Source organism: Neltuma alba, unplaced genomic scaffold, assembly GCF_004799145.2.
Source record: "Neltuma alba isolate B1F8T4 unplaced genomic scaffold, ASM479914v2 tig00013105_pilon, whole genome shotgun sequence".
Taxonomy (NCBI): domain Eukaryota; kingdom Viridiplantae; phylum Streptophyta; class Magnoliopsida; order Fabales; family Fabaceae; genus Neltuma; species Neltuma alba.
Window position 1 is genome coordinate 295,838 of NW_021637429.1, and position 72,089 is coordinate 367,926.

Sequence of the window (72,089 nt, forward strand, 5' to 3'; positions counted from 1 at the left end):
GTCGTATTGTGGAATAATAGAAGAGATATGGAAGGTTAGTTATACTAAGTTTAAAGTTCCTGTCTTCAAATATAAGTGGGTTAATAGTAATGCTGTGCAAGTAGATGAAGAATTTGAATTTGTTTTGGTCAATCTTGAGAGGTTTGGATATAGAGATGAGCCATTTATTTTAGCAAGTCAAGCAAAACAAGTGTTTTATGTTCCCGATCTAGTAAAGAAGAAATTGTCTATCGTGCTTCAAGGTAAGAGGCAAGGAGTTGGTGGAGATGATGGTGACTCAGAGTTTAATCTTGATGACACCCTGCCTTTCACAGCTGCTTGACCTAAAATAGTTGAATTAGATTTAGTAGATGATGACTATGCTGTTAGAGATGATCATTACAAAGGAATTTGGGAGGATAATCATTGTAAGGCCTAAATAAATTATTTGACGTTTCTTATTAAAATTCATTTCATATTTATTATTATTCATAATATGATGTTTTTTTGTTAAATATACTTAATATTTTATATTAACTTGATATTTCTTATTCTTACATTTATTAATTAGTTGTTCTTTGAATAGGAAATGGATGGATCTGGTCAACAGGGTTCTAGCGATGACAGCTCCTTTACTAGCCAGAGAAAGGGTAGATGGCCAACCCGTATGAGGCATTTGACTTTACGTGATGAGACCACACAACCCATGAGGATTATAGTGAAGTTTGATGATGATTTAAAGTCTGTAGAAACGAATGGGGCTCAATTTACTAGTTATGTGGGTTATGGTGCATGCAATAAGATTGGGATTGACATTCCTAGCCGGAAGAAGGTGGATAAAGATTTGAAGCAAAACATTTGGGAGGATATTTTGGTACATTACGAATTCTTTTCTCTATTTGTATAAATTATAATTGCTCATTTACTTATAACCTATGCTATTGTATTGTAGCTGACATTTGATATTCTTGCCACTGAGCAAATGAGAGATCGTCTGTTTAAGCAACTTCATAAATAGTGAAGGGATTTTAAATCCACGCTTACAAAACACTATATTCATAGAAAAAGAAAGGGTGAGCATCCTAAGGAATAATACCAATTTATTAGTGACGAGACATGAGAGAGTTTTGTGAAGCAACGTGAAGACATTTCAGGTTTGGTTTCTTCAAACTTAGTTTTTAATCAGTTCATATTTTATTTAACTAAACTAACTTTGTTGAATTTGTTTCATTGACATAGGCACTAAATCAGAAGAACAAGCAAATATCTGAGCAGAATGTGTACTCACATACCATGTCTCGTGCATGATATAGTGGGTTGGAAAGAAGTATGATGGAGGAACGGATGAAGAATGCACAGATGGTTGCTACTTCAGATCCTACTGGCTACATTCCACCCATTGAGCGTCCTTCTCGCCAAGAAAAATGGAAGGTGGTGAGAATTAAGAAGGGTCAATACATTACTCTAGAGTCTGCTGCTATTGCTGAGAGGATTGTAAGTAATATTTATACATTATGCTTCATTAATTGCTTTTTTTCAATTATCTTAAATTGAATTTGTTGCTTTAATGTTACAGGATACACTTGAGGAGTAATTATCCCAAGGTACATTTCTCCCTCAAGGACGGATAGATATCTTGGCCATTGTCATTGAAAAAGCTGACCATCCCAGTAAAGTCAGAGGAGCCCTTAAATAGATTGGTATTAAACAATTTTTTGGCTTGGTTCACGAAGAAGCACTGGATCATCCTTTGCTAACATGGTATCCAAAGAGGAGCTCGATGAGCAATTACATGAAGAAATGGAGAGAGTTCGTGAACTCAATGAACAACACAAGGCAGAGATGCAAAAGATACATGAGGAGTTCGATGCCAAAGTTTCAACAAGCTATGATGATGATGGGCATGACCAGATTCCAAATGCCCTGAGTGTCTGAACCTTCCTAGGTAATAATCACACATCTTTTCAAATCTTCTAAAGGTTCATTTGATCTATTTAAACTTATTTAATATGCCTTAACTAATTTCATATTATGTTTCAGGGTTCACCTATGATAAAAAGTAGGAAGGGCAGTAACAATTAGACGCAGCAACTGATAGTGTCTGACCCTGACCCTAGCCTCGACCTTGTCGAAGACGATGGAATGTTGTGTGCTCTTTATGTGGACTTTGAAGATTTAGCTATCATGTCTCTAATGGTTGAGCATTCTTGGGCACAACGATCCATGGCATGAAATTTCTGAAGGATCAAGTGAGGGTGACAGTGGATAGGATTCTTAGTGGTCATGGTGGTACACCAGTGCCCGATCCTATTGATGAGGTTCGACCATTGGCTTAGGCTAAAGAACATTTTATTTTATAACTAAAGAGACTTGTTGCAAAGCCATTGATGAAGAAGGCCACAAAGATCGCATCATCAGATCCTGTACTTTGCCTCTTCCTGGTGATTTTGCGCTTATGTATTCCAGTTTGGAGGTTCTTCATTCCGTACTGGCAAACATGAATAAACCTGTTATTTTCAAGATGCCTTTAAGGATTGTGGGTTCAGATATAACATATGACTTCACTATTGACAAGAAAGACCTCGTTTAGTTTCTCAACTTTGAGGAGCTGGATATAGTCTTCATACAGCTGGCTATTTTGTAAGTTACAATATCATTTTCTTAATTCATATTATACTTATGCATATCCTAATGTTTCTTATTTGAACAATAGGCACTTTACTCAAATCTATCAGTAAGGAGGATCTAAAGGAACATATGGCTCTACGTCTCCTTAAAGGGTGCAGAAAATAGTCAACATTGTGGAAGCAAGGTCGATCTACATGATGACCACAATGACTCAGACAAGAAAGCAAATATATTTTGCACCTTATATGGAAGGGTAAGTATATTATTGTATTTGAGATACACAAGTTGTATGTATAGGATTATAATTAATATGGTTCGTATTTTGCAGTTATTATTGGACCCTAATTGTTTGTGTCCCTTTTGATAACAAAGTCTACTGGTTCGATTCTCTCTATGGAAGTCCATCCAAAGAAACCAGAGATGTCGTCGACACGTTAGTTTATGTTTATATATTTATTACATGTGAAGTTTATAAAAACATGCTCTAATATAATTTTTTTTATTGTTGATAGGGCTTTTCATAGTTTCCATATTATGGCGAAGAAGCAAAATAGACAACCACCAACATGGATTCTCCTAAAAGTATGTTGTTTTGAGCTGAATATATACTTTTAAATCTCTTTCAATAATTAAAGTTAATGTTTATAATCAAAGTCTAATATTCAATTTTATATTTTATTTTGTTAGTACCGTTGTCAACAAGGGAGTGTTGAATGTGGATATTATGTCATCCGCCACATGAATGACATCATTGAGACAGGGGTGACTGAGAAATTAGATGAGGTAAAGATAAGTTACATTACATGCAATTCTTCAATTATTTTCATATTTTTGATTAAGTTGACTATGTTATTTTTAATTTACAGGTATTTCAAAATGTTGCGTCATATCAAATGGAAGAAATCAACTTGATGAGGAACACTTTCTCAACAATATTGCTACAGAGTTTTGAAAATTTGAAATAATTAGATCATTCCTCAGAAAATTCATTGTTAGATTTTTTTCTCTTAGTTTCCCCCCTATACATGTTCCTTAGTTCTATTGAGCAGATAGAATTAACTTAGCTTGTTACTATTCTTTGAATTATGCCTTTACTTGTAGTTAGGAGAAGTAGCAAGCTTGTGAGATTCCCTTGAACTTATAAATCCCGTAACACTTGTAAGATTCCCAATGTAGGACTCATATCAGAGCATCCTCTGAGAGCCGATGTCTCTAACGGCTCCACTCTACGGCGCTTTACTCGGTCTTCTTACTGGTCAAAACCCTCCACAGGTAGCCCTTTCCGTTTGGTCAACTCTCAACGAGAGCACCAATGTGATGAGCATAAACCCAAGGGAAAAGCCCAATCCCAAAAGACTAGTCTATTTGGAGGGAGAGCCCCTTGAATTTATAAATCCCACAACACTTGTGAGATTCCCCAATGTGGAACTCATAACAGTAGGTGGGTTAGGAGGGGAAGTGTTTATCTCTGTAAGATACTTAAAACAGAGTTAGTCATTGAACTTGGTAAAGACAATAGTTCAAGATTTAATGGTTCTATCATGGTTGAACTAGCATCAATCAAATCATGATTAAAATAATATAATTTAATTAAAATATACGTAAATATTTATATATTACTTTAAAAAGTATTATTTAAATAAATTAAAATAATACAATTTAATTAAAATATACAAAAATATTTTATATATATTATTTTAAAAGAGTATTATTTAAATAAAAAGACATCAATCCCCAAATAAATGGCATATTCCTGTATAAGCTACATATAATCCAACCAACAAAATAAAGTTACTAAAGCACAAATATGATGAATTATTATTTTAAATTTTTTTTCAGAAAAACAATTCAAAAGGATGTCAATTTAAGCACAATAAAGGGAGAAAAATTATAAAATTAAACTCAATCAACCCCGTCCAAAACTCTTCATCAAATGAGAACGTGATAGATTCGCCAGTTACTATTTTTTGTGTCTTCTTCAATTCAAAACAATATCATTTCAGGAGAGAAAAAAATATTTAACACAATCAACCGGTCCAAAAACTCTTGACCAGACTAATCCAGAATTGATTTACTAGTTCTTTAGTTTGACTAGCTGACTTGAATTGAATTTTAGTGTCATATTTATTTTTGGTGAGTGTGAAGTAAGAAAATTTTTCTTATAAAAAGTAACCAAATGACTTTATATATAGATTGTATGTTTATTAAAATCATAGACTTGTAAATCCCATTACAATCAAACATATTACATCGTTCGCATTATTCATTACACAAAGGCATCCTTAGGCCATTAATTAGCTGATAGATAATAAGCTCAAATGCATATTCAAACCACAGATACAATACTTCATAACGTAGCTCATAGCTAGTAAGGTTTTCTGTTGTTTCATTTATTTATTTTCAATGCAAATTATTTCCTTTCATGGATCGATCAATAAGGTCTTTGTCCCTCGTAGTTGCCAGGAGGATCATAGTTGCAGCCAATGAAAGTGCCTCCATTGTTACACCTCACTTTAGCACAACCAACACGAATCGAATTCTTCCATACCACCTGAGTATAGTGCCGGCACTCCCCACCAACGCACGAGTTGCTATTGTGGTCATACTTCGCCTTCTCATCCACCCACAACTTCACGGCGTCTGTGCCCGTCATGCTCCCTGCGAGGTTCTCACCGTACCGGCCACGGGAGTGGACCAGCTGGCAGTTAGCCTTGCGCTGGTTAGCATAGTTTCGGGCATAAGCAGCCACGGTATCATCCCAAACTATGTTTGGGACTCCCACTTGTGATCTTGCTGCGTTGTGGGCATTCACATAGTCCCGTGGTGAGTCCTGAGCACAGGCCATGATGGCAAAGAGAACAAAGAAGAAGAAAGGAAATGGAAGCTTTGACGATAACTCCATTGTTTGTTATTATGTGATGTGTTTGATGACGGAAATGGGAATCCTTAAGGAGGAACTTATAGGGATTTTCATGTGGAAAATTAGTAGCGTGTAGCTCATGTAATGGGGGAGAGAAAGAGATTGATACATCTGTCTCTAAATTGTGTGGACTGGATAGTTTGGAGGAATCCTAGTTGGTAAAAGATTGAAAGGGTGTATACGCCAGAGGTGTTTATCTCAGAGGACTCTTTCTAATGTGACGGATAGGAATTTTCCTTGAAACCCGAGTATTAATAATTTACAACATAGTTTTGGTAATTTACTCTTGCATTAGGGTTTTGATAATTTTGGTGTTTCATTAATTCACATTTATTTATATTTTTCATTAAATTTTCTACTAACTATATGATATTAAGTACTGTCAAAGTGTTCCTTGTGGAAGTGGAGTCCTCATTTGCGATCAACACCAGGTGTCCATCGGTGTAATGCACTCTAGACAATTCAAAATCTGATATGAATGGTTGAGATTTAAAATTTTTAATATATAATTTTTCAATGATAAATTTATTTTTTAAAGAAGTATTAGTTATAAGATTATCTTTATTTTAAATTTTTTATCTATTAAAATAAATATTAATTAAACCATATGAAAAAACTTAAATTCAGTTTGGACCATCCAAAATCAATTTGAATTCAAATTAAGATGAGCACCCCATCCTCATCATTGTGATGAGTATCGAATGTGCTCTCGTAAAATTGGTTTTAGCCACTTAAACATTAGGTCTCAGGTTTGAATTTGCATCAATGGAAAAACACTTTCGGGGAGAGCTAGTTTCAATTAGGCTTGACAGCACCCGAACATGACCTAGTTAAATGGCCATATCAAAATGCTAGGGGGATGTTAGATATTTTATTTATTTATGATATGATATTTTGAATATTTGAAATTATATATAGATATTCTGGGTATCCAGTCATCTTATTTAACTAAAGTATTCTTAAGTGTGCCTGTTAGTTTTGACAGGTGATAGACGTTACTTCTTTTTTTGGTAAGAAGACGTTACTTCTAATTGTCATCACCATGCCCACAAGTCAGGCAAAAGATTCCCTTACAAATTTCTTCTATTTGTGTTTTATGCTTCCCGTTTTCAGGGACGATCTAGCATGCAAAAGGTATTTATTTGAGCTTTTTTACAGCTACTCTAAATTGTGAGAATTTTTTAAAATACTTTTTATATGCTTGTTTTGGCTTTAATTATAAGTGCATTCAGAATATGTCACACCGGTTTAGCTGACAGGCTAGCGAAAGCTCCTCATGACATGGAAGCTAATTTTTGTTTTCCTGATCAATCTCCACTTTTTCCACTTTTATTGGTGGGGGTGGATCTTAACGAAGGTGGTTAGCTTGTGCACTGATTTTGGTCAATGGTGAAGGGAGTTTCTTTTTACTCAAGAGTAGTTAAGGCATTTCATTAAAAATAATATTTAAGTCTTTTTTGGCTAGCTAAAAAATAGGGAAAATGGCAAATAAAGACTCTTGAATATATATATATATATATATAAAATGGCAAAATAGGTTTCTGAATTAACATAATTGCTGTCAGAGACCGAGTCCTAAATTACAATTATGAAATGAAGCCCAAATGACTAAAATGCCATTCTTTTTCTCTTTCTTCTATCACCCCATCTCTTTCTCTTTCCTTCTTCTCTTCCTCTCTCTTCGTCCTTCTCTCCCTCTCCCTCTCTCTTCTGTAAAAAATTTCTATGACTTCCTCTCTCTCTCTCTCTCTCTTCTCTTGTTCCTTCTTCTACTCTCCTTCGACTTCATTCTTCTTCTCTAGAACCGTGACTTTCTTCCATGTTTTTCCCAACCCATTGATTTGCAATAGGAGAAATGAAAACATGTTAACCATGGATATTCCATATTTAATTTTCTACAAAACATGTAATGCTAATATAGTACTCTTCATGTATACAAAAGCTGTCATTATCCACAATCTCATCTCATGCTAATATAATATATCTATGACTTATAGAACAAAAGCTCCACTCAAGCTTGAAAGACCAACTTCATGCTTATCAAAAACTGCAATTCACGACAAGTTCAATAAGACAAATGACAAGTTTCGTAAAGTGAATGACAACTTCTAATAAGCAATTCATGGGAATTTAAGTTTTTGTGTTAAAATGACAAAATTTTCATATTTCTTTAGCAGATGACAAGTTCTAATAAGTAATTCATGACAAGTTCAGTAAAGCGAATGACAAGTTCAGTAAGGCGAATGACAACTTCTGATAAGCAATTCATAGGAATTGAAGATTCTGTGATAAAATGACAATTTGTACAATTCCTTGGTGAGTGACAAGCTTAGCAAGGCGAATAACAACTTCTGATAAGCAATTCATAGGAATTCAAGTTTTCGTGTTAAAATGACAAAATTTTGAGATTTCTTTAGCAGATGACAAGTTCTGATAAGCAATTCGTGACAAGTTCAGTAAGGCGAATGACAACTTCTGATAAGCAATTCATAGGAATTGAAGATTCTGTGATAAAATGACAATTTGTACAATTCCTTGGTGAGTGACAAGCTTAGCAAGGCGAATAACAACTTCTGATAAGCAATTCATAGGAATTCAAGTTTTCGTGTTAAAATGACAAAATTTTGAGATTTCTTTAGCAGATGACAAGTTCTGATAAGCAATTCGTGACAAGTTCAGTAAGGCGAATGACAACTTCTGATAAGCAATTCATAGGAATTTAAGATTCTGTGTTAAAATGACAATTTGCACAATTCCTTGGCAAATGACAAGTTTAGCAAGGCAAATAACAACTTCTGATAAGCAATTTATAGGAATTTAAGTTTCCGTGTTAAAATGATAGAATTTTCAGATTTCTTTAGCAAATGACAAGTTCTAATAAGCAATTCATGACAAGTTTAGTAAAGCGAGTGACAACTTCTGATAAGCAATTCATAAGAATTTAAGATTTTGTGTTAAAATGACAATTTGCACAATTCCTTGGCAAATGACAAGTTTAGCAAGGCAAATGACAACTTTTGATAAGTAATTCATAAGAATTTAAATTTTCATGTTAAAATGACTGAATTTTTAGATTGCTTTAGCAGATGACAAGTTCTAATAAGCAATTCATAACAAGTTCAATAAGGCAAATGACAAGTTTAGTAAGGCAAATGATAACTTCTAATAAGCAATTCATAGGAATTTAAAATTCTGTGTTAAAATGACAATTTGCAAAATTTCTTGGTAAATGACAAGTTTAGCAAGGTGAATAACAACTTTTGATAAGCAATTCATAGGAATTTAAGTTTCTGTGTTAAAATAATAGAATTTTCAGATTTCTTTAGCAAATGACAAGTTTTGATAAGCAATTTATGACAAGTTCAGTAAGGGGAATGACAAGTTTAGTAAGGCGAATGACAACTTCTGATAAATAATTAATAGCGATTTGAGATTTTTTTTTTGTTAAGATGACAGCACAGTTTCTGCAATTAGCCATTTGAATTCAAAAGAGTGGTAGAAAATCATGTTTGAAAAATATTATGAAGCTACCAGCAAAAGACAGAAAAATCACATTTGCATTCAATATAATTTTATTCCATCAGTTCAATCATTTACATATGAAAATTAAAACTAACAACCTCTTTGATTACCAAGTAGTAACAGTAAGCTCAAAATTCCTATCCATTTCAGTGGCAGCTTTAATATTTATAAGGAACTTGCACTAAAATCCACCTTTTCTAGAACCTTCATGATGATTGTCACATTACTACTTGGACCCAACCCCTTCTCATCCTTCTCGTTGACATCACCACCTTCTAACCCCACCGTAAACACCGCCACTCCTTCTCCTCTGATCCCAATTCCCAACTCCTTGTAGATCCCTCAAATCCCAAAAACCTCCTCCATAATCCTTAAAACCGTCTTCCAATGTCGCCCTAATGCACCATCACAATTCCAAATACTATAAACCTGTCAAAGATGGCATTATTAGACTAGACGGTGAAGGTAAAGCCACTAGCAAAGAGAAGGACGAAGAGAGAGAGAGAGAGGAAAAGAAGAAGGAAAGGGAAGAAGATTTGGAGAGGAAGAAAGAGAAAAAAGAAGGGTATTTTGGACATTTTACTATCATTTTATATTTGCAATATAGGACCGGGTCTCCTAAAGCCATTTTTCATATTAAGGAATCTATTTAGCAATTTCACATATTGGGGGTCTTTATTTGCCATTTTTTCTAAAAATATCCTTTCATTAGAAGTAATCATGTTTGAGACATTATCAAATACTAAATATGAGTACATTTTTTAATAAAAATTTGAATATTGATTCACCATGTTGTAAGAGGTTAATCTGTTTCGCTGACCCCAATTAGTAGAATTAAATCATTTGGTGGAATTACCTTACCACCATTTTTTTTTGCTGTTATGTGCTTCTTTTTTTCAAGTTTTGTTGGGGCATGTTCAAATTAAATGGCCCGATCAACGCGAGGATTGTGTGGAAAATTCAGAATCGAGACTTTCCCACATGTTTCGAATGAACGCCAACTTTAATAAACCATTGACTTTGAGAGCATAGTTTATATCCAACGGTGCAATTTGTTCAGTTAGGGATTTTTTTCTTCGGATGAAAATAACAGTTAAAGAAACCTAAATATTTTAATATTAATGTAGTAATAGTTACATGTCTTAAACTTTTTGTCATACAATTATTTCCATATATCTGTGTGTATGATGGTAATTAAATAGTCCACTTTTATATTGATGAAAAATGCTGCCTGATAATTAATAATTAAGTAAGAATATGTAAATGCAAAAATCTAATACTGTGGGGAACAGTAATGAATGAGGCACATTGTTCCCTAAGGCGTGCTATAAATTTTTTATTAATCATATATATTGATTATCAACTCATTTTTATTTTCTTGTGGTGATCATATTCCGCAACATGAATGAATAAAATATAAAAATCTTATTTAATTATAAATTTATGTCCACATCAGTGAATTGATTACTCTTCAAATATGATTTTTGTAGTTACATAGAAAGAGTCAAACATGAAACTTTCCTAAAGATGTCCATATATAACTATTCAATGCTATGAAAGGGAATATAAGCCGTGTAAGGAACGGCACATGCGCGGACCACCATTGTGTTGTCATCACATGGCCCTTCCAATCCAACCATTCAATGCTATAAATCAAAATATTTAGTTTGCAGTGCAAAATTAAATTAAAAACTAAATCTTAGATTTAGGGCCGGAGGTAATATGAACAAAAGGACTTGTTGTTAGTTTTTATAGTTTGATCAAATTTTAAATACCTATATGGACTTCTTTTCAAATCAAAATATATGTTGCACAAACATATTTTTTAGTTTTGAGATTGAACTTCCATCCATTCAATTGTCAGTTGATCATTAATCATATGGTTAACCTTTTATTTTGACCAAAATACAGCTCCTTAATGCAAATATTACTTAATAATTATCATTTAATCATGTACATGATATACCATTATTTGAATTTACAAAATAATGTTAATACATATTATCATATTATAAATTTAACTAATTTGTAAATAAAATTTTTATTTTACAGTAAATTTAAATTTTTAATTTTTATTAAAATTTACTTGTAATGTAATTTTTTAAATATATATTAGCTGAAAATGTTTTCTATTGTATATATGTATTTTCAATTGAATTAAAAAGTTCTCTTTTAATTTAGTAAATTTAGTAAAAATATTAAACAGATCATTAATAAATATTAATAGTAAAAGATAAACTAGACATTTAATATAATGAGGGGTAAAGTAGTAAACAAGATTTATTCTAATATATTTTTAATTAAAAAGTATACATAAAGCTAGAATATACATTTGATTCTTTAAGTTTACATAAAGTCACATTTAGTCCTTAAGTTTATAAAGTATATTTTTAGTCCTTTAATATTAACACCGTTAACTCTCACTAATGGAAAGCTGACTCAAAGTGTTCCTAAACATTAGGACACAAGTTTGGATTCATATAAATGGAAAAACACTTTTGGGTTGAGCTAATTCCAATTAGGCTTGACAACACTCGAATATGACGTAGTTAAATGGCCATATCAAAATGCCAGGGGTGATTAGATATTTTATTTATTTATTATATGATATTTTGAATAATCGAAATTATATCTGGATGCTCTGGGTATCCAGTCATCTCATTTAGCTAAAGTATTCCAAGTGTGCCTCTAGTTACTTTTGACAGGTGACAGACGTTACTTCCAATTGTCATCACTATGCCTACAAGTCAGGCAAAAGATTCCCCTACAAATTTCTTCTATTTGTGTTTTAAGCTTTCAGTTTTCAGAGATGATCTAGCATGTGCAAAAGGTATTTACTTGAGCTTTATTACAACTACTCTAAATTGTGGGATTTTTTTAACTACTTTTTACATGCTTGTTTTGGGTTTAAGTGTATTTAGAATATGTCATACCGCTTTAGTTGATAGGCTTAGCGATAGCTTCCCATGACATGGAGGCTAATTTTTGTTTTTTGTTTTTAATCAATCTCCACTTTTATTGTGAGGGATGGATCTTGATAAAGGAGGCTAGTCTGAGTACTGATTTGAAGGAAGTTTCTTTTTACTCAAGAATAGTTAAGGCACTTCATAAAAAAAGTTTGCAGCTTTTTAAAAGAATTCACAATATTTAATTTTTTTTCCCATTAGATAAAAGGGATTCTCTTATTAAAAGTAATTTTGCTCAAAATATTATCAATTACTAAATATGAATACATTTTTCAATAAAAATTTAAATATTAATTCACCATGTTTTCACTGAACCCAGGTAGAATTAAATCATTTGGTGGAATTAGTCTGCCACCATTTTTTGTTATGTGTTTTTTTTTTTATAGTTTTGTTGGGGAATTTTCAAATTAAGTGGCCCGATCGACACGACGATTGTGTGGAAAAGTCAGAATCGAGACTTTTCTACATACTCCGAATGAAAGCCAACTTTAACAAACTGTTGACTTTGAGACCATAATTTATATCCAACGGTGCACTTTGTCCACTTAGAGATCTTTTTTTTTTCGGATGAAAATAACAGTTAAAGAAACCTAAATATCTTAATATTAATTTAGTAATAGTTGCATGTCTTATACTTTTTGTCATATAATTATTTCCATATATGTGTGGGTATGATGGTTAAATAGTCCAATTTATGTTGATGAAAAATTCTGCATGATAATTAATAATAATGTGAAAATGCAAAAAATCTAATACTGTGGGGAATAGTAATGAATGAGACACATTGCTCCCGAAGACTTGCTATAAATTTTTTTATTAATCATATATATTGAATATCAACTCATTTTTATTTTCTTGTGGTGATCATATTCCGCAATATTAATGAATAAAACATATTAAAATCTTATTTAATTATAAATATATGTCTACATTAGAGAATTTTATACTCCTCAAGTCCTTAATATAAGACTTACTTAATTAATTTGATTAGATTAAAAAAGTTAGATAAGTTAGTTAATTATAAGAAATATGACATATTTTTCTTAAAACACCGTAATCATCTTCTTTAATATCCTTTCTCCCTCTTCTACTTGAGTACGGTTAAATGTATATCAAGAGGGTAATTTAAGAAAAATTAATAAATATGATAAATGAGTTGTATATTTAGGATTAAGATTAATTTAATAATTATATCATATATTAAGGACCGGTAGGATATTAGATTTGATGACTCTTTAAATATGATTTTTCTAATTAGATAGAAAGAATCAAACATAAACTTCGCTAAAGATGTCCATATATAACTATTCAATGCTATGAAAGGGAATATGCCGTGCAAGGAAAGGCACGTGTGCGGACCACCATTGTGATATCAATATCATCGCATGGTCCCTCCAATATAATCCGACCATTCAATGCTATAAGAGTTTGAACTATTCAATGCTATAGGAGTTTCTACCAATGTTTTAAAAGCTGGACCGGATATTGAGCCGGAAAAACTAACGGGTCATGATTCAAACGGTTAGATCGGTTAGACCGTTTGGTCTAACCGGTACCATAATAATTAATTAAAAATATTATTTTATATAACAATATAGACATAATTAGTCGACAATGATAAAAAATAATAGTATAAATATGAATGTTTTAGATAAAAATAAAAATAGTAAGAATAAAATTTCAATTATGTAATAATTAGAATTATGTTTTTTTTCAATGAAGTTAGTACTAACATCTACATGAGATGTTACATCGTATTGGGCATTTCAAATCTTAAAACGGGCATACTTTTTAAATTCATAAAAAATAAAAAATTGATATTTTTATTTATTTGTTAAAAATAATTTGAATATGAAATGCTTTTTTTCTTTATTTTTTTAAAAGATAAAATATTGACAAAAAATTAGGTTAGACGAAGGATAAGATACACCTGAAAAGAAGAAAAAGCTGCAGTGATGTTTGCTTTTATCCAGTGAATATTGCTGCAATGCAATTTTATATCCATCAGTTATTGGATAATTAAATGCATCCCTTTCTTCTTCACTTGCATCTTTCATTTTCGTCTTTCTTGTTTCCTTTTTCCACTTTTCCACGAACAAAACACAGCTACAAATCCATTTCGATTTCTTCGGTATGGACTATGGAGCTTAGGATATAAGATCTTTGCTTCTCTTCTTCTTCTTTTCTGGGCACTAGTTTTTATGGGCAGTGGTTTGATACTTTCTCTCGTTTTCTTCCTCTTCCTTCGTCTTTCTTCTTCGTTGCCAGTGGCTGCTATTATGAAGAAAACTCAGGCCGACCAGTTATTATAAAACCATTCCGAGTTCTGGGCTAACAGCGGTTTCTGGCTCAAAGGCCGGCTTATAACGGCTCAAAACGGATTAACACTCAGAACGGTTTTTACATGCGACTCAAGCCGCCTTCACCTCCGGTTGACGGTTGGTCCGGTCAGACCGTCCGGTCTGGTCCGGTCCTGAAAACATTGGTTTGTACTATCTCCTGCACTAAATATAATATTTAATTTGTACTGCAAATTGTACTAAAAATTAAATCTTATATTTAGAACCAGAGTTAGTGTGAATAAAAGGACTCATCGTTAGTCTTTTATAGTTTGCTTAAATTTTGACTTTTATTCATATAGTTTATAACGGTGGTTTTATATTCCTCTAATTTATTAAGTTCAAAGCATTAATTTCCTATAGTTTCATAAGTATTTGAATATAATTTTAACCATGTCAACTTTCTTAATTCCCATAAATGTGAGATGAACGTCGTTAAAAATATAGACCCAAAATCAAAACTCAATGGAGACCAGAATCAAATGTTGCTAAAAAATAATAAAATACATCAACCTCCCATCTATTTAACTTAAATTATAGAGATCTTCTTTTTATTTTGAAAACCTATATGGACTTCTTTTAAAATCAACATATATGTTCCACAAATTTTACTTTTAGTTTTGAGATTTAATTTCCATCCAATCAATTGTTAGTTGACTGTTAAATCATAAGGTTAGCCTTTTATTTTCACCAAAATGCCCCTTCTTATAATGCAAATATCACTTAATAATTATCATTTAATAACACATGATATATCTTTATTTGAATTTAAAAAATAATTTTAATACATATTTTAATATTTTTTGTTATACTATTAAATTGATTACCATATTATAAATTTAACTAATTTTTTAAATAAAATTTTTATTTTACGATAAATTTAAATGTTTAATCTCATTTATTATTAAAACTTACTTGTGATATAATTTTTTAAATATATGTTAAATGAAAATGTTTTGATTGTATGTATGTGTTTTTAATTGAATTAAAAAATTATCTCTTAATTTAGTAAATTTAGGAAAAATATTAAATAGATCATTAATAAATATTAATAGTAAAAGATAAACTAGACATTTAATATAATGAAGGGTAAAATAGTAAATAAGATTTATTCTAATATATTTTTTACTTAAAATATATACATAGAGAATCTTTTCAGAATATTCTTTGACAATATTAATGATTTGGACTAAAATATATGTTATCAAAATAGAAAAAAGATCTGTATAATTAAGACAAAACAAAAGAGTAGTCAGAATATTTTACTCTTAAAAAAAATAGAGACCGGAATATATACTTCCAATGCACTAAAGCCCTTAAATAAACCTGTATTTGGACTTTTAATTTATATGGATTTCTTATTTACACATGCATGGCAATGTCTCTGTGATGAGGCTTCAATTTTTCGTTATATTCATCAGATTATTCTTATATATATGTATATATTTATATTTATATCAGACAAACTGGCTCTCTTGTCTTTATGGCTCAGTGTTGCAACTGATTTTGTAATTACAATTACAATGACGCGGGCTTGAGAGCTGGTACATCCCTTCCTTGTTACCCTTCGATATATTTATATCAGACAATGCGCGTATTTAAATTTGGTCAAAGAAGCTTGTGGCAAGTAGTTCTGATCTACATTGAAACAATTCTCTTTTCTTCTTTTTTTAATTTAACCTCATTATTCTTACCTTTATCCTTTAACAAAACGCTGTTTTTTTTCCTGGAAAATTAGAGAAAACGACCAGTTAGAAATGATATTTATTAGAAAGGATCTTAAAAGCCTTAATTAGTTCAAAAGACTAGATGTTAAAATATAAACTTAAAAAAAACTGAAATTACCCCTATTCACCACAGCCCCTAAAAATGAAATTACCCCTATTCACCACAGCCCCTCCTATGATTTTCATATCATTTAGTAGAATAATTATAACTTACTTGAATTAATTCAACTAATTTAAATTTCAAAGTCAGAAATTGATTCTAATTAATTAAGTTAATAGCCAACACTAGTTAATTTATTTTTCCATTATTTTTTATTAATAATTTTTGTTGGCTTTCTGAAAAATGAGCAGGGTAGTAAAGCTCTACCATTCACAAAAAAAAAAAATTGTTTCATATTTTTGGTCATCCATTTCATACTATTATTTTATTTGAATAAGTTGAATCCTCTTACTTAATAAAATTTAAAATTTAAAATAAAAAGTGACATAAGAAATTCATTATATCAATAAATATTTGTCATAATAAAAGAAGTTATAATAGTTTGAGTAAGAAAATTCAAGTTTAAACCTACATGATTTTTTTTATTCTTATTAATTATGGATAAGTTATATATTATTTATTATTATATCACTTTTTTTATTTTTTAATTTAACTATATGATTTTGATTGGCTCATTATTCAGGAAGCCCAAAAAAAAAGAGTTTTATTTTTTTCAAAAATGATGGATGAATAAATTAATTAGTATTACTTATTAATTGAATTGAATTTAATTAGTTAGAAATGTTTCGTAATTTAGAAATTTCAATTAGTTTGAATTAATTTGAATAAACTTTCATTATTTTGTTTTTTTAAAAAAAAGAAAATTATAGGATGTGGTGAGAGCTAATATAGGGGATTTTGTTAAGGGCAAATCGGCAATTTCACTACCAAAAAACTGAAAATTGAAGTAGTTATTTTGTAGTGGTTACAAGAAACCGCTAGAAAACAAGACACTGTAGTGGTTTTCATATGAAACCGCTACAAATCTGCATCGCTTAACCCAACCTTCACTTTGTCTTACACATTATAGCGGTTCTACGCCTAAATAATTGCCACAAATTTGGCGCCACCTTCTTGCCAGATGGCGGGAGATTGGTGCCAAATTTGTAGTGGTTAACTAGTAGCGGTTATGTAAAAATAACCGTAATAAATTGTTTGCAGTGGTTACTTTGTAGCGATTGTCCCTAATGGCAGAAGATGAACCGTTTTATTTTTGTAGCAGTTTCGTATAAAACAGCAACAAATGATTAAAATTTGTAGCAATTATATGTTAACTGTTATAAAGTTTTCGCAATTTGTAGCGGTTTTAAAGACAGTCATGACAAAGTGTTGAGTTATTCAATAGAGACACAACATTTGTCATAATTTTGTAGTGGTTTGTCGGTAAACCACTACTAATGTCAAAATTGTAGCGGTTTTTACAAAAAAACCGCCGCAAATTTTCAGCGCTTATATAATCGCTCCCCCTTCTTTCACTTTTGCCACATATGTGTATGGAAGTTTTGCTGAAATTTTTCCTAAAGTCCACTGTAGCTCCAAATCTAATTCCAGCTACCGAGGTACAAATATATGTTCATTTATTAGTTAATTTGTTTAATAGTTACAATATTTAAATATTTAATTAGTGCTGTATTAATTTAATATTTATTTTGGTTTGCTTATTTAATTGACATTGATATTGTTTGACTTCATAATTATATCTGGTATTTGTTTTAAATTTTTGTAGTTTGCATGTTAGTTATAATGATTTAATAATAAAATATATTTATTTAGTAATTAATTTATATGACATTAAGAGTGATATTATTTTAATTACAATTTTTTGTATTTTATTTAATTTGAAGAACTTGAATTTATTGGTTTTTGTAATTATTAATTACAAATTGGAAGATAATTATAAAATGTTTAGAATTTATTAAATTCATATTTAAACAGTTTTTTATTTTGTATTTTGTTTAATTAGTTATATGTGATTTAGATTGTTGAATTAATTAATTGTGATTATTATATATCTTATTGTCTTCAAAATTTTTTAGTTTGCATGTTATTTGTAATTGTTTAATGATAAAATTTGTTTATTTAGTAATTAATTTTATTAGGCATTAGGAGTGAAATTATTTTATTTAAATTTTGTAGTATTTTATTTAATTTCAGAAACTTGAAGTTAGTTTCTATTTTTAAATTTTTATTTATGGTTTCAAATGTAATGGTAAAATGTTCATAATTTATTAAAGTTATGTTTAATAAATTTTGTATTTTGTATTGTTTAATTAATTATTTGTGGTTTAAATAGCATGGTTCATCAACACGGTATATTAGATTTAAGTGTTTTGATTATAACAAATTAAGTTTCTAATTATCTCTGAATATCTATTAAATTTATCGATCAAATGTTCAATCACTAGTTAATCAATCAAGTGTTAGATAATTGTTAGCTATTGTTGAATCTATTATTGTTAAGCTTGATTGATAAGGTATTAGATAATTCAAATCTTATGTGTTGATCAATCATGTGATCGATCATTGATAACACTGGTTGAATGTAAGTTGTTGTAGCAAATTATCGATCATTTAATCGATAATTTATTAATCGATAAACTGTTAGGAAAAGTTATAAACTACCACGAGTATAGCATAAGGATTATCGATCACCTAATCGATCAAGAGGTAATCGATGAAGACTCAGATAACCGGTAAAGTTTCTTGACTTATTCACTATGTTGGATAGCTCTTTTATTATCGATCACATTATCGATCATTCTTTTACTGATAACCTAATCAAACTTTTCATCAAAACAATTCTGGTTAATTGATAATATGTTCTGTTAAAAGCATTCTGTGATTTCCTATAAAATAAGTTTTATCACAGTTTATGATTGATCAATTGATCGATCATCCTCTTAGCGATAATATGATCGATCATCATGTTCTCTGTATCATCTTTTCACATCACATGATGGATCAAAGCCTTACTTTGGTACTTTCTAATTTCAACTATTCACAGTCATATATCAATCACTTATTTGATTAATTCTTAATTGATCATTTAATCGATAATCAATTCATCTTTATGGGTCACTGTCAAAATTTTCTTTGAACCTCTTTTCAATCACGTATTTGATCAACACTTTATCGAAGAAGTGTTCGATCATCATAGTTTGAAAATAGTATTGACTGTAGCTTAGCTTAATTGATAATATGATCAATCAAACATTTTTTGCTCATCTATTTGATCATTGCATCATTTCATCTCTTAAACAATTCTTCACGTTGATTATTCATAAACCATTTGTTCATTATATTGTCAAGCTTTTTTCAGCCTGCCTTAATCATATAATTCTCTTTTGAAGATAGAAAGGCAAACAAAAATTTAAAAGAAACAAACCTTGCATAGAATTTAAATATACTTTACTTGTGAAGATTACTATGTTTACACTTCATCAATTATCAATCATTTGTTCGATCATTGTTTGATCCATAATTTACTTAATAAATGCATATATCTACTATGTCTATTTCTCTTGTAAATGATTGATAACATGATTGATTAAAGAATTATCGATCAAGAGATCAAACAAGTAAGTTCAGTTTACTTTCTAAGTATCTGGTGATTGATTCTGTGTCTTTCAACTGTTGCATCAATTTCAAGAGTCATCACTTCTTCTGTTATTTATTCACATTTTCTTGAAGAAGAAAACTTACTTGTGTGATAAGACTTCTGTAGCTTACGAAGCACAACAGATATATTGAAGCCTTAACCTGTTGTGTCAAAAGCATTAATGGCGAACTACAATTATAACTACCGAACACACGCAAACGATCTTCCAATAGCTAGAAGCTCTTCAGTCTAACAGATAACTGAAATACTCTAACTATAAAAGGTGCGAAGAGCATTGAATGAGGAATTGAATACGGGAGCTACCATCTGCTAAAAATCTACTATTGCATTCAATACTCTGTTTTACTGAACTTCAGTGTTTATCATTTATATACTCTATGAGAGAGTTTGATATATCTTTCTTTACTCAATTCTAAGAGTAACTCAAGAGTGTGGACTCTCGAGGGGATTGTAACCTTACAGGTAGTAAGTGGAAGTGATTGAGAGATTCAATTACTGTACCGAGGCACCAAGAGCCCGTTTAATCTTAGGGATATGGTGGAAATCTCAGAGGCTCTTTGAGGACTGGACGTAGGTCAAGTGGTTGAGACCAAACCAGTATAAACTCTGTGTCTTCTTTCTTTGGTGAAACCTTCCTAACTCATCTCCTTTGTTTTATTTGCTTAGTTATTTTATTTAGTTAAATTTTTATACTTTACCCAATTTACCCTCCTTTTGGGTGAAGCTGCCACTAACATGATAAAGATCCTGTTGAGCCTACGAGACCCCCCGGTATCCTAGTAGCCTGGGCCGTCCGAGAAGCCGACAGAGGAGGATAAGGGGCCCATGATCAGCACTGAAGATTATGAGATTGATGAGCATTTCAATCTCAACCTGGGGGTGAGGGTGGATTCGAGGGTCATCTGGAGGGAGAGATACGGGGCCTGGAGGAGGAGGAGTAGAAAGAGAAGGATGACCACCACTACTAGCAGCAGCCGTGTTGACCTGGTGGATGGTTGAGTGGTTGGGAAGTGGAGATTGTGGGTAAGTAAAATAAGTTATTTAATATTAATAATTAAATGTTATTGATATTATCACCTGGAAGAGGATGTCACAGAAGAACAAAAACGATGCTTAGGAGTTGCTGAAGCCTGAAAGTAATTAATTAGTGTAACATCACCACTTACTAACCAAAACTAAACATAATAGAAAAGACTAAAACTAGTAAACAAACCCTATCATGGTTATTTAAGAGCAATCACATCATTAAGGGGCTAACCATGATAGAAAAGCATTCGACCTTAATTAAAGCTATCATGGTTAGAAAAAGAATAACCTATATTTTAGCAGTTTAGACTTGACTATCTTAGTCAATACTAGCAACAACTAAACTTGCAAAAAATTGCCATTATCACATCGTGGATCCACAATAAATCAATCACATACAATCTAAGGGCCTCGGGTCCACTATCAGCACTCTAGTTTAATGTTCAGACAAAATAAACCAAAGATAGAAGGTATAATATGTTCACTAAGTCAAATGACATAAAAATATGAGAAGGTAAAATAAGTCCCAAATGAATGCATCCTGATGCGTGGCAATATACGAAAAGATTGCATAAAACGAGGTCCAAAAGCTCTACACTGTCAGCTACAGCTATTGAGCCTTAGGAGTCTTCCTCGAAGGTCCCACTAACGTATTGTTTCCTGAAAATGGTAAAGCAACGGGAGTTAGACAACGTCTCAGTAACTAAATCCCTACCTATCACACACCCTAGCATGGGCTAGCGAGGTGTCAGGTGGGATACACAGAGTTAATAATAGTTGATAAACATTTATTTAACATTTAAACTCACAATAATCATACAAGACAAATATTTCCACCAATCTCATGCAATTGATACATTTCAAAAGAGATAACATACTTGTCATTTATTTAAAAGATATAAATATCAATGAATATCTCATGTCATATGCAATTCCTAAACCTAAATCCATCATTATATCCTCCTTATTTCCTCCGACTGAACCCATGGGCTCAGTTCTTTCCATTTGACTAGAAACTCTGACAAGCTCACCACATGAATGATATAGACCGGCCAAAGACCACAGAGCACTCAGTGGACCATGGGTGCCCCCTCGAAGAACTAGTGGGGTGTTGCAGTCCCTCGAAGAACTAGTGGGACAATAATAGCAGCCAACCATAGAGTTCTGTATAGAGACTAATACCACGTGGCAAGTATATGAATCTCAATAACTCCAATTATCTCCTTTTCCCACCCAAAATAGATGCACAAGATTCAAAATGACACATTTATATGCATAATCAATAGAATTTCATAATAACACATCATAATCATGATCACCAATTTCTTGCAATACAAACTATGTCAATCCTTTTTAAAATAGCATCCCACAAGACAGTTTATACAAAACGTAATATACTTTTATAGAATTAGTTATAAAGCCACTCACCAACTTCATACTAGAGCATGCAACAGATAGGAATTTAGTTACTTAGTCTCCTAGCTAACAGTCAACTACAACCAGAATCCAACCTCGAAAATGCCACAATAGAGTTTATATCTACAAACAAAATTAAAATATTATCTCTATAGTATTAGAGCAGGCTACTCACAAAATTCTAGCCTCTAACTCCTCCTCTAAAAGCTTTAATTTTACTCAGAACTCTAGCTTAAAAGACATTTCTCTAAGGTTTGGAATGAGAACATATATATATATATATATATGATTTAGACTCGATTCCTAAATTTTCCTTGCTTAAATATCCTTTAATTATTAGATTATATTATTAGAATCATCAAATTCATAATGTAAATAGACAAACTGTAAATTTATAACTTATATTCCATCTTTAAAGGACTTAGACAAATAGACTTAGTACGAACCAGGTTATTCTCACTATAGAATTTAAACCCTTAATCTAACCGTTGAAATTAACGACTTGGATGTCCCAAATAGGCTGACTAAATTTCAATCTGATCCAACGGTTAATAAACTCAAAAGTGACACTTTTCTGAGACTACCTTAGATATGTGCGAAAATTATTTACTCACTTCAAGCTCCACTCACTATCTCCTATATATAGGTTCCTCAAACTCCTTCACTCTAAAGATTAGTCGATGTGAGACTTCTATACCATGGTATAATTTTCTAGAATATCATCCACACACACAATTACACACAAAAAATATTATTAAAATAATAATAATAATACTTTGCCTATATCTAACCTTTTTTTAACTTAATACAAAAATATATTTATTTATAAATTTAATTAAATACTAGATAAAAAAAATAAGGATGTTACAGTTCTCCCCACGTAAAGAAATTTTGTCCTCAAAATTCAATAAAGGATGACATGTTCATATCTTTATCGAATATATGAGAATAGTCACGACGCATTCTCTCCTCAGTTTCCTAAGTAGTATCCCCATGTGACATGCCCTTCCAGAAGACTTTGAGGAGTCTAGTAGTCTTATTCCGCAATTCCTTGTCCTTGACATCAAGGATTCTCTCTGGTTCTGCTTTATAAGTCAAGTCTTCTCGTAGTTCCACCTCTTCTAATTCTATAATATGTGATGGGTCCGGCTGGTATTTCTTCGATTGGGAGACATGGAATACATCATGTACCTTTGACAAGTGTGGAGGTAGTGCAATGCGGTAGGCTATTGACCCAATTCTTTCTAGGATTTCGTACAATCCGATATATCTGGGTATCAACTTTTTAGCTTTAATGGATCTACCAATACCGGTAGTAGGAGATACCTTCAGGAACACATGATCCCCTACGTCAAACTCTAGCAGTCTTCATCTTTGATCGGTGTAGCTTTTCTGTCTACTTTGTGCAGTCAGCAACTTTTGTTTGATTAGTTCAATCTTCTTGGTGGTCTCATCCATATACTCAGGGCCAATAATAGTCCTTTCACTCAACTCTGTCCAACACAATGGCGATCTACACTTTCTACCATATAATGCTTCAAATGGTGCCATTTGTATGCTAGAATGGTAACTATTGTTATAAGCAAACTCTGCTAATGATAAGCGGCTATTCCAACTCCCTCTAAACTCAATAACACATGCTCAAAGCATATCTTCCAATGTTTGTATGGTTCTTTCGGTTTGTCCATCAGTCTGCGGGTGGTATGCTGTACTAAAACACAATTTGGATCCCATTGCCTCTTGTAACGATTTCCAAAATCCTGATGTGAACCTGGGATCACGATCTGAGACTATACTTATCAGGGTTCCATGAAGTCTAATTATTTCTGAGACATATATCTGTGCTAACTTTTCCATCGAGTAGTTCATTTTAATGGGTAAAAAGTGGGTGGACTTTGTTAATCGATCCACAATAACCTATATGGCATCAAAACCTGCCTACATTCTTGGTAATCCCGTAATGAAGTCCATAGAGATACTCTACCATTTCCATTTGGGTATATCTAGATTCTGCAACAAGCCTGGGGATTTTAAATGTTTGATCTTCACTTTCTGACAAGTGAGACAATTCTATACATACTCTGTCATATTCGCTTTATCCCCGGGCCACCAATATTGTTGTCTCAAGTCATGATACTTCTTGGTGGCTCCTGGATGCATGGTATATTTACTTCGATGGGCTTCCTCTAGTACCAGCCTCTTAATTTCTTCATTACCTGGAATGCGCACCCTCCCTTGGTATCTTAAAATAACATCCTCCCCAAGGTTATAATCCTTTACCTCTCCTTTCTATAACTCTATCTTAATTCTCTTTAGCTGCTCATCTTGCAATTGAGAAGCCATAAGTTCCTTCCTTAAATCAATCACCTTAACATTCGAATATAATAGGGTAGGTGAGCTAGGAAAAACCCCGCTATCCCTCAAGCTCTCTACTAAGTAGTACTCTCTTAGATTCATACAGAGTACGTGAACGGTTTTTCGGCTTAGGGCATCTGCCACCATGTTTGCCTTCCCTGGGTGATATCATAGTTTAAAATCATAATCTTTTAGGAATTCTAGCCACCTTCACTACGGTTGTTTAATTCCTTCTGATCCATCAAATACTTTAGGCTCTTATGGTCACTAAGCACTTCAAACTTTGAACCATAAAGATAGTGTCTCCAAATCTTAAGGGCAAATACCACTGCTACCAGCTCTAGATTATGAGTTGGATAATTTTCCTCATGGGATCTTAGCTGTCATGAAGCATATGCTACCGCCTTCCTATCTTGCATTAATACGGCACCTAAACCTTTCAACGAGGCATCAGTATATAGGGTATATGGTCGATTCGGGTCAGGGATAGTAAGAATAGGTGCGGTTGTTAATCGGGATTTCAACTCTTGGAATGCAACTTCGCACTTATCAATTCAGATGAATGGTTTATCTTTCTTTGTCAGTTTCGTTAATGGCATGGAGATCTGAGAGAATCCTTTGATAAACCTGTGATAGTATCCTGCTAATCCCACAAAGCTTCTAACCTCTGTAACTGACTCGGGTGACTCCTATTTTAGCACAACATCTACTTTACTCGGGTCTACTAGTACCCCCTCTACTGAAATCACATGGCCTAGAAAGTTTACTTCCTTCAACCAAAGCTCACACTTGCTTAACTTTGCATAAAGCTTGTGATCTTTCAACACTTGTAGTGCAACTCTTAGGTGTTCTTGATGTTCTGCTTCACTTTTTGAATAGATTAAAATGTCATCAATAAATACAACTATGAACTGGTCCAGATAAGGTCTAAAAATTCAATTCATGTAGTCCATAAACACTGCTGGGGCATTAGTCAACCCAAATGGCATCACTAGAAACTCATAATGTCCATATCTTGTACAAAAAGTAGTCTTAGAGATATCTTCTGCTTTAACTCTAAGTTGATTTTAGCCTGACCACAAATCAATCTTAGAAAAGAATGAAGATCCCACCAGCTAATCTAATAGATCATCTATTCTAGGCAAGGGGTACTTGTTCTTGATTGTTACCTTGTTCAGCTGTTAATAGTCGATGCACAAACGCATGCTCCCATCTTTCTTCTTAACAAACAACACTGGAGATCCCTATGGGGATATGCTAGGTCTAATGAACCCTTTCTCGAGAAGTTCCTCTATCTTTCTTTTTAATTCATTCAACTCGGATGGAGACATTCGGTAAGGATTCTTGGATATAGGTGTTGTGCTTGGTATTAAATCAATTGTAAACTCGACTTCTCGTTTAGGAGGTAACCCAGTCATTTCCTTAGGGAAGACTTTAGGAAATTCCCTAGCTACTTCAATAATATCGATTCCTTCCTTGGTATCCACTTGTATTGAGAAAAACACCGCATAGGCTTGACATCCTTTTCGTATGCATTCATCTACTTGCGCGGCGGATAAGAATACTGACCCACTAGATGGTTCTGTAGGCACCACATCTTCAGGGAAGACAACTACTCTTTTTCTACAATCTAGCACAGCATTATTACGTGATAACCAATCCATCCCAATAATTACATCCATTCCTTGTAATGGCAAACAAATTAGATCTATTGTTGTTCTATGGCCTTTAAAGTCTAACGTAAGGTTTAAACAAGCTTGAGTAGTTCTAACAGACAAACCCACAAGAGTAGACACACTCAAAATAACAGGCATCTCAGAGATGTACAAATTAGAATGCAAGACATATTTATGAGAAACAAAGGAATGGGTAGCACCAGAATCAAATAGTGCTTCGACATTATGTCCCTGAAGGGATATCATACCTTTGATGGCGTTAGGGGCAGCACCTACTTCTTCTTGAGTAATAGCAAAGACACGACTTGGTATTATTGATCGAGTATCCCTGGAGTTCTGAATGTTATGCTGATTCTCAGGACAATAACGAGCAATGTGCCCCATCTTGTGACACTTGTAGCATTCCCAACATTTTCCAAGATGGTTCTTTCCACACTGTAAGCAAGGTCCATGGATAGTAGGGGTTGACATCATTGATTCATGATGAGTGATCAGGTTTCTATTAGACTGAGATCTTGAGATTATGCTCTTCTGGGCTGAGCCCTTATATACAGACTTCTTGTGGCTTAAACTTCGATTCTTTCCATATGGACCTACACTCCCTATGCCCGTATTATTTCTCTTACTAACCCCTCTATTGGGTCCAGGGTATGAGGAAAACCGCCCTTGAGAATCCCTTCTACGACCTTCCTCAGCCTCATGTGTCCGCCTAGCTGCAACTCGAAGGTTGGTACACATATTTCCAAAATCAGTCACTGGAACCGGGGCCAGTTATTGCTTCAAGTCTAGTCTAGCTCTTTCTCATAATTGCCTAGCCATCCACCCTAAGTCCTCATCCCTCCGTAACAATGTCACATACTTGGACAAGTCTATAAACTTAGTAATGAAGTCATCTTCATGCATATTGTTTTGTTGCAAGGCGAAGAACTCTGATTCCTTGTCTTGACATAGGGCAGGTGTAACATCCAGACTTTTAGGCCTAGGAGCATCAAAAGTAGTCTAAATTGGATAGGCTAGCAGACCCTTTTTGAGCAGAAGTCTCAAAGATGAGAAAGGAAGTCAAAGCAGTTTTAGGGATTAAACTGCAAAGTAAAAGTTTTTCAGGGGCTTCAGTATAATCAAGGTCAGAGACTCCAATAAAGTCTCAAAGGCCTAAAAAGAGAAAAGAGAGTAGAAACAGACTAAGGGTTAAGCTAGAAGCCTCAAAGAGAGGATTATATGAAGTTAAGTCCAAGCAGGGACTAAACTGTAAATTCAAAAGTTATGACCAACAGGGGTAAAAATGGAAGAGTATACAGAGAATTCCAAGAAAATCCCAGAAAATAGGAAATAATATTCTAAGGCTCTTCTATGAAGAGAAAAGACGAAAATACCCCTGAGGTAGCTTCAATGGAATTTATGAGGTTATTACTAGTAAAAAGTATACCATTTGAGATAATTATTTAAAATAGCAAGAGACCTCAAAAATGTATATAAAAAATGAGATTAAATGGTTAGAAGGTTGTACTAATTTATAACATTAGTCCTGCAACCAAAAGACCAGTGGAATGGCTTCAATAAATTAAAGAGTCAGTTTTACCAATAAAAGGGTATTTTAGTAAATGAATTTTATGCAAGGCTTAAAGGAAGTGTTATGGCCTAAGAAAAATTCATAGATACTCTCTAGAATTAAAGAGAATTTATGGATCTAACAAAAAATAATTACAGAGGTCAGAGCACTATAATTATAGAAAAGAAGTTAAACCATGAGTAAAAGTGCACCAATAAAGTGTTAATCAGAGTCTTGCACTTTACTTGGCCCACAAGTCACCACTTGTCAAGCCTTTAATGGATGGTAATTAAAGATTTCCAAGTGTCAAGCTACCAATGGAGAGGATCTTGACTTTGGAATTTAATTACATTATGATTTAAGTTAATTAAGAGAGAGGATTAAGATTAAGTAGGCTAATGACACTTGGCATAACATTAATGATGGTTGGTGAGATATTTTGTACATATTAATGAGCTTCTTCTCCCCCTAATTACTGATGGTATTTCGGCCAAGTGAGAAGAAGAGGGAAAAGAGAGGGTTTTAAAGGAGAACCAAGGAAAAGCTATCAACTTTGATCAACCAATCAAGGATTCAAGGTTAGTTTTTGTTCTTAAGTTGTTCTCCACCTTTTTTGCTTAAGCTGTATGGTTGAAAATCATAGTTTCCATCCTCTTTTGATGCTGGCTGAAACATATATATTGTAGAGGAGGAAGTTTTGATGTTAGATCTAGCTAAAACACATGGATTAAAGGTTGTTTCAAGTGGATCTATGTGAAAATTGGAAGAATTACGTGCTGATTTGATGCCTATTTCAAAGTAGTTATTGTTCCTTAAATTTGGCATGCTTAAAGTACACTCTGTGAGATTTAAATCTATGGGTAGAACATTTCATTTGGATATGTGTACGATTTATGGTGATTTTTCAAAGTTAGGGTTTGAAATGTGGAAACAGTGTTGAACTTTTGGAATAGTGTCGAGTTCCGTACAATTCGGGTACTGTTCGGCGTAGAATTGGTTTCTGAAACTATTTTTCCTTTAAATTTAACTTAAGGAGCTTTCAATGAGACTTGGAAGCACTCAATTTTGGATTTTTTTTAGATTTAATTATGAATTTTCAAAGTTGAGCAAAAAATTCTGGAGATTCTGCATGAACAGTACCCGCGAACCAAAATTTCCAGATTTGATCTTCTTGAATCTAAGGCCATCTAAAGTTGTCCTAATTGATAAGAAATGGATCATAAGGATGGGAAATGATGAGATTTATATTAGAAAAGTTAGAAAGAAAACCCTAAGACTAAGAGAGAGGGTCAAGGTTCAAGAAAGCTAGTCTTGAACTTTATGTAATCTAATGGTCCTAATGGATTGTGTGATCATTATGGTTATGTTTAGGACCTTTGGAACATCTAAGAGGATGTTTGGTGATATTGACCGAATACCCACATGGTTGGAAAGTCAAGGGAGTCAAAGGAAAAGTAAGAGGAAAGCTTGAGATGCAAGGTAGTGAACTTACCCTTTATGTGCTTGACATGGTATGCTCATGTGTTGGTTTGTATTTGTTGTTTGAATGATGTTGTGACATGATTGTTGCTAGAAATTCTTTTTTTAATATGTTCCCATCGCTATGCATTTTTATACCAAGCATAAAGCATGATGGCATGTCACTAGTTAACTTAAGTTTATGAAAAACTACATACCATACACTAGCATCCATCTTGTGCATGTATGTGGTAATGTTTGCTACTGAGATTCTCCTGAATCTCACCCCTTCGTAACTAACCATTTAGGTCAATCAATGATGGGCACTAATGGCATGAGAAGCAAGGAGAAGAAGTGGAGAGTTATTGATGCTAATGATTGATACTAATATTCAATTTATAATTCTCCTATGTTATAATTATGTTGTGAATGCCATGTATTTAATTATAAAGCTTATGGCATGTATAAGAATGTATGAGCATGAATGAGAAAAAGTAAGCCCATGTTAGGTATGCTAAAGAAATAAAAAGAATTAAAGTAAAGAGATGTTAAGGGATAAAACGTAGGTCATGGAGTAGTTAGTTTCAAGCTTCAGTTTGATCTATCGTATGAATGAGTTAAGCTATGAAATTTGGTATACTTATAGTGAACATCCCAAGATTTAAAATGAGTGGTGAATCACCTCATTTGGATGTGTATACGCAGAGATATGAATTTTCAAAGTTAAGGCGGAGAATCTAGAAAGTCCAGATTTTACCAAACAAATAGTAATCTTAATCCAATAAACTGTATGTTTTAAGTGAGGGTGAGTTCAATTGAATATTTTTCCCTTCAAGAGAATTGAAAGGGATTTCTATAGAATTTTGGAACACCTCCATACGATTTTTTAGAATTAGTTATGATTTTTCAAAGTTAGACCTGTAATCTGAAAACTGGACAGTGAACAGTAATTTTCCGAAAATTAACGTCCAAATTGAAATTTTTAAGTGTAAGACCATCCAACATGGTCTATAATGGTTCTAAATGAATGCTAAGGTACTATACAAGTAAGGTGTGACACCAGGCGGGAAATAGTGATCGAAGAACATCCTTTTGAATTCATTCCAAGTAACTTGTGAGTCATCAGCTGGGCTCACACTTTCCCACCAGCGCTTAGCTCATCCCTCTAACAGCATAATAGCTACTTGCACCTTATGCTGAGTAATGCAAGGGGCAGCTCTGAAAATGGTTTCTAGTTTATCAATCCAACCTTCAACCTCAACTGGATTCATGTCACCCTTAAATCTCAGGGGATTATGACGGCTCACATCTTTCCATACTGTTTTCATTGAAACATCCACTAGCGGGGCTTGTTGGATAGTTTCTTTCCCGCTCTCAGTACTTAGAGCACCTCGCTCTCTAGATTGTAAGTCACCTATACTCTTACTCTCAACTGGGTTTTTCTTTGCTTTGATCTCTGAATTTCTTTTTCCCATCATATCCTCCTCCAGCTTCTTAAGCCTTTCTTCCACGACTTCAGCCAATACTTGTTGTAACTGCGTCAGTAGAACCTCGTTATTCTGTTGTTGAGGTTTCTCAGGTAGTTGATCATTAGGTTGATTAAGAAGTTGTTCCAGAGAAGAAGAAGCTTCCTCTACTATGGGTTCAGTCCTTCGTGGTCTTGCCATTCTCCCCACCTAAGGATGGAACCAATGAATACAACCAAACGAAAGAAAACACGGGAAACCTAAGGACATTTCAGGAAAGTTTATGCAACTATGTATATTACCACTATATGCATGCAGGAAGCAATTCAAAATCACAAAAAGGAAAAACCAATGGCTCTGATACCAAAATGTAACATCACCACTTACTAACCAGAATTAACCATGATAGAAAGGACTAAAACTAGTAAACATACCCTATCATGGTTATTTAAGAGTAATCACATCATTAAGAGGCCATGATAGAAAAGCATTTGACCTTAATTAAGGCTATCATGGTTAGAAAAAAAATAACCTATATTTGTAATCATGGCAAACATGGTTATAAAACAATACGCCTTTAAATGATAAATTATAATAGCAGTTTAGACTTAACTATCTTAGTCAATACTAGCAACAACTAAACTTGCAAAAAATTGCCATTATCACATCATGGATCCATAATAAATCAATCACATGCAATCTAAGGGCCTCAGGCCCACTATCAACACTCTAGTCTAATGTTCAAATAAAATAAACCAAAGATAGAAGGTATAATGCGTTCACTAAGTGAAATGACATAAAAATATAAGAAGGTAAAATAAGTCCCAAATGAATGCAATCTTGATGTGTGGCAAAAGCTCTACACTGTCAGCTACAGCTATTGAGCCTCAAGAGTCTTCCTCGAAGGTCTCGCTAACGTATTGTTTCCTGAAAATGGTAACGGGAATTAGGCAACGTCTCAATAACTAAATCCCTACCTATCACACACCCTAGCATGGGCTAGCGAGGTGTCAGGTGGGATACACAGAGTTAATAATAGTTGATAAACATTTATTTAACATTTAAACTCACAATAATCATACAAGACAAATATTTCCACCAATCTCATGCAATTGATACATTTCAAAAGAGATAACATACTTGTCATTTATTTAAAAGATATACATATCAATTAATATCCCATATCATATGTAATTCCTGAACCCAAATCCATCATTATATCCTCCTTATTTTTGCCGAGTGGACCCATGGGCTCAGTTCTTTCCATTTGACTGGAAAATCTGACAAGCTCACCACACGAATGATGTGGACCAGCCAAATAACACAGAGCACTCAGTGGACCATAGGTCCCCTCTCGAAGAACTAGTGGGGTGTCGCAGTCCCTCGAAGAACTAGTGGGACAATAATAGCAGCCAACCATAGAGCTCCGTATAGAGGCTAATACCACGTGGCAAGTATATGAATCTCAATAACTCTAATTATCTCCTTTCCCCACCCAAAATAGATGCACAGGGTTCAAAATGACACATTTATATGCATAATCAATAGAATTTCATAATAACACATCATAATCATGATCACCAATTTCTTGCAATACAAACTATGTCAATCCTTTTTAAAATAGCATCCCACAAGACAGTTCATACAAAACGTAATATACTTTTATAGAATTAGTTATAAAGCCGCTCACCAACTTCATACTAGAGCATGCAACAGATAGGAATTTAGTTACTTAGTCTCCTAGCTAACAGTCAACTACAACCAGAATCCAAGCTCGAAAATGCCACAATAGAGTTTATATCTACAAACAAAATTAAAATATTATCTCTATAGTATTAGATCAGGCTACTCACAAAATTCTAGCCTCTAACTCCTCCTCTAAAAGCTTTAATTTTACTCAGAACTCTAGCCTAAAAGACATTTCTCTAAGGTTTGGAATGAGAACATATATATATATATGATTTAGACTCGATTCCTAAATTTTCCTTGCTTAAATATCCTTTAATTATTAGATTATATTATTAGAATCATCAAATTCATAATGTAAATAGACAAACTGTAAATTTATAACTTATATTCCATCTTCAAAGGACTTAGACAAATAGACTTAGTACGAACCAGGTTATTCTCACTACAAAAGTGAAACCCTTAATCTAACCATTGAAATTAACGACTTGTATGTCCCAAATAGGCTTACCAAATTTCAATCTGATCCAACGGTTAATAAACTCAAAACTGGCACTTTTCTGAGACTACTTCAGATTTGTGCGAAAATTATTTACTCACTTCAAGCTCCACTCACTATCTCCTACATATAGGCTGCTCAAACTCCTTCACTCTAAAAATTAGTCGATGTGGGACTTCTATACCATGGTATAATTTTCTAGAATATCATCCACACACACACACAAATTACACACAAAAACATTATTAAAATAATAATAATAATAATACTTTGCCTATATCTAACTTTTTTTTTAACTTAATACAAAAATATATTTATTTATAAATTTAATTAAATACTAGATAAAAAATAAGGATGTTACAATTAGTATTTGAAATTTAGGGTTAAATATTTTCCTTAAAATAATTATGAGTTACATTATGAATTTGATTTCTTAGTAATTAAATCATAATTTCATTATTTAATTGCAGAAAAAATTCATTGTTGGGGATAACATGAAGACATATGCAATGAAGAAGTTAAGGGAGGGCTAGAAGAACAAGAGGGGCTGCCTATATAATACAAATAAAGGCAATGGGATGAAACCCCTAGAGGAGATGTTAGTAAAGGTGCCACATAGCATCCTTGCCAACGACTAGGCATCATTTGTCCAGATTAGGGTGACACCTAAGCAGAGGGTATGACTTTAATTTATTGCATTATTGTTATATTATTTCCATACAAGTTAACTAAATTTATTATATTTTTTTTGCAGCGTCTTTCTCGGACGAACACTATGAGCCACAGCCATTAGACCCAGCATACGGCTGGTTCAAAGACATTTGTTGTGACCTATAATGAGATTATGAGTAATACTACAAATTTAATCAAATTATATGTACATGTACATATATATGTGAATTCAAGTAATTAAAATTTTTTTTTTGTTTTACTATAAATTGGCAGGGGAGGAAGATGCAGCAGGAAGAGGGACGAACGCCCACCTATGGCGAGATGTGGCCACAGTTCCATAGGCATAGGGACAACACTCCTATATTTGAGTAGGCTAAGGAATTTGCTGTTAGTATTTAATTACAATTTTATTGTTTATTTAGTGTTTAAATTTAATATTCACATTTTTATTGTTAATTTCATTTAAATTGATAAAATTGTTTTGACAGGAGAGGATGACCCAGAGTGTTGCAGAACTCCAAGAGTCTCAAGGGTCAGCTGTGGACTCTACCGCCTCACTTAGGGTAGGCTTAGCCAGACCTGAGCACCTAGGACAAGTTAGGGGACTTGGTTTTGGCACCACATCGAGTGTCGTTTACGATCAGGGTCGTCATTGATCTTCTAAGGCGGGGACCTCCCAATCAATAGTAGCATCGCATCAGACCTTTTCTGGTATGAGGCGTTCGAGAGATCCATCAGTTGAGTAGCTTCGTGAGGAGTTTAAGGCTCAGTTTCAGTCTCATGAGGCCTAGCATAAAGCTCATGAGGCCAAGATGTAGGCCAAATATGAGCAGTGGATGGAAGCTGCCAATACGATGATGGAGATTATTTGGCAAAGGGTAGCTCCTGACCTTCCTGCTCCTGTGCTACCTAATATTTCCATGGATGATGATCTTTCGCCCTAGCCACCCTAGCGCCAGCCACAGCTACAGCCCTAAATCGATATGGATGATGATTTTGTGGAGTCGTCGCAGAGAGCTGATATTTGAGGATTTTTTTTCTATTTTTATCATCAGTCAAACTTTAATTTATTTATGGATTACTGTAATTAATAATTGAATTTTAATTTTCATGCGATTCTAAATATTTGAATTAGTATTAGTATTTTTTATTATTTAAAAGTTATTCAATAAAATTAAACATAAATTAAATTTATTAATTAAATTAAAATGTAACTATTAAATTGGAAATTGAAATTAATAAAAACAATATAATCAAATTAAAATAATATATAATTCAATTCTAATTTATTAAAATAGAAATTATTAAAGTTTCAAAAAAGAATATTTATGTTGGATAAATAAAATAATATTTCAAATTTTAATTAAAAGTTTATATTCGATTCTAGATAGTTGAACTAATATTGGCATTTTTTATTACTTAAGAGTTATTCAATAAAATTAAACATGAGTTAAATTTATTAATTAAATTAAAATGTAGCTATTAAATTGAAAATTAAAATTAATAAATCAATATTTATGTTGGATAAAAAAATATATTTAGTGGTGGTTATAATTTGTGGCGGTTTTATGTTCAAATTTGAAATGAAATTTCCCTCTATTGCTGATAAAAACCGCTACAACAATTAGTAGCGGTTAATTAAATTGCTACAGTGGTGAAAATTTGAATTTGGCGCCTCTCGATTTATAGCGGTTGAGTATATTTGATCGTTGGAATTAGCTGCAGTTTTTGCACTTTGTAGCGGTTATTTAACCGATACAAATTATCGACTGTTGCTTTACTCCCTTTTAACCATCTTAGACGTTTCAAAGTGCCATTTACACTTCTATTTGAGCTTTTCTTTGAAATCTTTCCCAGCTCTAACTTGCATAAATCATGGATAAGTCATGGATCAAGTTGTTGTGTACATCCCAATGATATTTGGCTAGATTAACCTCATTCATAGAATTTGCTTCTACGCATGCAACTACTAATGGTAAGCTTCTTTGTCCATGTCCTAAGTGCAATTTCAATAAGTAGCACCCATAACATGTTGTTAGAGACCATTTAATTTTGAAGCCTTTCCCACAAAATTATACATTTTGGTCTTTCCATAGTGAGCAACATGTTATGATTGCTCAGTCAACTCTTGCAATTTCTTGAATGGGAGTTGAAGCAAAGGAGTCTGACCCTATCAATGGCAATATGTGTGATGCATTTGGAATTCATGAACATATATCAACTAAAGAAGTACAGGGACCTAAACCAAAGTTCCTAAGAAATGAAACTGCTCGAAGTTTTTTTTATCTCATGGATGATGTTGATAAGCCTTTATATTACAGGTATACAAAGTACTCAAAGCTATCATTCATTGTAAAGCTATATCATATAAAATGCTTATACGGTATCATAGACAAGGCAATGTCAATGCTCCTGGAATTATTAACAGACACATTCCCTCATGCGAATTTCCCATTGTCGTTTTATGAATTGAAGAAGATGATTAACAAGCTTGGCTTGAACTACATGAAAATTGATACATGCCCAAATGATTGTATGTTATATTACGGAGAGCATGCCATCAGAGAGACTTGTATAAGCCCACGCGGAAGAGGAAAAAGCAAAAGAAAAAACCTTCAAAGATTTTAAGGTATTGGTTGCTTTAATATTTGCTTAAATTTTTTTATATATTATGTCATTATTAAACTAATCATAATTGCTTTCATTTTCTTTACAAATTATGTCATTAATAAAGTAATATAATTGCTTTAATTTTCCTTTAGAAATTATATCATTAATAAGGTAATAACATATTTGCTTTATTATTTTTTAAATTATTTTATTACTTCAGTAATATATTTGCTTCATTGTTTTTTTTTAGAATTATTTTGTTAATTAACTACTATATAATTTCATATTTCAATTCTTAAGTACTTTCCTTTGAAGCCACACCTGTTGAAAATATATATGTCATCAAAAATGGCATAGCATATATGGTGGCATGATGTTGACAAAAATCCAGACGGCAAGTTAAGACATCCACAAGATTATAAGACATGGAAAGTGTTCAACTCAAAGTTTCTAGATTTTGCTATCGATCCTAGAAATGTCTGACTTTCATTGGTGACCGATGGTTTTAATCCCTTTGGTAACATGAGCACCAGTTACAACATATGGCCTGTGGTGTTAGTTCTGTATAATCTCCCACCTTGGATGTGCATGAAACCAAGCTCTTTTTTGCTGTTCATGATCATTCTTGGTAAGAAAGCACCTACAAATGATATAAACGTCTACTTACAACCATTGATATAGGAATTGATCGAGCTGTGGACTACTGGTGTGGAAACTTATGACTCATATGAGAAAAAGCTTTTCAACCTTTGCACAACGTTAATGTGGACAATTAGTGATATTCCTAGGTTGGGAACATTATTCGATTGGAACGTACATATGGGGTTGGCTTGTCCTAATTGTAACTTTGACTCTGAACCTGTGCGACTTCCACATTGTCGTAAATGGTGCTTCATGGGTCACCTGCGGTTCCTCAATTTGAAGTACAGATTTAGATTGCAACGAAATCACTTTAATGGTAAACAAGAAAAGAGAGATCCTCCTCTTACTTTATTTGGCATCGATATATTTCAATAGCAAGAGGGTGCTGATGTTGAGTTTGATAAGATTGACGAAGTTGAACGTGGCGGACAACATTCTCGTGGCACATCAATGGTCAACCAATTTAGTGACGAAAAAGAAGTATCTTCTTCACTCTTCCTTAATGAAAATTTAATTTGATCTGCCACAGTCTTGATGTCATACACATTGAAAAGAATGCTGTGATATTGTGCTATACACGTTGCTCAACAAACCCAGAAAGTCTAAAAACCACCTCTCTGCTAGGAAAGATTTATAGGCCCTTGGAATTCATCTAGATGCTTAGCCTAATGATAATGACAAATTTCAACCAGCTAAATTCACATTGACGAAGCAGAACAAGGTTATCTTCCTGTCAACATTAAAGAAAATAAAAGTCCCTGATGGATATTCCAGCAACATCTCAAGATATATTGATCTACAAGCTCGAAAGGTTACTAGGTTGAAGACTTATGACTCACATGTTTTGATGCAACAATTACTTCCTTTGACACTTAGAAACACACTCCCTCCTAATATCTCTATGATTTTAGTGAGTTGCGTTCATTTTTCAAAAATTTATGTGCGAAGGTTTTGATACCAAAGGAGCTAGATCAATTGCAGAATAAAATAATTTTGATGCTTTGTCATTTAGAGATGATCTTTCCTCCGTCCTTCCTCACTATCATGGTTTATCTTACAATCCATCTTGTTGGAGAAGTAAAACTTACTGGCCCAATTCAATATCGATGGATGTACCCTATTGAAAGGTGTGTTAAATTATCTCTTTCAATTTTTCACATTTTAATCTCAATTATAGACAATTATTAATCATTAATTAATTAAACATGCAGATATTTAGGAAAATTAAAATCTTATGTCAGGAATAAAGCGTGGTCAGAGGGGTCAATAGTAGAAGGTTATGCTGGGGATGAGGTCATAACTTTTTGTTTTAGATACTTTGACGACATCGAGACAACTTTCAATCACCCCCCACGCATTGATGATTGTCCATCGGGTCCTTCCAATTTGAGCGACTTCTTCCCTCTATTGGGAAACCAATTGGAGCATTTGAATACTTCAAATTAACTCCTACCAAGAAGTTACAAGCACACAAACATGCCTTGATAAATTACACTCAAGTTGAGCCTTTTCTCTAGTAAGTTGTACACTGACTTTCTTTTTTATGATTAAAATTTCTTCATCATTGCCTTCTCTAACAAATAACATTATAGGGAATTTAGAAGATATGTCAGGCGGAAGCTACGGGTTCATTCACAAACATCCATTGAGGTTGACAAGAGAGTCCACCGAGAATTTCCGAGTTGGTTTACACATCAAATACATAATGACAACAATCCACACATAGCTGAACTCAAAAGTCTTACATATGGTCCGTTTGATGATGCCAGGAGGTTTACTGCATATAATGTCAATGGGTTCAAGTTTCATACAGTAGCACGTGATCAAGGTTTTCTCACACAAAACTCTGGAGTTTTTGGAACATTTGGGACAAGGAGTTATGCTAGGACCAATGATAGTGACATGCGATTTGGAGCACTACAAAAAAAACATGGTTTTAGCGACGGAATTTAGCAACGAAATTTTGAATTTAGTGACGGATTAGCGACGGAATTAGTGACAGAATTTTTTCCGTCTCTAATTCCTCTGTCACTAATTGATTAGCAACGGAAATTCAATTCTGTCGCTAATTAGCGACAGATTAGTGACGCATTTTCCGTCGCTAATTACCGACGGAATTTTTCCGTCGCTAATTCAATTTTTTAAAAAATAAAATAAAATGCCACGTGGCACCTCTACCAATTGCCACGTCATCACTGAGACCACCTCCACGTGTCGCTACCACCTCATATCTACTGCCACGTGTGCGCCACACGTGTACCTGCCACCTCACCTCTGCCTGCCACGTGTGCGCCACATGTCACCACCACATAATTCCCTTCTCAAATTGACTTCTCCATGGCTTGAACCCAGGACCTCCTTCGTGCGCACGTGCGGCTTTACCAGTTGAGCTGCAATGAACCTGTTGACTTATTATGTAAAATTAAATATATATTATATTATTTTACACAAACAATTATATATACATATATATTATTAAAAACTAAAAATATACTATTTGATCATTTTAATCATAACTATTTTAATGAAAAAATATTTTTTAAATATTTTTTACTATTTTTATAATTTTTTATTTTTTGAAAAATCTTTTTAATATAATTTTAATTTCTAACGACACTAATTTTGAATTTTACATCATAAATAATTTTTCATAAATATTTTTTAAATTTATTTTTTAATTAACATTGATAAGATATACAATTTAATTATATATATATATTACATTATATTATATATGTATATGTGGTTTATATATTTGAAGGAAATCATTTACAATTAGTCAAGAAATCTTGTTATTCAAAAAATTCAAAAAATAACTACTATAATAAAATCTAATAAATTATTTTATATAAAAAATTAAATGATTTAAATAGATTATAATAAACAGTATTTTCCTACTTGTATATATATCCTATGTAATTTATTTTCTTAAAATTTGTGACGAAATTTGCGACGGAAACAAATTCCGTCGCTAATTTTTGACGGAATTGCGATGGAATTTCCGTCGCTAATTTTTTTGACGGATTAGCGATGGAATTAGCGACGGAATTGTTTGATAGAAAAATATTCCGTTGCTAATTCCGTCGCTAAATACGGATCAACGACGGACAGAAATTCCATCACTAATCCGTCAAAAAAATTAGCGACGGAATTTCCGTCACAAATTCTGTCGCTAATTTGCGACGGAACAAATTCCGTCACAATTCCGTCGCTAATTTGCGACAGAATTTGTTTCCGTCACTAATTCCGTCACTAATTCGTTGTTTTTTTGTAGTGGCATTCCTTACTATGGAAAGCTGATTGATGTTGTTGAGTTAAATTATCAAGGACTTTTCACTGTCACTCTACTCAAGTATCGCTGGGCAAATATGACAACTTCACGTGGACTCACTACTGACGAATTGGACAGCACATCTGTTAATTTCTCTAGGCTCATTCATATGGGAGAATATGAAGATCATGAGCCATATATTCTTACCTCTAAGGCACACCAGGTTTATTATGTTGAGGACAAGAAACATAAAGATTGGAGTATGGTGGTTCATCTCAAGCTGGAGATCTTTATGACATAGGTGATGATGGTGATGATATTGTTTATGACATTGAACCCTTCAAATAAAAATTTCATCTTTGAAAGAGATGACAATTTACCAATTGTTCAGTATTTCCTTTTTACATATAATTTTGGTTCATTTTTGTTACATTAATAAACAATATATGTTTTAATTTAAATTTATGTGTTTTATAATTATTTCTTATTATTTGACTTTATATATCTCCTTTCAGGCAAGGTGATGAAGACTAAATTTTTAATAGTTCATTCCAAACCATTTTTTCAAAATTAGTAGGTTTTTTTGGGCAAAATTTTGATATTTGTAGCCGTTTTATAACCGCTACAAGATGCAAATAAACCGCCACAAATGAATAAAACCGCTACAAAATGAATTAAACAGCTACAAAATGTCACCGGCCCTTTGTAAATACCCCACTCTCCCTCTTATTTTTCACACATCCTCCAACTCTCCTCTCCTCTAATTTCCCTCATCTAAAAACCTCTCCTCTCCTCTGATATTTCTCCTCCTATTTTCAAATCATAATTTTTTAATTGTTTATTTACTTTTATTTTTGCATATTATTTTAATTTACTAATAAATTTTTCCTGTTTTTAATGCAGGATTTATTTATTTTTATTTTCTTCTCTTTCTAATTTATTTCTTATATTCATAAATAACATTTCAAAATTTTTTTAATTTTTATAATTATAAAACTATAGATCTTCTAATAATATTTATTTAATACTTAAAATATTAGTAAAATTTCCTTATAACAAAAATTTGAATAAAATTTAATTAAAAATTTGATAAGACATTTAATTTCAAAATTATATTTGCAAATCATATTTAATTTATTATATTTTATCTTCAAAATTTGATTAATTTCTTTTTTTAAATTTCAACGTAACATTTGTGGCAGTTATAAAACTGCGACAAAAAGTAAAATTAAATAATATTTTCACATTTGCAGCGGTTTATAACAGCGGCAAAATCGTCTTGGTGGTGCCATTTTTTTGAAAATGTTACCATTTGCGGCGGTTATATAACCGCTACAAATTTTGTTGCCAAATTCAATTTTTTATTCCAGCCAGACAAAATTTTTTGCCGACACTTAGTAGCGGTTTTGTTAATCACTGCAAAATTTCAAATTTCATTTCCTGCCTGTCATATGTATGTGTAGCAGTTTTTTGACCACTACAAATTGCCTCAAAGTAATCTCATTCATGACGTTATTAGTAGTGGTTTTATAATCGCTACAAATTACTGTAGCGGTTTAGTATCATGCACCACGGTTCGTCTGAACTGCTACAAATCCCTTTACATCGGTGGTTTTTGTAGCGGTGGCCCTTCCAAATAAATACAATTTTTAAGATCTTTTTCCATAAATATTGTTGCCACTAGGCCTCTCTTCCTAAGTTTCCCTTTTTCCCCCTTACTACGTGTAAGTATCCTCTTATTTAAGACCATTCAATTTGATTCGCTGTCAAAAACTAAATGTGGGTACCTTTCATAGTAGGAATTCAAACTTTGATTCATCATGTTGTAAGGAACTAGCCTTTTTATTTGGACTCCACCCCAGTTAGTTAACAAAATGCTTTGATGCAACATATACAAGTTATGTTATTAAAGCTACATTAGATTAGGTTACTTGTCTTCCACACACCTATGCAGAGTCCGATTACAGTGATGAAGTCAAAAGTCAAAAACACAACAAATGCACACCAAGGGAGAGAAGAGAGTAGAGACGCAGAACCAATGGCAAAGAGGAGGAGGAGGAGGAAGAAGAAGAAGAAAGAAAATGAAAGCTTGGATGATACCTCTATTATTGAAGCTTGAGTTATCTGACATGACATGAATAAACGTTTATAAGCCGATGATGATGAAGGGGTCAATGCATATAATTAATTCTACCTTTAACAGATTAATTATGTAAATAATAGCTTAGTTAGAATTTAGTTGGTGTATAGCTATAAAGTAGTTAACATCATCACGTGGCTGATTATATATAAACACTTGTACTACTCATTTTGTGAATAAGACAAATCTTTCACTCCCTCTCTCTTTCTTTCTTTTTCTGCATTATGGTATCAGAGCACACATGCTCTCTATGCTCTTGATTTCGTTTCTCTCTTTCTTCTCTATCTCTTTGATCTATGGCTCTGAATAGTTCTTCTTCTTCCTTCTTGGATCAGTCTCAAGATTCAATGAGTTGCTTTTATTTGCATCCCAATGAAAATCCATTCCTCATTCTTCTTTTTTCTCCTCTCATGGGTTCGAATTATCATCACTAGGCACGAGCAATGACTATGGCTCTTATGAGCAAGAACAAATTTTAGTTTTTCAATGGTTCTTTAAAGATTCCTGAGAAAAATGATTCTCTCTTTCTGACATGGTAATGATACAATACCATGGTTCTGACCTGGATCAATCATACATTTTCTTCTTTAATTGCACAAAGCATGTTCTGGATTAATAAAGCTGTTACTGTTTAGAATGATCTAAAAGAGCATTTTATTCATGGTAATATTTTTAGAGTTGCTGAGCTTCAGGAGGAGCTCTATCAGTTTCGTCAAGGTGATCTTTCTATTTCTGATTATTTTACTAAGATGAAGATCATTTGGGATAAGTTGTTGAATTTTCACCCTTTACCTGATTGTTTGTGTTCTGCTAAGTCTTATATTTAGCAAGAACATGTAATCTGATTCCTCAAAGGTCTTAATGACCGATTCCCCAATTTTTAATCTCAAATCATGTTAATGGATCCGATTCCTTCAATCAACAAAGTTTTCTCTCGTATTATCCAACAAGAACAAGAATTGAATGGATCTGTTGAATCCACTATATGCTTTACTCGCAACCACCAAATCTGTCTTCTACTCAATCTAATGGATCAGGCAATAACAACAACAAAGTATGCACATACTATGGAAAACCATGACACACCATGAAAACTTGATATAAGAAGCATGGATATCTACCTAGTTTTGAATTTCAGAATAATGGAGCTTCTATTCATAATATGGTGATGTCTAACTCTTCATCCGCTCAGGTTTTGCCTTGTGCACCCCTCTCTTCCAACACTACTAGTCCTATAATTAAAGATCAATACCAAAAATTATTAACTCTGTTACAACCTCCTACTGCATCTCAATTTTTTGTATCTCCTCTTACCCCTGTTTCTGTACCTAATTCTACTCATCATGCTAATCAAATGTCTTCTCTTACTCTTATGCCTAATCTTGATAAGCTAGGCAATCATATTGTTCTTTCTCTTCACTCTACACACGATTTATCTTAGATAATTGATAGTAGAGCTACAGCTCATGTATATTTTTCTTTATCCTTATTCACATCTTATTCTGAAATCTCACCTATTCGCATTACTCTTCCTACTCACTCTGCTTTCATCACCACTATTTCTGGTACTGTTCAAATAACTCCTTCTACATGCTTAAATAATGTTCTGTACATACCTGAATTTCATTTCAACATTATATCCCTCACTTAGATGACTATACAACTTCATTGTTATATTATATTTTTCTCTTCTTGTTGCCTGATTCAGGATCTAAGGACATGGAAAATGATAGGTACTGCTAATGTTTCATAAGGTTTATACATGTTGCAAAGTCACAATTCTTCAGCTGCTTGTGTGAATTTAATTTCAACTTCTTCTACTCTTGATATAGCTTCTCAATTCCATTTGTGGCATTATCATCTTAGTCATCTTTCTTCTTCTGTTTTAGACACTTTAAATTCTCAATTTCTTTTGATTCCTTGTATACCACATAATAAAAGTTGTGATGTATGCTATTTTGCAAAGCAAAGAAAATTACCTTTTCCTGCTAGTGTCACTCAGATTGCTCAATTTTTGGAACTTAGCTTGTACATGCTGATATATGGGGTCCTTATCATATTGAATCTATTCACAACCATAAATATTTCTTAACTGTTGTTGATAACTATAGACGTCATACTTGGGTTTGTCTTCTTATAGCTAAATCTAGAGCTTGTTCATCACTTCAAAATCTCCTTGTTTTTCTAGAAAATCAATTCAATCACATTGTTAAAATTGTTTGAACAAATAATGGTCCTAAATTTCAAATGACTTCATTTTATTCTTCTAAAGGCATTTTGCATCAAACCTCTTGTGTTGAGACTCTAGAATAAAATAGTGTGGTTGAAAGAAAACATCAACATATTCTCAATATTGCTTGTGCATTAATGTTTCAATCTCATTTGCCTATGATTTATTGGTCCCATGCCATTTTACATGTTGTTTACTTACTCAACCAATTACCTTCTCCTGTTTTGAAGAATAAATCTCCTTTTTAATTACTCTACCATAAATTCCCTAATTATACGATGCTTAAAGTTTTTGGATCCCTTTATTATGCATGCATATCTTCTCAACAATGTACTAAGTTTGACACTAGAGCCTGCAAATGTGTTTTTCTTGGTTTTAAACTAGGGACAAAAGGCTACATCCTTCTTGACTTACACACTAATCAGATTTTCATTTCACAGCATGTCATTTTCTATGAATCCATTTTTCCATTTGCCATAGTTTTTATGCCTGTTTCTTTTTCTACTTCAACTGTTCCTAATGCCTCAGTCTTTTACTCCTATTGATGATCCTGTTCCCTCAACTATTCCTTCTCTACCTACTACAACTGTTCCTTCTAAACTTTGTTACTTCTTCATCTTCCCCTTCTATTACTGACCATGTTTCTTCTTCATCCCCCTTTCTATCACCTTCGACTCAACATTCCTCTTTGTCTCCTTCTTTACCAACTCCTGCTCCTTCTCACCGTTCTAACAGAACCATCAAGCAGCCTTCATACTTAAGTGACTATCAATGCTTTCTATTAAAATAGATCAATTGGCTTCCATATCTACGACCTGCAAATATCCTTTACAAAGTGTTCTATCCTATGATAATATATCTTCTTCATATAAACATTTTGTTTGTTCCATAACTGTTCCTCATGAACCAAGATCTTACAATGAAGCCATTAAATATCTCGAGTGGCAGTAGGCCATACAAGCTAAAATTTTAGCTTTAGAGCAAAACCATACTTAGATATTGATTGAGTTACCTTGGGATAAATTTCTCATTAGCTGTAAGTGGGTGTTCAGGACAAAATTTCATGCCAATAGAAGTCTTGAGCATTACAAGGCTCACCTTGTTGCAAAAGGGTATACTCAAACAGAGTGAGTTGACTACTTCAATAATTTTTTCCCCAGTTGCCAAAATGACTACTATACGTCTCTTACTTGTCATTTCTACAACATCTCATTGGCATTTAGAACAACTAGATGTGAACAATGCCTTCCTACATGGGGATCTGACTGAGGATATTTATATGACTTTTCCTCATGGGTTTTCCTCTCCTAATCCTAAACTAGTGTGCAAACTACAAAAATCACTTTATGGTTTAAAATAGGCCTTTTGATAGTGGTTTGCCAAGTTATCTATAGCCCTTACTTCATGTGGCTATAGCTAATCTAAATATGATTATTCTTTAGTTGATTGTAGCCACAACACCTCCTTCACTGCATTATTGGTTTATGTTGATGATATAATACTTGCAGGCAATGATCTTGGTGAAATTAAGCATATCAAGACATTTCTTGATGAATCTTTTAAGATCAAGGATCTAGGCAAACTCAAATTCTTCCTTGGTCTTGAAGTTGCTCATTCCTCTACTAGTATAGCATTAAACTAGCGCAAATTTGCTCTTGATATTCTCTCTGATGCTGGTTACCTTGCCTGCAAACCTGTGTCAACTCTAATGGACAGATCCACATGATTATCAAAAGATCATGGGACTCTACTTAATGACATAGCCAACTATTGAAGATTGATTGGCCGCCTCCTTTATCTTACGATAACTTAACCAGATATTTCCTCTGCTGTTCAATAGCTTTGTCAATTTACTCAGGCCCTAACTACAACTCATTGTCAAGCTGCACTTTGGGTTCTAAGATATCTTAAACAAAACCTAGGGAAAGGACTTTTCTTTCCTTCTTCATCCACTTTCAAACTCAAGGGTTTTAGTGATTCCGATTGGGCAGGGTGTCCTGACACTCGCACATCTGTAATTGGCTTTTGTTTTTTCCTTGTCAAGCTCTTATCTCATGGAGATCAAAGAAACAAAATACTGTGTCCCCCTCTTCATCTAAAGCTTAATATCAGGCACTAGGATCTCTTACTTGTGAAGTCCAATGGTTACTATATCTTCTTGTAGGTCTACATATCAATCATCCATCTCCTGTTGTGCTTTATTGTGATAACCAGTCTGCATGACATATAGTAGCAAATCCTACCTTCCATGAACACACCAAGCATATAGAGTTAGATTGTCCTATTGTGCATGAGAAAATTCAAGCTAGTGTCATTCATTTACTACCTATATGAACTTCCCAGCAATTGGCTGATGTTTTCACCAAGCCTCTTGATCCACAGCCTTTGTCTACTTTAATGTCTAAATTTGGCATGATTAGTATATACTCACCAGCTTCCCCGGGGGAAGGGGGTAACAGATTAATTATGTAAATAATAGCTTAGTTAGAATTCAGTTAGTGTACAGCTGTAAAGTAGCTAACATCATCATGTGGCTCACTATATATAAACACTTGTACTACTCATTTTGTGAGTAAGAAAATTTTTCACTCCCTCTCTTTCTCTTTCATTATTCTTTTTCTGCATTAGCCTTCGACGTGTTACTGAAGGTAAGTAGACAATCCATACGTTGTAGAAAATGAGCTCAATCTTTGAATTGTTTTTGGCAAATTGGTTATAAGCATGGAAATATTAACACCCCAAAGTTTGACTGACTTGCGTCAACTTTTCCATCATCTTCATCAATCAACCTCACCTTTGACGTCCACATTCGGTGCAGCCGTTATTGACCCCTTTAAATCTAATTTATTTTCCAATCAATAAGTATATTTTTAAAATTGATATCCAATAAAGATTATATTTATTTTTTATTTTTTATTTATCAAAATTAAAAAACTAAAATGTAAGAATAAAATAAAAGTTCAATTCGGGCTTGATGAGAATTCATAATTTCTGCAATAGAAGTTGATCTCCCTTGAAATATTATTGAAGACAATCAAATAGAAGATCACTTCTAATTACTCTCCTATTCTAATTATAAGTCTCAGTTTTCTGAACACACATATTAAACAAAAACTATGTATATAAAGGTAATGTGTAAAAAAAAATTGTTTTTATCCCTTTCATTTCTTTTTTTATATATAACTTAAAGTATTGTTAAGTCACTTTAGCTTTTGAGATTAATTTCTATCTGGTCCGGACCATTAAAGTTGAAATTCTCTTAATAAGTCTGCTTCCCGAAAATTATCCTTTTCTGTCCTCTATTAAATACCACTATTTTTTATGCCTCGTTTGCCTTCAAATTAATTTAATGCCATTACTTTTAATGGATATTTTAGGGAAAATGCTTTAATTAACTTAGACATTTATGCTGAAACATATATTTAAAAAAAACTAATACTTTTATTTAGGGACAGAAGGAGTAATGAAATTTCTTTTATAATACTTTTTTCAATTATTGATAAGAACTCTTACTATTTGTTTTGGTCCTCGGTGAAAATTGGGAAATCGAAAATCCCAAATTAAATATATTTTAATTATTCATTTTGGTTTTGCTCACCCCTATTATTCTAGCGGAAACTGCCATTGATGTTCTGGTTGCATTAGTCATTTAGTTGGACCATTCAAATTTTAAAGCGAATAATCGATAACCACTCATTTTTATTTTTGTCTTTTGATATGAATATAGAAAGGATTTGTCGGCAAAAAAAAAAAAGATTACAGAAAGGATTTAGCTCCTTCCGCACGTTAAGGAAAATGCTTCCGCACTTTCCATGGAAGTACAGAGTAATAGAAACTCCACAAACTATGAAAGTCTTCGTCTCATCTCATCAAACACCAAATAAGAACAAACCCTTCTTCAACCTCGCCATGTTTACTCACAGATACTTCTTACTCTTCTTCTTCTTTATCGCTAGCTTCCTCTGTTCTCCTACCATTGAAGCAGTACGACCTACTTATCTTTACCACAACTGCTCCACCGCCGGAAAAAGCTTCTCTGCTAATAGTACCTTCCAATCCCACCGGACCACCCTCCTCTCCTCCTTAGCTTCAGCCAATGCCGCCTTCTACAACAGCAGCGTTCCTGGAGGCAGTGAAGCCATCTACGGCCTCTTCATGTGCCGGGCCGACGTCTCCCTCCAGGTCTGCCGCGAATGCGTCGCTAACGCAACCCAACTGCTACCTTCTGAGTGCCGGTTTTCGAAGGAGGCCGTAATCTGGTACGACGAGTGCATGCTTCGCTATTCCAACACCTCTTTCTTCTCCACCATTGATAAATGGCCAACCGTCGTCATATTGAACCCGAACAATATCTCCAACTCGTACCAGGCAAGATTCAAGAGTTTCTTGCTGGATTTTATGAATGACACGGCAAGTATGGTGGCGGTGGCGAAATCTGTGTCGGAGGAAAAGGCGTATGCGAAGAACCAAGCTAATTTTCAGTCTCAAACTGTGTACAGTCTAGCTCAGTGCACGCCGGATCTACGGCTTGAAGATTGCAGAAGTTGTTTGAGTGGTGTGATTCGGAGCATTCCGTTGTGTAGTGAGGGGAAGATCGGAGGAAGAGCTGTGAATCCCAGCTGCAACATTCGCTATGAAATGTCGTCGGCACTGGCCCGGGCTCATCCTCGACCTCCAGGTAAAGAACTAAACATAAATGCTTCTTCTGTTTTCTTTTTTATTTTTAAACATATTAGAGTAGACTATATATAAGAAAAAATGTACACATCTGTTTGGAAAAATGTAAGTTTTATGTCTAAATTTTTCTTACCTGCATGATCAAGTATTAATTTATTAACCCAAAATAACTGAAACTCTATAATTTCTTGGCTTGGTTGGTACCTATAATTGCTTAACTCAATAAAATTTAAGAATTGAGCTTTTTCGTCAAAGTTCAGGAATTATTAGGACTAAATTTTTTTTGTGTTATTATAATTTTTATATCTCTACGTTCCTATATATAGTATGCAAATTGAATGTTAGGAAATGAGGTTGATTTCAGGGACATAGTGGCTAGTTGATGAAACTAATGTCGGTGCTCATTAGAGTAATTAATGATGTTGATCACTGTGATAAGATTTGTATTGTCTCAGCATAGTTTCAATAGTTCAAATTTAAAATTTTTATGTGAAGTTTTTAAATAAAATTTTTTTTTGAAAAAATGATAGTTAAAAAGTTATTTTTCTTTTATATTATATACGCATTAAAATATTAATTGTTAAAGTATAAAAATAAAATTATATTAAATTTGGATGGTCTAATTTTGATATCAACCATCCAGATCTGATTTTCATCATCACCCAAATAATGAGCATCCAAGCTGAATCCATTAACCTAATGATTGAGGGGATTTTGTAAGGAACGAGGAAAAATAAGGAATGAGACATTAAATGTAAGGCTTACACTAAAAAAAAAAAAAAGATGTCGTAGTAGCAATTATGTTAATGGTTATGACTTGTAACCACTACGAAGAAGGTCGGTAGCCGTTTGAAAAGTCACCACCGAGATGGGTGTGATCACTAATTTAGAGTAACGGTTTTATAAACATTTATTACTAACTAATTTCATAATTTCATATTATAACTACATATTAATATTTAATTACTGCTTCAAATATCATTTCAACTAAATGAATTATCATTCACATTACAAGTTGATTCCTTATTAATTACATAATAAATATTAAAATTAATTACAAATTCATAACAAGATAGAAATTAATTTAACTAAAAACAAAATAATTATGAGGTTGTTAATCATCATTATCATGGTAAACATTATTACCAGACTTAAGAGCAACTAAACACCGCTCCTTGTGGTAATGAAATCTTGATTACCACTGCACGTCTGTAATAGGATTGAACCAAATGGATCCTAACGTTTAATTTCTTCCCTTTTTTCAATTTTTTTCATTTCGAGTCTGATGGAAACACAAAGTGAGGTGATGCCATTTTCTTTCTTATTAAAAACTTCTGAAACTCTTTCCCCTGGCTCCTTGACAATCAATCAGCAAGGACAATTGTGATAATTGTGGCTTCTCTTTTTGTTGGCGGGTCAATTTTTTATTCGGCTTACTATCTCTTAAAGATTCGAATGAAGAAGAGTCATAGGGCTATTCTCAGACAAAAGTACTGTAAGTAATTTTCATTCTATCCATTTACTTGTACAGTTTGGCTAGTTGGAAAATTTGGTATAGTTTATTTATTTATTTGGTTTATTTGTCTAGTTGGAAGGGAAAGCACAACTTTAGAGCATCTGCAATTTAATCTAGCTACAATTGAGGCTGCGACAAATAAGTTTTCTCGGGAAAATAGTTTAGGCAGAGGTGGATTTGGACAAGTTTTCAAGGTAACAAATTGCCATATCGATGTGGAAAAAAATTTTATGTGTTTTTGTTTATATTTGTTTTTCCTTTTTTTAATCCAACTAACTATTATTCTAGGGTGTTCTTTCAAATGGTCAAGAAATAGCTGTGAAGAGACTTTCAAAACGTTCTGGTCAAGGTGCCGAGGAGTTTAAGAACGAGGTCTTATTAATAGCTAGACTCCAGCACAGATATTTGGTGGCGTTATTAGGATTTTGTATTGAGGAGCAAGAGAAAATACTTGTTTATGAATATGTTCCCAACAGAAGCCTTGATTATTTTTTATTTGGTATGAATCTTATAAACTCATTTTAAACTTTTAGTTGGTATTTATAGTTCATTTATGTCATGCATTTTATTATTTATTTGGTGCCTTTGTTTTTTTTTTTCTGCCAACTATTTGGTGCCTTTGTTATCTTTTAAAGTTTCTTATTATTTTCGTTCAATTTGTCACTTTACCTTCATCAAATTTATGTAGGTTCCCAAAACAGCAGGGTATTAGATTGGATGGAGCGTAGTAAAATCATAGGAGGAGTTGCTCGAGGAATTCTTTATCTTCATGAATATTCTCGCTTGAAAATCATACATCGAGATCTCAAACCTAGCAATATTTTGTTGGATGATGAAATGAATCCAAAAATTTCAGATTTTGGCCTAGCTAGGATAGTTGCTATTAGTGAAAATGAAGGAAGTACAAATCGAATTGTTGGAACATAGTAAGTTCTACCTTTGTTCTTTTAACCTTGACGTATGCACATGCATACGTATATGCATATGACTATATCTTGATATCGCTGAACAAAGAAAAATAATTTGTGACTTGATTTGAAATACAAAAGTTTCCCTTTCAGCTAATCATTTCTAATGCTCAAATCTTATCATCCTTTGGATTAAATTTCATTGACATTGTCCTTTTTACAGTGGTTACATGTCTCCAGAGTATGCAATGTTCGGACAATATTCTGAAAAATCAGATGTTTTTAGTTTTGGAGTTATAGTTTTAGAAATTATTAGTGGAAAGAAGAACACCGGTTGTCATGATTCACAATACGCCGATGGCCTCTTAAGCTATGTAAGTTATGATAATGTATTTCTCTCTCTTCTATTCTTGTGCCTTGAGAAGAATAAATGATGTTATGATTCGCAATACGTTGATCACCCCAAAGACATGCTATCTAAGGCTTTCAAAACAATTCTTACAGATCAAAATTGCCCTTATAAACAATCATCTTAACATTTAAATTGGAGATAGAATGATTAATTTGACAATATTGTATGATGAGCTAATAAAGGTGTATTATTCACTGAAGCAATATGTTTTTCTTCATTGTTGCAGACTTGGAAGCAATGGAGGGACGACAAGTTGCTAGAGATACTGGATTCAGATATAAATGAATTGGGATCATACAATGAAGTGATCAAGTGCATTCAAATTGGTTTATTATGTGTTCAAGAAAATCCAAATACAAGGCCTTCCATGGCTACAGTTGTTTCATATCTTAGCAATGATTCTATTCAATTGCCATCACCACAGGAACCTGCTTTCTTTTTGCATGGCCAACCAGAGCCTATTATCACCAGTGCAAGTGGAGAATCATGCTCTATTAATGAAGCTTCTATAAGTGAATTCACCCCTCGCTAAAGCAGTTCTTGTACAATCAGGCTTTTGGTCGGTATTTACAAGAAATGAAGAGATAATTTTCAATGGTTCCCATCAATACACAATATTTATACATTATGTTCCTAAGGGATACTGATTCTTCCCTCAATTAGGGGATGTAATTGAGTCTGTTTTGCTTGGGTAATGGAAATGAGATTTCATTCATATAGAATATCCAAGATCAGTTGGCAATATTTGTCTCAAGTTATATTATATTTTGACTATTTTGTAAGAACTTTGCGGTTAATTATGGTTCAATGCTATTGTGAAAACCTCCCTTTTGTTATCATCTTGAACTACTTCAGCTCGTTATGCATAATATCTCATGAATCTGTTAATTTTTCCATTATCACTAAAACTCTTTCAATTTCCCTCTCCCTATACACTGGAACTCTAATACATAAAAGTACATGTAACATCACCTCCCATCCTAAATATAAGATTTAATTGGATATTAAATTTAATTATAAATATAATACCTCAATCTCCTTTTTCGCCAATATTTTTTTAAAAAATATCTCTATTGATTGTAATGAGTGTCTACCAATGTGTAGTTTCAATATACATACATTAAATAGGATAATTTAGGAAAAGTCAACACACATTCATTACAAATAATCAACTTAACTAATTTCTTTAATCTTTCTAAATTAGTCATCTAGATCTTATATCAAGGATTGGAGGTAGTATAATTGCAAGACAATATTGTTTTAAAGCCGTAAATAATGTGGTTGGCAACCATTCTTATGTTAGATGCATGACCATTCAACAATTGAGGCAGAATGAATAAATGACCTATATTTTCATTGTTGAGAAATAATTTTTTAAAAAAAGTGAAACGCGATTAAAGCTCTCCTTACCAAATATGAAAGTGGAGCCGCATGAATTTTCTTAGTTCATAGCATAGGCTTCATCAGCTTTCAACTTTCTCGTTCTGGTTTGCTTGTTGTGCTATCATATTCATCCTACAAAACCAACAACTTAACATATGTTTCGTTATCATCGAACCTGAGGGTACTCATCAAACTATATCGCTCTTTGTTCTATAATATATATACACACTTTCGTACATATTGATTGCCAATTGTACTATATTATACTTATATATATTATGTATACTATATTATATGCATATATATTGGTTTTACATCATTTGTTACAGTTAGGGTATAGAAAATGTGACTAGTAAAATTTTCATAAATAAAATGCAAGACTGTTGAAATTTTATACTTGATCCACTAGCAGCCAGTGTAAGAAACTATTTTTACATTGGTTGAAATAACAACTGATATAGAAAATGAACTTTTTACAGCGGACGTGCGTATTCACCGGCGTAGAAAGCTCCACTTTCAATACTGGTCGCACATGACCACCAATGTAGAAAGTGAGGGGAATTTTTTTTTTTTGGGTTGTTTTCCTTAATCTTGTTTAAATCAGTCAAATACCACCATTTTTACATTGGCTCTAGAAGTAGGAATTGAACACCAGCGTTATCTACGTCTATTACAAATTCGGTGCAGAAATTTTCCTTAATTACTATAAAAAGGGGAACTAGTTTCAATGCTCACTGTAATGATGAGTACCATAATACTCATTAAATCACAACCATTCAAATTTAATATGAATGGCTGGGATTAAATATTTAATATTTTTGTTCTTCAACAAATATTTTTTTAATAGGTACATAATTCAAATTAAATGTAATCTCTCAACTGTAAGTTTTTAAAAACTAAATTTTTTATTTGAAAATTACTAGTAAAAAATTCAAAATCATATTTTACTACAATGATGAGTATTATGGCACTCATCATTGTGATGAACACTGAAACTAGTTCCTATAAAAAAACACCTTTTTACATTAGAGAGAGAGAGATATATATATATTTGAGTCAACGTTGATGGAGAAGTCAATGGTTCAATCATCAACTTGTTACTCACGGTAATAATAAAATAAAAAATCTTATTTTTATCTTAAATTACTAATCTTTTTTGGACAGTAACTGAATTAGAGAATAAAGACTTATTATTAAGGTCTTGTTTGATATGAGCTGAAAGTTTGTATTGTTTATTCACTTATTGTGTCATTGTTTATTAATATTTAATACTACCTTATCTTAATCATTTTCAAATCGGAAATTACTGTGGCAGATTAGGATGTGTGATGCAATATTTTAGGTCAGGATCACGTTCTACACGTAGTGAATGAGTGGTCAAAGACAATACGCATTTCAATATGAGAAGGCTCCACAAATTTTCTTCTAAAAAGAATAAGAGTATTAATAGGCGCAAAATAAGCCCTGAATCAGGGATTGAGTACTTTTTAATAAGGACGCCCGAAGAAAAGAAAGCTTTATGCTTTATAGAATAATATATACTAAGTTGAAGTATATATTTTTAGTTTTACAACTTTATACAATATTTTAATTTGATCCCTGCGTAACTTTAAAAGATACATTTTCAGTCATTTACCTTTAAAACCGTTAACCAAAAGAAAAAAGACATAATACTAAGATCTTGAATGTTAATAAAAGTTTCTCAAATACTAATATATTAAATTTAACTTTAAAAACAATCATGACTGTTATAAAAAAATCATCATCTGATGATTTTAGAATTAAAAGACTAAAAATATACTTTTCAAATTAAAAGATTAAATCAAAGCTTTGTATAAAATTAAAAAGACTAAATGAACACTCTAACTGTAAACTATTATAAGCATGGCTAATTACGGAGAAGTCAATGGTTTCAGTTAGCATCGGCTATTACCGTGTAAGTGAAGGTAATTTACTAATTTGATCGAATGAGATTTTTCTTTTTGGCCAGAATGCAATGAGATTGTTGAACGCATCAAACTATGAATATTCCATATTTCTCATTAATTTACAACGAACTTGAAAATTTTTTTCCCTCAAATTACAAATTTGAAGTGGACATTATAGTCGCTGTGTAATGACGGTGAGATATGGGCCTAATGAGAGAGGAAAGATTACGCCATCAGATATTTATTTTAAGCACCATAACGATTGCATTGCCAAAGTCACTATAAATTCAAAGGTTCAAGATGACCATTATATCGATTCACATTTTATACACGTCATGAATATTTTCAAATTTTATGTAATGTACGATGAAACATGCACAAATGATGTGTATGTAAAGGGCAAGCGGGTTGAGAGAGGAAGTATTTATTGAATTGGAGTTTGATACAGTAGTTTAAGGATTAGTGGTTGCACTAGAGTGAATTCAATCATGATTAAAATAATATAATTTAATTAAAATATGCAAAAATATTTATATACTACTCTAGAAAGAATATTATTTAAATATAAAGATATTAATCCAAAAATAAATAAAACAATTATGTACAAGTCACATGTAATCCAACCAACAACATAGAATTACTAAAGTAAAAATATGTCATATTGCTATTTTAATTTTAAAAAAAAACTCAAAAGGATGTTGTTTTTACCACAACAAAAGGTGAAAAATTATAAAACCCAACCAGATCAACTAGTCCAAAACTCTTGATTGGAGCAGCTGGGGACTAAATCATGAGTTGCTATTTTTTTCCTTTTTCTTTTTCAAACTAAAAATGATCTCATTTTAGGCTCAATTAGCGGGGAAAAATATAAAATTTAACTCAATCAACCTATTCAAAACTTTTGATCGGACTAATCCGAGAATAATTAGTTGATTCATTGGTCTGACTCGCTAACCTGAGTTGAGTTTTCGTATCATATTTTTTCAGGTATGAAGTAAGAAAAGTTGTCTTATAAAAAGGAAGCAAATGAGTATGTATATGTATGTATAAATTTGGGGATTTATCAAAATCATAGACTTGTAAATCTCATTAAGATCGAACATATTATTCATTACACACTGGCATATATGGGCCCTTAATTAGTTGACAGATTATAAGCTCAAATACATAACCCAACCACAAACACAACACTTCATAACCTAGCTATTAGCTAGTAAGGTTTTTGTCCTTCATAGTTGCCTGGAGGATCATAGTTGCAGCCAATGAAAGTGCCTCCATTGTCACACCTCACTTTAGCACAACCAACATGAATGGAATTCTTCCACACCACCTGAGTATAATGCCCACACTGCCCAGAAACGCACGAGTTGCTATTGTAGTCATAATTTGCCTTCTCGTCCACCCACATCTTCACAGCGTCTGTGCCGGTCATGTCACTGGAGCTCCAAGCGATGTTCTCCCCGTATTGGCCACCGGAGTGGACCAGTTGGCAATCAGCCTTGCGTTGGCTAGCGTAGTTCTGTGCATAAGCAGCCACAGTATCATCCCAAGCTATGTCTGGAACACCCACTTGCGATCTTGCTGCGTTGTGGGCATTCACATAGTCTTGTTGTGTGTCCTGAGCATAGGCCATGATGGCAAAGAGAAAGAAGAAGAAGAAGGAAAATGGAAGATTGGACGATAACCCCATTGTGTGTAGTTGTGTGATGTCTTTTATGAAGAAAAATGGGAGGCCTTGAGGAGGAATTTATAGGGATTTTCGTGTGGAAAATTAGTAGCGTTCTGTTCATGTAATTGGAGAGAGAAAGAGACTGGTACATCTGTCTAAATTGTATAGGCTGGATGGTTTGGAAGAATCCTACTAAGTCGTAAAATATGAAAAGAATATCACACAAGAGATGTTAATCTCAGAGGACTCTTTTGAATGTGAATGGCGATGGGAATTTTCTATGAAACCCGAGTATTAAATATCTGCAAGTAAGTTTTGGCAATTTATTACTCTGATCTTGCAATAGGGTTTGATAATTTTGGTGTTTCATAGAAATTTTTCCCCCTTTGAAAGGGTCTTTTGAAATTTACAACTTCGTGTTATTAGATATTTAGAACAACAAGCTGGTTATTTATTATTGTTTTGAATTAATATCTTTGGAATTTTGCGCAAAAAAGAAGGATTGAAGAACAAGGAAGTTCCTTAAAAATGAATCGAGAAATAACATTATACATAATGAATTTGCTCCAAAAAAAAAGTATACACATTATCATTCAGGGCAAATAGCTAGCAAACGCACAGTTACAACGATTTAATTTCATTGAGTTTAAGGAAAAAATTGGATTTTGGCGCGAGGAAAGAATAAAAATTGGTGTGAATTAATTCACATTTATTTATATTTTTTATTAATTTTTGTACTCACTATATATATGACGTTATCGGGTAGTTAACAATAGGAAAAAAAAAAAATAGCTTGGACCGCTTAAACATGAGATTTCGAATTCGAATCCGAATGCAAAAAATATTTTTGAGGCCTAATATTTTAACCTGAGTACTAATTCGCGATGTATGTAGTCATATCAAAAAGGAAACAAATACTATCAAACAGTTCAAATTTAAGTATTATGATTGTAACTATAAATGCCCAGATACATGGAATCTCACTTCAATTATAATTAGTTAATTATCATGCCAAATTAGGGGAAAAAAATAGTTATTAGAATTACATGTTTTTCACGTTCATATGCCCTATACAATGCGTTTGGCTGAAGAATGAAAAAGTCTACGACGGCACCACGTGATGCTTGAAGCTTTTTAGAAGCCGCGCACTTGGGTGGCCAGTGAAACCCTTTTGCTTTTGCAGGGCCAGGAAATTATTTGGTTCTCTCCAAACACGATACCTCTGTCGTTAAAGCACTCAATTAAACTAGGCCCTAATTAATTTGTAGTTTAGGATCGACCTAAGTCATTACTTCTAAGAAGTAAGTTATTGGTTTCTTTAGGTAAAAATTTAGGTGATGAAAAATGTAATAAAATGGACCTAAACTAAAATGTAAAATTCTAATTCTAAATGCAAGATGTAAATGTCTTAAAATCTATATGAAAATTAAAATGCAATGCAATTTGGGGGGGGTTTAGAAGGAAAATAAAATTAATGAATAAAGAAAATTAATCAGAAAGCAAAGAGAATTAGCAAGTAAAATTTCAGAAATTTCTCTTTAGGTACGGTAGAGGGGACAACTTAGGATTCGTATAAATTTAACCTTCATAATCTTAATCAGTTAATTAGACCAAAGGGAGGTGATAAGAGAGTGGAATTAATAAACTTAATTACCTACTTGAAATAAAAGGAACCCTCAACTTCAAAAACCCTTAAACTATTAGAGAACTCATAAAAGTGTAAGGTTGGTTAATTAAGCTTATTAAAACCAATGAAAATAATTCAAATTAATTTTGGAAATTATGTTTGAAATTATCTAATTAAACAATCAGATAATTAATCAACTTAATTAAACAATTAAGAGGCAAAAGAACCCAAATTTTGCAATTCAAACCACATTGATAATTAAACTCATAATGAAAACTCAATTATAAATTCAATTAACAATGCAAAGGTTCTAAACATAAATTCCATCAAGTGTCTCAATACAAACAAAATCCAAATATCAATCCAATCCAAGGATAAAAAAATAACAATCTAGAACTAAATTGTCTCACAAAAATATAACTCAAAATTATTTAAAACTAAATAATCTCAAGTCCTTGAATTAAAAAGATAAATGGAACATCACTCCCTTATGGTCTTCAAGTGTTAACCCAAGACTCAAGTCTCCTCCATGCTCCTCCCAAGTTGCCTCCCTATAAGCTTAAGGTTCCATCAAATTGTCTCCTCTTCCAAGGTTGTTAGATGCCATAGCCATGAATTGATTGAAGGTGATGGTGAGAAGTTGTGCGTGTAGTGAGAAAAAATGAATGGATGATGATGAGAGGTGATGATGATTGTTGGGTGGATATGAAATGAAAAAAAAAAAAGAAATGGGAAAGGGCGTGAGGCTAGAGGAGTAGCGGTGAAGGGGGAAGATTTGACGTTGGGTTGATGATGGTGTGAATGGAGATGGAAAGAGAGTGATATTTAGGCGTGCCTCCCTCTTCCAAAAATAAGGAAAATAGTATAATGAGGGAAAAGGAAATTTTTGTGGATCCAAAGCTCAAGCCCATTAGTAATTAATTAACCCACTTGATATTAACCATTGGATTGTGTTTAGATTCCAAGAAACAATCTTACACCATTGGATTTCCTATGTGCCCCTTTCTTGACCTACAAGAATTTAAGTGCATCCATTAATGTAGATTATATCCAAATATAATAAAAAATTAAATATTAAATCTGCACAAAAATTAGGTAAGAAAGTGCAAAACTTTCTAAAAATAATCTTTCTAAAAATATGAGACTTGTTTTCAAAGAAATAGGAAAAATTAATTCCAAGTCAAAAATAGGAAATCAGAAAATATTTATATTTTTAATCCAAAATCTCAATTTTTATGCAAAATCCAAAAATCAACCAATTAATCTAATAACGCATAAAAATCCAATTAAGCTCAAAATTATCATTTAAATCCTAAATTAATGTAGGATAAAATGTATAAAAATTGGGCTTTATCATGCCTTATAATTAGTAGGGATAATTAATTTAAAAGTCCTTATAGTTTCAACTAATTTTGAATCAGGTCCCTATAATTTTTTTTCTTTTTATTAGGTCCTTATACTTTTACCTGTTTTTAATTAAGTCCTTGCATTTATTTTTCTTTTATCAAGTCCTTATAAGTTCACCTTATTTTTAATTAAGTCCTTAAATTTTTATTCTTTATTTTATAAATTCTAATAGTACTATTCTATAAACATAAAATAGTATTTATTATTTAATATTAGTTTATAAACAATAATATTCTAAAAATAATAAATTATTATAATAATTTTTTTGCAAAAAAAATTAATTGTTCTAAAAAATTTTCTAAATTAATTAATTATATTACTTATCTTTTATTATATAATTGTTAATTTAATTTAATTATTAATATTTTATTTCAGTATTAATTTATTTAATTAAGTTATATTTAATTAATAAATAAAAATTAAAACTAGATGGACCTGATTAAAAATTTAGTAAAATTATAAGGACTTAATAAAAAGAAAAATAAATGCAAGGACTTAATTAAAAACAAATGAAAGTATAAGGACCTGATAAAAAGAAAAAAAACTATAAGGATCTAATTCAAAATTAGTTGAAATTACAAGGACTTACAGATTAATTAACCCTAATTAGTATTACTTCCAATCCTTAATATAAGAGTTAAATAATTAATTTAAAAATATTAAAAAACACTAGTTAAGTCAGTTATTTTCACAAACATATGTTGGTCTCTTTAAACTATCATTTATGATCATGTGCATTGAATGCTCGTAATTATTTCTTGGTGGGAATTCTTTACAATCAATGGAAGTATTTTGGGGAAAAAATAAAGGACAAAGTGAATTGAAGTCTTATATTACTTTCATTCTTTAATATAAAAGATCATTTGACTTTTTTTTTGTCCTAAATATAAGATTTTGATCCGTTTTGTCTCTCATATTTATCCTTTTTTTTAAGATAGTCCTTGTAACAATGGTACTTCTAGCCAATATAATTGATTAACAAAGATATTTTAGGGGGAAAAAACAACAAAATAAACTAATTTTTTTAAGCTACTCCAATTAGTCAACTAACTCTTGTATTAAGAACAGGAGGTAGTGTTAAGAACTGGACTACTGGTCACTATTTGAAAGTTTGGAGTCATTTCACATAATTAAAGTTATTATTTTAAAGTGATGTCAATTTTGATCTCCTCCAAAGTCACTACTAAAACTTTGTTTCGTATAATTAAACTTGTTATTTTTCTAAAACGAAATATTTATGAATATCCAAGTCATCACTAATACTTAAAATTTTAGAATGATAATTGTCATTGCTTAAAATTTTGTCGTCATTTCCAATAATTAAAATTGTTATTTTGATTTCTAGGTCACCCCCTTTACAATAATTCTTTGATCCGGTCGCCGTTGAAGCCTTGATCACTTGCAATGGTTGTTTATATTTTATTTATTATATGGTATCTTGAATATTTGAAATTATACCTAGACATTCCAGATGTTCAGTTGTCTTAATTTAAATAAAATATACTGAGCGTGGCTCACTAGTTAGTTTTAACTGTATTGAGCCTAGCTTTAGGGTTTGATTCAGTCTAATTTAAGTTATTTTTTAAGCTAAAATAACATTGACGAAAGGTTATTAAATACCAACAGACTGAGTTAGGGTGGGACTTGGATTTTCTCCACTACCTTCCCATTTTCTTCCCCTCTGCTATTTTTCTTTTCTCTTCATAACCATTAGATCAAAATTTCAATGATCCAGATTTAACATCTTATAAAAATAATGTTATTAAATAAATAAATAAATTTAAACTGTTAAATTCTAGTCTGAACAGCTCACAATTGTAATAAAAAAATTTAAAAAAATTTGTTCTATAATAACAGTCTGTAGTTATGAACCGTTCAGATTAGATTTTAACAGTTTAAATTTTTTTTATCATAATATTTATTTTTATAAAATGTTATAAAATATTAAATCTGAACCATTGGAGTTTTGATCCAATAGTTATGAAGAAAAAAAGAGGGTGGTGGAGGGGAAGAAGATGGGAAGGGTAGTAGAGAGAATCCAATTCCGTTAGGGTGGGTACCTCTAAAAATTTATCTCTCGTATGTTCATTGAGAGTCCCCTAACTAAAGACGAGCGTTATTTCTAGTTGCCATTATTATTTGAGTTCCACAAATATTCTGAATTCTGAGATTTTCTATTTATATGATTGTTTTGGCTTTAATTTAGAATATATCCTACGGTTGCTTCCAACGGCTAGTGAAAGCTCTTTCTTTTTACATAAGAGCAGTTAGTTAAGATTACTCCACAAAAGGAATTAATTTTACAAAGAAAAATCTGAAAGATTTTACAGGAATTAAGCCAATTCGTGGTATTATTATTTAACCGTTTGTGTTTTTTTCCCCCTTAGTCGTTATTGTACGTTTTTTTTCATAGTTTTGTTAGGCGCATGTTCAAATTGTATTGGTCTGATGGGTGGCGACGATTGTGCTGAAAAGTAAGAGTCGAGACTTTTCTTTTTGTTTTTTTGTTTTTAATATCAAGAATCGAGACTTTTCTATATATTCAGAATGATCATCTTTGAAAAATTAATGACTTTGAGTCAGTAGTAAATATCCAACGAACAATGCAATATGTAGGGTTTGCAGATTATTTTTCTGGATGAAAGTAACAGTTAAAGAAAACCTAAATATTTTAATATTAATTTAGTAATAGTTCCATGTCTTATACTTTATTATGTCATATAATAATTATTTCCATAAGGGAAGGTCTATGAAATAAATAAATAAATAAAACATAACAAAACATGTTTATATATATATATATATATAGATCCTTATATATGATGGTTAAATGGTTCAATTTTATATTAATGAAAAATTCTGAATGAATGGGACACATTGTTCCTTAGGACTTGCTATAAATTTTATCTTATCTTCGATTCTTAATATAAGACCTTATTTCACATTTATTTTGGTCTTAAATATAAGACCATAATCCATTTTATCTTTAATATTTGTGTATTTCTTTTTTAAGGTAGTCCTTCTAGTCACAGTTGTCAAACTCATGAGTTCAAGCAAACTCATGATAGGGATGTAAATTGGAATCATGAACTTGGATCATAAACTCATAAGAGTTTACCTATTAAAAATATATTATTAAATAATTAAAATACAAAAAATTGATTTAAATATATTAAGAACATAATTTTTTTTATAAATTTCATAAATAAAATCAAGTCGCTAAATATAATCAAATTAAAAAATAATTACAAATTTAACAAAGATAATTAAATATGAAATTATCATCATTTCTATTGTCTTCAAATTATTCACCATTACGATCTCCACTGTTTTTATGATGATGACAAAAAATATGAAGTGTGATTATTGCGAAAAAAAATTTTAGTGGACAGATTTAAAAATTAAAACATTATCTAATATTCGCTAAAATTGATGTCAAAGTTTGTATCAATGTTTATGAAGAAGTAAAGACCATAATATCACCATATGTTTTTATTATAAAATATGTATAATTTTTTGTATTAAAAATGGTTTATAATCTAACAACAAATGTTTATAAATTATTGATAAAAAAAATAAAAGCAATTACGCTTTTGCTGTATTTTGAAAAGTCAAAGAATGATTTGAAAAAACTAAGGCTTTTGGAGTTCCGGTACGGTGACAGTAACGTATTCAATTGTTCTAGTCCGGATACAAACTCAGAGACTCAAATTAAAACTCGTGATTTTATCAAAAAATTACTTTTTTAAGCGAATCGAGTAAGATTTTTCAGATGTCCGATTTTAGATGCGATTTAACCAGGAATGATGATATATATTCGTAAAATGGGATGATTCCACATTTTGAATTGCGATTTTGACAACAATACTTCTAGTAATGGTAGTTCTAACTAACATACTTGATTAGTAAAGATATTTTAGAAAAGACAACACCTATTTATTGTAAATAACTAATTTAACTTATTTCTTTAATCTTCTTAAATTAGTCAACTAACTCTTATAAAAAGATTGTAAGTAGTATTAATCATATATATCAAATATCGACTCATTTTTATTTTCTTGTGGTGATTGTATTCCAAATATGAATGAATAAAATCTTATTTAATTCTAAACATATGTCTAAATTAGTGAATTTATATTGGATTTGATGACTCTTCTAATACGAGTTTTCTTGCATAGAAGCAATCAAGCACGAAACTTTGCTAAAGACGTCCATATCCAATGCTATGAAAGGGAAAGAACGTACCGTGTAACAAAACGCAAATGTGCGGACCACAATTGTGTGACATGGTCCTTCCAACCATTTAATGCCTGTAAGAGTTTATATTGACGAAAGAGATATATCATTGTTAATTGTTAAATTCTTTTTGAAATTTGGCTTTGATTTATATATATAGTTTCAAATTGTGGTGTTCGTTTATCTAATTTCTTCGGTGTAAAATATTCATCCTTATAGTTTCATAACGATTTGAATCTAGGTTTAATGGTGTTCAATTTGTTAATGCTATTAAATATAAGAACTAAAATCAAAACTTGTTTATTGGGATTGAAACCTACCCCCCTCACAGGGCAAAATTGGGGGAAAAGTCCTCATTTAGAAATTTTCTTTTATCAAAAGGCCTAGTGCAATTATCCAGTGATCTCAACGATGTGTATGCAAAAGTCTTGGTCAATACGGAAGATAAGTATGTTCACATAGCTAAAGAAAAGTTACATCATTGAACAAGTTTTGGTTTTAGTCTATATATTTTAATAAGTGTTCATTTTGGTCCCATATTTAACAGAGTTAATGAAGTTAAAGCGATTATTAAACTTGAATCTTAGTCATTATAAAACTATACAAAGTAACATTTTAGATGGAATAAGCTATAAGGACAAAAACCGTGATTTGAAGTGATAAGAATCAAAATTAAAATTTGATCAAACTATAAGAATCAGTATTGATATTATCCCTTGATAAAATAACTATCAGTTGGCTGTACCATACTCATGCAAGGCATATAGCTATAAATTTTAGATTACGTTTTTGCCAACTCATATTATGGTTTTATATACTGCAAAAAAGACAACAAATTTTGCAAGAGAGTTGTGATGGAAATTTACAGGAAAAAAATTGACAGATTTATGACCAATTTACAATAAAAAGGCGAAATTCTGTCATAGAAAAATTTGCAACACGGAATTTGTGATGGATCAATTCATACTGACTTTGTCTGAAGGCCTAAATCCGTCACAATACCCATGACCTATTCCCTAGCAAATTAATCCACCCCAAAAATTTCCCCTTTTTCAATTTTATGTTTAAAGTATTTTTTTTAATAGCAACAAGCACCCTAAATTTGGAATACTAAGTGTTATACCTGAAAAAATATCTTAAGATGTTGAATGCACAAAAAAAATATTGTAAGATATTGATTACTACTGAAAAAATAATTTAGGATGCTCCATAGTCCATACAACTTAACTTGTATTGTATATAAATTATTATTTGAAAATGCAATGAAATAGTGTTTCTTTGATATGCTAGCGTATGTACAACGACTGGGATTTAATTCCAAGGAAATCACTATGAGTAGCATTAAACATATTATCATTTCTGCATTGGAATTTTTCATTTACTAGTTACAGGACTTTTTGACGATTTTTTTTTTTGGTGACCGCACGGTAACTTTCCCTTGATTATGGCCTTCAATCATGGTGCTTCATAAATGCTTCCATGAGAGAAATTTGAGGAACCGCTCTATCTGAATTAGTCTGGACTTTTTTCGCAGGCAAAAAATTAAATAGTCAGTAAATCCTATGTTTCTTGGTCAATACATGTGGCCTTTATCTTCATGTGAACGTGTGTGTGTGGGTGTGTGTATGGCCGTTCTTCCACAAATAACCGAAAACTAAAAGGCTTCAATTTTCTTGTAGTTTGACATAATGAACGCAGAGTATAAAGATACTTTAATTGTTTTGTCCAACTACAAGAAATCCAGAAGTTTTCAACATGTTCACACACAAAAGATGTTTCGGGGAATGTCAATTTGGAATGTCTTTGTGATCAGACTTGAATTTTTTGTTATATTCATCAAAATATTCGTATATATCAGACAACCCTATTTGGACACAGTTTGTGGGAAGTAATTCTAATTTACATTGAAACAACTTTACTTTATTCTTAATTACATAGTTCTTGCCTTTCTTTTATGGTGAACAAAAAGTTTAGGTAAGTTGGTTCCAAGGGCTCTTTAAAGTCGAGACATGCCTTGAGGCTCAGAAAATATCTAAAGAGATGTTTACAGGTTGTCCACCAATAAGGTCTTCACATAAGTAGTGGGATTCAAACTCAAAACTTGTGAGTTATAAACCGATTGGACTAACTTTTGTTGACCAGAGTTCTTGCCTTTCTCCTTTAACAAAATGCGTTGTTGATACAAACATATGTGAGTTACCGGACGCACTTGAGGTATACGTAGTTGCTTGTTCTCAAACGAAGTCTTCTTTTGTTGTAACTTTCAAACTGGGAGGTTTTCGTGCACTTAGAAACAGATTAGCATTTGGCACCTCGAATGTTATGGGCTTGGCCCTATCCACCAATGGTGGACTAGGCATGGTCCAACAATATGCGTGTGTGTTGTATAAACCGTACCCCGTATATAAATATACATACACACACACACATATATATATATATATATTTAAAGCTTTGGTTTGGCAAGTAAAATGTGCAACGCTTACTTTTATGCATATTGAATACTATAGAGGAGAATACTTTTTCGAGTGCATTTAGTTAGAGCCACAAGAGATTAAAATTCCCTATCTGAACCTTTTCACAAATCATAACTTAATGTACAAAAATCGTATAGACTGTGTTCTGAGCCATTTTAAAACTTAAGATCGGCTCTGTGCGAATAAGATACCAAACTGGACATTTATCCAGCCATTATTTGATACAGTTTAATCATGGAACAAAACAACTAACTATTTCAAAGTCAATATATCGATGCACTTTAGGCCTGACTCTGACTGTAATCAAGATCTCATATATACCATATATACAGCTAACAATCATTTGTAGAGTGAACAAGCTAATTAAGGTACTACATTATTCACTTGCATGCACTGTTTTAATATTCAATTTATTGCCCAACAGTATACACAAAATGTCTCAAAATTAGCTTTAACGTCTAAGTGACAGCCTTCATCCTATCATGGTTAATTAGGAATCATCAGTGGGGTGAGATTATTTGGAGAAATCTCAGTAGTTTTTAATTAATTACTCGTTTAAAGCATAATAGCAGCTTTCCATGAAATACTCATAGGCCCATGACAACAAACATAAAGTTATCACTTTATCTATTATTCGAACCTACAAATTTTTTTGAGTAAAAGGGCAACTTCATTCAAGAAAACTGTACAAATACAAAATCATAGCAAAGGAGCATTTACAAAATCAACCTGAAAACAGAAAAATTCTTTGAAGTGTGATCAACTATAATACGAACATGTGCTAAATGCTAAAATATAGATGAAGCCAAGGGGCAATATAATCCCTAAAGATCTGGTTAATATCGTCTATATGCCCCCATGACAAAGAGCACCTCACTGATCCAACCGTCAATCCCCTTCTGTATCTTTTCTGAATCTCTGTGGGCAACTACAAGTTTCCAAACACGAGTCCATTTTGTTTCAGCATTGTTCCAAATAAGAGATTGAGAGGTACGATGGGCAGATTTGGTGGTGAATTTGCCAGTGGCTGAGTTGCCAAATCCATGTCCAATGCCCAGTATCATCAATGTAAGAGGAGATATAGGCTTAGCTCATGTTTAGGGAATATCAGCATAAGATAGATGCTTCCATGGATCATAGTCCCAAAAGTCTGACCGGAATCTAATTTTATGACCATGCCTAGGCTTCCATTTGATGTGAAAGTGAGTATCTTGCCAAATCTTAGCAATATTCTTCCAAAAGTAAGAAGAACGAGACCGAAAAATGTTATCTAAAACACCACCCTTAATTAAGGCCATACTTACTTTTGAGCACACGTACCCTTTTAGATATTCAAAAGAAGAAAGCGACAAAGAAAGAGAAGACTAGTAGCAAAGTGAATAAACATTGTTTCCATATTTCACGATATTGAACAGTAACAATTACAACGTATATATAGAAAATGTGAGCTATTCTAGAATAATCTTTTAGGGCTTAGCTGTACAAGTGCTACACAAAGTATCTACTGTGTTACGCTTGGGCTTTGCCATTGGACTTGGGCTTAGCTGTACAATATGAGTCAGTTGGTGTGCTAACATCGCTCTTGTGAGTCTAAAGTTACAGGTTTGACATTTAGGCTGTGTTTGGGTGACACCCCAAACCATGGTTTGGAGACCCAAACTATGGTTTGGGGAATAAATCACCCAAACACCCACCCAAAAACCAAAACCATAGTTTTGGAAAAAACAAAAATTTTTTGCTTTTGGAGAAAAAAGAGAGAGTGTGAGAGCCTATAGGATATATATCTTGTTATTTTTTTTATAAACATATTTTTTATAAACATATTTAATCTTATATTTTATAAATATATATACATATCAATTATTTATTAATTATATTATCTTATGTATTATTAATTATGTTAATAAAAAATATATTATTAACAATTTTATTCCTTCAAATTAGAATATATCATAAAATCTATTTTTTCTGTAATTATCATATTAACTTATGTCTTTTTTTCAGTAATTTGTATATATAAAAAGTGCTTCTGATAACAATCATCCAAACACTCACTTCTCAAAATCACTATTTCATAAAATCTATTCTTTCCAGAATCTATTCTTCCCAGAATCACTTTTCCAAACCACAGTCTGGTTTCATCCAAACACACCCTTAGACTCGATCGCAACCAAATGTATCTGTGTGTAATAAGGGGTTTTGCGAGAATATTAGCAAGTTGATCTTGGGAAGATACAATAGCAATTCGCAGAGTCTTGGCAACACACACAAAGTGATAGTCTAATGCAATGTGCTTGGTTCGAAAGTGAAAGACAAGATTTGTTGCAAGGTAAGCAGCACCCAAATTGTCACAATAAAGCATAGGAGCTGCAAGAACAGAGATATTCAATTCACCAACTAAATTTTGAATCCAAATGAGTTCACTTGTAGCATTTGCCAGTGACCGATAGTCTGCTTCAGTGCTTGATCTTGAGACAGTGGGTTGCTTCTTAGAACTCCAAGAAATAATATTGGGTTCAAAGAAAATAACAAAACCAGCAGTAGAGCGTGAATCAATAGGGCATCCTCCCCAATCAGCATCAAAAAAAGCTTCAAGCAAGTGGGGTGCAAAAGAAGCAGCAGCAGAAAATAAAGGTAGTGAACTAGACTTTTTAATGTGAAGACCATAGTGATAGGTGCCACAGAGGTAATGAAGAATTCCTTTGACTACTGTCCAATGGTGATCTTTAGGATCATCATGAATTGACATACACGGTTAACATCATATGAAAGATCTGGCCAAGTAAATGAGAGATATTAAAGGCTCTCTACTGTACTTCTGTAAAGAGTGGGATCTTTAAAAGGTGAACAAATAGAGTCAAGCTTTGTGTTGACAACCATGGGTGTGGCAATAGAATGAGCACGAAGCATATTGGTTTTCTTTAATAAATTTAGAACATACTTTCTTTGAGAAAGAACAATTCCATCAGGCACTTTGTGCACTTCAACTCCAAGAAAATAGTTCAAATAACCAAAATCTTTAATTGGAAAGAAACAACTCAGAATTTGCAACAACTCAGAAATAGCAGAGTCAGATAAGCCAATCAAGATTATATCATCCACATAAATAAGCACATAAATTTGACATGATGATGTGGAGTTGAAAATAAAAAAGGATGGATCAGATTTAGAGGCAGCAAAATCAAGTTTAGTTAATCGAGTGCTTGAACAAGAAAACCAAGCTCGAGGAGCTTGTTTGAGACCATAAAGAGAGCGATGAAGCTTACAGACATGGTTGGGGTAGTCAGGATGAACAAAACCTTGTGGTTGAGACATGTAAACATCTTCATCTAAGGAGCCATGAAGGAAGACATTTTGTACATCAATCTGGTGAAGTGACCAACCTTTTGAAATAGCAAGAGAGAGAATGAGATGGATGGTCATAGGCTTGATTACAGGGGAAAAAGTTTGATTCTAATCAAGCCCTTCTTGTTGATGAAAGCCTTTAGCCACAAGACGTGCTTTGAAGCGATCTACTGCACCAGAAGGAGAGTACTTGATTTGAAAAACCCACTTATTACTGGTGACATTCTGATGATTTGCACGAGAACCGGTGACTATGTCTTTGTATTGAGTAAGGCTTGAAACTCTTCACTCATTGCCTTAGGCCATTCTAGTACTTGGAGTGCCTCGGCTACAGTGCTTAGTACATCAATCGAGGTAATAGCAGCAGTGAGAGCTTTAGGTGGAGGCCATGGGATTGTGCCGTCTGTGAAGATTTTTGGTTTAGAGATATGAGCTCATGATCTGGTAACCATAGCATGAGTACAGTGCGGTGGTGATGGGTGAGTAGTAGAAACTGAGGGGGAAGAAAAGGGAGAGACGGCGGCCAAATGATTTGAAGAAGATGAGGATGATGCAGTGGGATGCTGTAGGTCAAAGGCAATGTCACGTGCTTGTGGTGGGAGAGAGTTAGTGAAAGGAGTGTCACGTGCTTGTGGTGTGTGAGAGTTAGTGGAGTTTGGTTTTAGACTTGAACTTGGGCTTGGATTAGGAAATGGGCCATGAGAAATAAAAGGGAGAATTGTGGAATTAGAATTGGTCTTGGGTTGGGTTGTTAAAGTGTGGAAGGGAAAATGATTTTCATCAAAAATGACACCACGAGAGGTATATAGACGTCCAATTTTTGGATTTAAGCAAAGGTAACCCATGTGTTTTGGACTATATCCTAAGAAGACACAAAATATGGATCGAGGTTCAAGTTTGTTTTTGTTATATAGGCAAAGATTGGGCCAACAAGCTGACCTAAAAACTTTAAGAAAAGAGTAATTGGGCTTGGTTTTGAAGAGCATTTGGTAGGGACTAGTTTTATTTAATACGAGAGTGGGAATGCGATTTAAAAGGTAGGCTACTATGGAGAAGGCATAGGTCCAATAATTTTCAAGAATAGTGGCATGAGATAATAAACTAAGACCAGTTTCAACAATAGAGCGATGTCGTCGTTCAACAGTGCCATTTTGTGCGTGCATGTGGAGACAAGTGATGTGATGGTGTATGCCAAGTTTGGAAAAGAGATTGTGTAAAGGTTGAAACTCTCCACCCCAATCAGATTGAAAGGATTTTCTTATAGTTTAGCAAATTTTCAGCAAGAGTGCTAAACTGAAGAAAAATGGAATAGTCTTCATCTTTTGTTTTAATTAGAAACCACTATATATAACGTGAAAAATCATCAACAAAACATACATAATAATGAAAACTATTAGTAGACACAACTGGGAATGGACCCCATACATAACAAAAAAATTAATTATAAAGGAGTAGTGGAACGATGAGTGGAAGATGGTGAAGGAAGGCGATGACTCTTTGAGAGTCGACAAGCAAAACATTGACTTGATACAGAGGTTAATGAGACAAGCAAAGAGTTGGAAGATATGATGTATTGGACAGTGTGGTAGGCTAGATGACCCAAATGATTGTACCACTAAGTAAGAGATGCACGAACACTAAGACAAGCAACAATAGGTGGAGAGAATGATTGAAGACCTTGAATAGGATAGAGATTATTGATTCTGGGTTCTTGGAAGAGGATTGTTCTGGTCTTGGCATCCTTCACAAAGAAACAATGAGCATGAAATTCAAAATAAACATTGTTATCACTACAAAACTGAGCAACAGATAGAAGGTTTTTAGTGAGTTCAGGAACATGAAGAAGTTTGTTAAGAATAAATTTGCCATAAGGAGAGGCGAAGTAACTAGCAGGCCTTGACTGTGATAACATTTGGCTTTCCAAATAAGATAATTTTCTGGATTAAGCTTGACTGTGATGAAATGTGAGACATTGGAAGGAAGGGATGGCATGGCCTGGGAAGATAAGATGATGGGATCAGAGGTAGCGGACAAAGAAGAGTGAGGAGTAGGACTTTTTATAGGATCC

The 72,089-nt window shown here is 32.7% G+C and overlaps 5 protein-coding genes and 1 long non-coding RNA gene across 6 annotated transcripts; 1 reads left to right on the forward strand and 5 right to left on the reverse strand.

Annotated features, from left to right (window-relative positions):
* Window positions 1-4,794: 4,794 nt before the first annotated feature.
* LOC114734479 (pathogenesis-related protein 1-like) lies at window positions 4,795-5,529 on the reverse strand. The gene has a single exon (XM_028922102.1). The coding sequence runs from the start codon at window positions 5,507-5,509 to the stop codon at window positions 5,039-5,041; it is 471 nt and encodes a 156-aa protein (XP_028777935.1). The 5' UTR covers window positions 5,510-5,529; the 3' UTR covers window positions 4,795-5,038.
* Window positions 5,530-23,160: 17,631 nt separating this feature from the next.
* LOC114734473 (uncharacterized) lies at window positions 23,161-24,039 on the reverse strand. Its single transcript, XM_028922096.1, has 2 exons — window positions 23,920-24,039; window positions 23,161-23,508 (listed from the first exon to the last, which is right to left on the reverse strand). Exons 1-2 carry the CDS (start codon window positions 24,037-24,039, stop codon window positions 23,161-23,163), a joined length of 468 nt encoding a protein of 155 aa, XP_028777929.1.
* A 1,742-nt stretch (window positions 24,040-25,781) lies between these two features.
* Window positions 25,782-26,951, reverse strand: LOC114734474 (uncharacterized). The gene has a single exon (XM_028922097.1). The coding sequence runs from the start codon at window positions 26,949-26,951 to the stop codon at window positions 25,782-25,784; it is 1,170 nt and encodes a 389-aa protein (XP_028777930.1).
* A 3,519-nt stretch (window positions 26,952-30,470) lies between these two features.
* LOC114734481 (uncharacterized) lies at window positions 30,471-50,982 on the reverse strand. The gene is made up of 3 exons (XR_003739170.1): window positions 50,907-50,982; window positions 43,535-43,543; window positions 30,471-30,481 (listed from the first exon to the last, which is right to left on the reverse strand). It is a non-coding gene; the product is annotated as an uncharacterized LOC114734481 (long non-coding RNA).
* Window positions 48,346-52,647, forward strand: LOC114734477 (putative receptor-like protein kinase At4g00960). The gene is made up of 7 exons (XM_028922099.1): window positions 48,346-49,114; window positions 50,486-50,608; window positions 50,702-50,823; window positions 50,918-51,128; window positions 51,318-51,555; window positions 51,761-51,911; window positions 52,176-52,647. Exons 1-7 carry the CDS (start codon window positions 48,346-48,348, stop codon window positions 52,479-52,481), a joined length of 1,920 nt encoding a protein of 639 aa, XP_028777932.1. The 3' UTR covers window positions 52,482-52,647.
* A 3,672-nt stretch (window positions 52,648-56,319) lies between these two features.
* Window positions 56,320-56,968, reverse strand: LOC114734488 (pathogenesis-related protein 1-like). Its single transcript, XM_028922109.1, has one exon. It carries the CDS (start codon window positions 56,948-56,950, stop codon window positions 56,471-56,473), a length of 480 nt encoding a protein of 159 aa, XP_028777942.1. The 5' UTR covers window positions 56,951-56,968; the 3' UTR covers window positions 56,320-56,470.
* Window positions 56,969-72,089: the final 15,121 nt, after the last annotated feature.

Excerpts from the sequence above, each read along its gene's own strand:
- LOC114734474 (XM_028922097.1), bottom strand. The coding sequence starts at position 26,951 with ATGTGTACCAACCTTCGAGTTGCAGCTAGGCGGACACATGAGGCTGAG.
- LOC114734473 (XM_028922096.1), bottom strand. The coding sequence starts at position 24,039 with ATGGAAAAGTTAGCACAGATATATGTCTCAGAAATAATTAGACTTCAT. Across the intron at positions 23,509-23,919 it reads TTTGGAAATCGTTACAAGAG|GTATCTCCTACTACCGGTAT; the intron begins GCAATGGGATCC and ends GTGTTCCTGAAG.
- LOC114734479 (XM_028922102.1), bottom strand. The coding sequence starts at position 5,509 with ATGGAGTTATCGTCAAAGCTTCCATTTCCTTTCTTCTTCTTTGTTCTC.
- LOC114734488 (XM_028922109.1), bottom strand. The coding sequence starts at position 56,950 with ATGGGGTTATCGTCCAATCTTCCATTTTCCTTCTTCTTCTTCTTTCTC.
- LOC114734477 (XM_028922099.1), top strand. The coding sequence starts at position 48,346 with ATGTTTACTCACAGATACTTCTTACTCTTCTTCTTCTTTATCGCTAGC. Across the intron at positions 49,115-50,485 it reads GGCTCATCCTCGACCTCCAG|CAAGGACAATTGTGATAATT; the intron begins GTAAAGAACTAA and ends ACAATCAATCAG. Across the intron at positions 51,129-51,317 it reads CCTTGATTATTTTTTATTTG|GTTCCCAAAACAGCAGGGTA; the intron begins GTATGAATCTTA and ends AAATTTATGTAG.